Here is a 72,089-nt window from a genome sequence, read left to right on the forward strand (position 1 = left end):
AATTAATCAAATATATTTTCAAAAGAAAGGAATAGCATAGAGTTTAATTAGGCCTATTTTACAAGTCAATGATATCACTATGGTTGTGCATGTCACTGTAACAATGTCGATAGACCAACCGTAAACCAGCCTTGAGCCGTAGGCAGAACTTTACAGAAATAAGGTTGTTTTCATAACGGCAATACCATTCAGATAAGGAAAAAAGTTGTCCGAAAAACATCTTTGTATGAAAGGGATGTCAGTAGGGCTAAATAATCAATACCCTCAATTAAAATCTGTCTAAAAGTACAGCAAACGTGCACTAATCAACCAGCAGTTTCATTCTATATACTAGGTTACCAGTGAACATTTCCTACACTGGACATTTCCTACACTGGATATTCCCTACACTGGACATTTCCTACACTGTCACTGATAATAACACCCCCCCCCCCCCCCATGACATTACATTATGATTGAAGGGGGGATTCATGGCAATTTTCTATCAAATTCACCAGTTGATTTAAAACCTGTTTAACCCTTTATCAGTTTGTCTTGACAGATTTGTCCAAAATCTTATGATTTGTCTTTGCATTTATGGCAGTGTAAGTAGTATATTGTATTATATCAGAATAGATACTTTTGAAACACTGGAATTAGAATTTGACACTTGTTCTCAATGACATTCAAATCAGCATTGAAAAAGCCCACCTGAGCGAGTCGGACCACAAGTCAGAGACCACTATGATGACACACCAAATGTGTTTGATGGATCGCGGGAAAAGTGCAGGAATAGGCTTTTGTTGGCTACTATCCAAGGTGGTTCTTCCAATGGTGCGACTGCTGTCGGCATCCAATGATTATCCAACTTGAATAAATGCTTGGAAGTAAGGATAACAGCAGTGGTGTAGTCTATGGCAATACGGATTTCACATATTTTTGATAACTACACAGCGCATAGATGTGAATCATACTGTGGGTCTCTCATTTAGCTAATTGCGCCTTACGGCTTGTTATTGTTGTGGATGGCTGTTCAAATTTAAAAGTGTATTTGAACCATTTAAATGGTTGAATTGAAGAAGTTTAAGATGCCCATCAATCATTGTTTTTGAAACCAGTGGCCAGCCACTCTTGCAACAGCTGCATAGTGCAGATCCCAGCCTATTATGGAATAAAAGTGGGGATTTTATTGCTCAACCTAATTCATGCTGATAAAATAAATAAATATAACATTTTATTTATTCTTTGTTTAACTAGGTAAGTCAGTTAGGAACACAATGACAGCCTAGGAACAGTGGGTTAACTGCGTTGTTCAAGAGCAGGAGGACATTTTTACCTAGTCAGTATGGGGATTCGATCTAGCAACCTTTCGGTTACTGGCCCAACACTAACCACGAGGCTACCTGCCGCATAAGCCTAATGGACAAATGCTCATACTCGCACAGCTTTGATAGACTTAAAGGGGCAATCTGTAGTCGCCTCACACATCTCTAATGATTCTTGAACAATATAACTTATACATGCCTCATGAGCTTAGTTCAACTGTCACTATGAGAACACAAAAAATAAGCTCGTTGTTCTAATGTTTGTAAACATTCTTGTAAACAAACACAGTTTAGCTTCATATCATGGTTAAAATTATTTTGATATCATGGTCAGTCCTTGCATCCACACCTCTATTAATCAAATAGTCACCCACGATATGCAACTGTTCAGGAAAGTCAGGAACCAATAAACACCGCAAGCATAGGCTTGCTTTTTCAAACAGAAATTTGCATGGCACTAATGTCCATGGAGAACAAGAGCACCTCCTCCCAGCTGCCCACTGCACTGAAGATATGCGACACGGTCACCACCGATAAATCCAAGATTATTGAATATTTCATTAAGATTTTTTTTTACGGCTGGCCATGCTTTCCTCCTGGCTACCCCAACCAACAGCTACTCACCCCGAGCAGCAACTTGCCCGAGCCTCTGCAGCTTCTCCTTCACCCAAATCCAGATCGCAGATGTTCTGAAATAGCTGCTAAACCAGGACCCGTACAAATCAGCTGGGCTAGAAAATCTAGACCCTCCCTTTCTAAAATTATCCACCGCCATTGTTGCAAACCCTATTACCAGTCTGTTCAACCTCTCGTGTCTTCCGAGATCCCTAAAGATTGGAAAGCTGCCGCGGTCATCCACCTCTTCAAAGGGGGTGACACAGTAGACCCAAACTGTTAGACCTACATCCATCCTGCCCTGCCTTTCTAAAGTCTTCGAAAGTCAAGTTAATATACAGATCACTGATCATTTCGAATCCCACCGTACCTTCCCCGCTGTGCAATCCGGTTTCCGAGCTGGTGACGGGTGAACCTCAGCGGGTTCGGACCTAGAATACATGGACAACGAAAAATGCCTAGGTGTCTGGCTAGACTAAACTGTACTTCCGGACTCATATCAAACATCTCCAATCCAAAATCAAATCTAGAATCGGCTTTCTATTTCGCAACAAAGCCTCCTTCACTCACGCCGCCAAACATACCCTCGTAAGACTGACTATCCTACCGATCCTCGACTTCGGCAATGTCATCTACAAAATAGCTCCCAATACTCTATCCAGCAAATTGGATGCAGTCTATCACAGTAACATGCGTTTTGTTACCAAAGTGCCTTAAACCACCCACTACTGTGACCTGTATTCTTTAGTCGGCTGGCCCTCACTACATATTCGTCGCCGGACCAACTGGCTCCAGGTCATCTATCAGTCTATGCTAGGTAAAGCTCCGCCTCATCTCAGCTTACTAGTCACAATAACACCCACCCATAGCACACCCTCCAGCAGGTATCTCACTGGGCATCCCCAAAACCAACACCTCCTTTGAGCGCCTTTCCTTCCAGTTCTCTGCTGTCAGTGACGAATTGCAAAAATCACTTAAGCTGGAGACTTACTTTTACCTCACTAACTTTAAACATTAGCTATCCGAGCAGCAGTACATAGTCCACCTGTAAAAAGCCCACCCAATCTACCTACCTCATCCACCATATTGTTTTTATTTACTTTGCTGCTCTTTTGCACACCAGTATCACTACTTACTCACCATCATCTGCTCATCTATCACTCCAGCATTAATCTGCTAAATTGTTATTACTTTGCAACTATGGCCTATTTATTGCCTTACCTCATGCTATTTGCACATACTATCTGGACTTTATTTTTTTCCTATTGTGTTATTGACTGTACTCTTGTTTATTCCATGTAACTGTTTGTCGCACTGCTTTGCTTTAGCCAGGTCGCAGCTGTAAATGAGAACTTGTTCTCAACTAACTTACCTGGTGAAATATAATTAACCATTTTTTATCTGAATGTAGTTACATTTCTCCAGCCCCATCCCTCAGCTTTTTACCAAAACAGAGGCGGGGTGTCCATTTTGTTACCATTTCAGCTGTGGATTTGTCCTTTAATAACCTCTTGAAGCTAGGGGGCACTTTTTATGTTTGGAAAAATAACGTTCCTAAAGTAAGTGGCCTATTTCTCAGGACCAGATGCTGGAATATGCATATAATTGACAGATTAGGATAGAAACCACTAAAGTTTCCAAAACTGTAAAAATGTTGTCTGAGTTAAACAGAACTGATATTGCAGGCTAAAACCTGAGGAAAATTCAATCAGGAAGTGCCCCTGTTTTTGAAACCTCTGTTCTTATGCATCCCTATTGCCCATTTAAAGGGATATCAACCAGATTCCTTTTTCTAGTGTAAAAGAGGGGTCTGGGTAGCCCTTTGATTAGCTGTTCAGGAGTCTTTTGGCTTGGTGGTAGAGAAGAGAAGCCTTTTGGACCTAGACTTGGTGCTCTGGTACCGCTTGCCGTGTGGTAGCAGAGAGAACAGTCTGACTAGGGTGGCTGGAGTCTGACAATTTGTAGGGCCTTCCTGACACCGCCTGGTATAGAGGTCCTGGATGGCAGGAAGCTTGGCCCCAGTGATGTACTGGGCCGTATGCACTACCCTCTGTACTGCCTTGCGGTCGGATGCCAAGCAGTTGCCCTAACAGGCGCTCGATGGTGCGGCTGTAGAACCTTTTGAGGATGCCAATTGGTCAGTTCATGCTTGGAGTACACGTCCTGGTAAACCATCTGGCCCTGCGGCATTGTGAATGTTGACCTGTTTAAAGGTCTTACATCGGCAACGAAGAGCGTGTTGGTAGTTCTCCTGCTCCCTTATAATTCTCAGTGATTTCATTTTTGATCTGTTTGGTTCCCGCCGCTTCAATTGAATGGCGTTGCGCTACTCTGTTACAGTAAAACCACGTGGTTAGTATGAGGATGACATTAATGTTGGCTTCAACTTGGCTTCCATACACATCCTAGCATTCAAAAAATAAACCTGGCCTCCCGATATGGCTGTGGTCTAAGGCACTACATCCCAGAGCTAGCTGTGCCACTAGAGATCCTTGTGGGATTGCGCTCTAGTGCCAGGAGCAATTCCTGGTGCAATGCACACATTGCGCTGGCGCTAGTGCGCAATGCACACTGAGCAATGCACACTGACCTGGCGCAATGCACACTGACCTGGCGCAATGCACACTGACCTGGCGCAATGCACACTGACACGGTAACCAGATGTACAGTGTTTCCTCTGACACATTGGTGCTGCTGGCTTTCGAGGTTAAGCAGGTGTTGTGTCAAGAAGCAGTGCGGCTTGGCTGGGTTGTGTCGGAGAACGCATGGCGCTCGAGTTCGTACGGGAGTTGCAGCGATGAGACAAGACTAACTATCAATAAGTTAAACAAAGTTGGCTAGTTTTAGGTCACTGTAATAAAAACTGATGGTGAGATTCATGGTTTATTATGTGTGCCTGTGTTGGCCACATAGGCTACAGAAACATCAATGTCCACGTTATTCTCACATTTTAGAATGAAATAATTAGAAAATCAAGGTAAAAAAAGTGGTAATAGCCTACTTTTTCATACACTGTGGGTGGATGGGTTTTTTATATTAGGATATATATGTACAACTACTGTATATAAATACTATTTTATAACATTGAGATCCTTAAACTGCAATTTAGTGCCTGAAAGTCCTTGAATTTGACATGCCAAGGTCTGTATGAAGTTCAGATATGGGCTAATTTGCATAAATGTAACTTTTATTCCTCCAAGTACACGTGGAACTGCATACATCTATATTTTTTGTCACATTAGACCCATTTACTTCAGAAAGTTCACACCTTGACATTTTCCAGTTTGTTCTGTTTTCAGCCTGAATAAAAGTATTCAACCCATTTGTTATGGCAAGACTAAATAAGTTAATGAGTAAAAAAAAAAAATCAATGTGCAGTAAGTGTATTCAGAATAAAATACATTTAATGGTGCTAAGCACAGGTACAATCTTAGAGGAAAACCTGGTTGCCTGTTTTCCACCAAACAGAGATGAATTCAGCATTAGTAGGACAATAACCTAAAACACAACACGAGTTGCTTACCAAGAAAACACTGAATGTTCCTGCATGGCCAAGTTAGTTTTGACTTCACTCTACTTGAAAATCTATGACAATACCTTAAAAATATGTTTGTTTGTCTGGCAATGACTAAAAACCAATTTTACAGAGCTTGAAGAAATGTGAAAATAATAAAATATGCTAATGTTATACAATCCAATGCTCTTTGAGACTTAGCCAGAAATACTGTTTTAATCACTGCCAAAGGTGCATCTACAAAGTTGACTCAGGGGTGTAAATAGTTATGCAAATTAAATCTGTATTTAATTTAAATTTGCAAACATTTCTAATAACATGTTTTCACTTTATTATTATGGGGTGTTGTGAAAGATGAGAGAAGACATTTAATACATTTTGAATTCAGGCTGTAACAACAAAATGTGGAATAAGTCAAGGGGAATGAACACTTTCTGAAGGCACTGTACATACAGAAAAAAAAGATGAAGTGTTGTATTGTGCATGTAATTACAAAGCAGCAAACCAGAGCTGTGATTCTAACCAAACAAGTTGTCATGTAGTGATGTAGTGTCTCATTCCTGCTGATACTGAACACAAGAGCTCACACTTAACCTGCTGATACTGAACACAGAGCTCACACACGATATGGGTGATTAATAGAACAGCTCCATTGTTATGAAGGCATAATGAGACCTTCAATACATTGTTACTATTGTTGGTTAGCTATCTATATTTTTTTCTCTCCATATTAGCATAGATCGGACATCAGTGAAAACACCAGAAAATAAGATGCAATGAGCAGTTTCTTGTCATTGTTACTAGCTATCTGAACCCATAACACACACCTTTCGGCCACATCGATTCGAGCATCATTTTTGTGAATTTGTCAGCCAACCTGTACATTCTATTTCTATGTGAGTCAGGGGGTATAATCTGTTCACTTAATTTCTATGGGTGATTTAAGTGTACAGTCTTTTCACTGTATTTCTATGGGTGAGTCAGGGGTATAGTCTATCCACTAATTATTTATGTGAGGCAGGGCAGGCGGGGTTGGGGTTACTCACATTTGATCTCATCTGAATGGTCGAGGCAGTCGATTTGGTGGTTACAGAACTTTGTGAGGGGGAGGCACCTGCTGCCGTCGCTACAGGCCCTGCTGCCCTCTGGACACTGGAGGGAGGGGAAGGGGCTACACGTTTTGGTGTCGACAGGTTGGTAACCACGTCCACATCGGCAGCTACGCCCCCCTGGGTAGGCCAGGCACAGCTGACTGCAGCCTCCGTTCTGCTCTGAGCAGCTGTTCGTTCCTGGGACAGAGAGGACAGAGTAGAGTTGATTAGACCATTGGCAGAGCTAGATGTAACACTACTTACCTCCGAAAACACTACAGAGGAAGTGAGCTTGTTCAGTGTCTCTGCACAGTGACACCATTATACCGTCACCTAACTGCACAGTGACACCGTTATACCGCCACCTAACTGCACAGTGACACCGTTATACCGCCACCTAACTGCAGAGTGACAGCATTATAACGTCACCTAACAGTGACACATTCACTGGGCCGTGGTGGACACTCACCTTTCTGACTGGTCTTGCTGTAAACCCTCAGTGCCACTACATTGGTATTGACCTCAAACCACAGCTGCTTGGGCTGAAATCCATCACTGAACCAGATTCTAGTCACATCTACAACAGAGAGGCAGAGCCAGAGGGTGTTATTTAATGGAAGCCTCTAATATAATCCAGATAGAAATCAGGCATTCCCCAGTGTAGCTGTCTAGTCCCTTTACTTGTTTCAATCTTTACTAATGACATGCAGCCAGTGTACCATGTATGCAGATTGCTTCAGTCACCGCTGTTCCATAAGGTGAATGTTATTTTTATCTGATTCTACTGCTTGCATCAGTTACCTGATGTGGAATAGAGTTCCATGTAGTGCTGTACGCCTCCCATAATCTGTTCTGGACTTGGAGATTGTGAAGAGACCACTGGTGGCATGTCTTGTGAGGTATGCATGGGTGTTTGAGCTGTGTGCCAGTAGTTCAAACAGACAGCTCGGTGCATTCATTTTGTCAATACCGCTCACAGAAACATGAAGTCAATCTCTCCTCCACTGAGCCAGGTTAGATTTACATGCAGATTATTAATGTTAGCTCTATGTACATCCAAGGGCAAGCCATACTGTTCTGAGCCAAATGTAATTTTTTTACAGCCCCATTTGTGGGACCTGACCACACAACTGAACAGTAGTCCAGGTGTGACAAAACATGGACCTGTAGGACCTGCCTTGTTGACAGTGCTGTTAAGGCAGCAGAGCAACACTTTATTATGGGCAGATTTATTTACACAAAGCCAGTGGCATGTCGTTAGTATAAATTGAAAAAGTAAGCTGCCTAGACAGCTGCCCTGGGGAATTCTTGATTCTACCTGTATTATCTTGGAGGCTTCCATTAAAGAACACCCTCTGTTCTGTTAGAAGGGTAACTCTTTATCCACAATATAGCAGGGCATAACAGTGACAAGAAAATGTACTCTTTGGAAATACCTGGATTTCTGCATAAATTGGTCATAAAATTTGATCTGACCTTCATCTAGGTCAACACAATATGTTAAAACAAACAATTATATATATATATTTGTTTTTATTGAACAATGAAAACATTCACATTGCAGCATGGAAAAAGAATGTGACCCCTTGGATATAATAACTGGTTGACCCTCCTTTGGCAGCAATAACCTCAAACATTTTCTGTAGTTGCAGATCAGACCTGCACAACGGTCAGAGGTATTTTGGACCAATCCTCTTTACAAAACTGTTTCAGTTCAGCAATATTCTTGGGATGTCTGGAGTGAACTGCTCTAATGAGGTCATGCCACTGCATCTCAATCGGGTTGAGGTCAGGACTGACTGGGCCTTTGATTTACTAATGTGTTTTGGTTTGTTGTCCTGTTGCGTCACCCAACTTGTTATGCTTCAATTGGTGGACAGATCGCCTTAAATTCTCCTGCAAAAAGTTTTGATAAACTTTCATTTTTCCATCGATGATAGCAAGTTGCCCAGGCTCTGAGGCAGCAAAGCAGCCCCAAACCATGATGCTCCATCCACCAAACTTTACAGTTGGGATCAGGGTTTGATGTTGGTGTGCTGTACCTTTTTTCTCCACACAGTGTGTGTTCCTTCCAAACAACTCAACTTTAGTTTAATGTGTCCACAGAATATTTTCCCAGTAGCGCTGTGGAACATCAGGTGCACTTTTTCAAACTTCAGACGTGCAGCAATATTTTTTTGGGACAGCAGTTGCTTCTTCCATGGTGTCCTCCCATGAACACCATTCTTGTTTAGTTTGTTTTTACATATCGTAGTCTCGTCAGCAGAGATGTTAACATGTTCCAGAGATTTCTGTAAGTCTTCAACTGACACTAGGATTCTTCTTAACCTCATTGAGCATTCTGTGCTGTGCTCTTGCAGTCATCCTTGCAGGACGGCCACTGCTACGGAGAGTAGCAACAGTGTTGAACTTTCTCCATTTATAGACAATTTGTTTTTACCGTGGACTGATGAACATCAAGCCTTTTAGATGTACTTTTGTAACCCTTTCCATCTTTATGCAAGTCTACAATTCTTAATCTTAGGTCTTGAGATTTATTTTGGTCGAGGCATGGTTCACATCAGGTAATGCTTCCTGTGAATAGCAAACTCAAATTTTGTGACTGTTTTTTTTCTAGGGCAACGCAGCTCTAACCAACATCTCCAATCTTGTCTCATTGATTGGAATCCAGGTTAGCTGACGTACTTTTTCCAACCTACACTGAATGTTTAAATGACGTATTCCAATATAGACAAGAAAAATACAATCATTTGTGTTAGTTTAAGCACACTATATTTGTCTATTGCTGTGATTTAGATGAATATCAGATACATTTATGCAGAAATCTTGGGAATTTCACAGGCTTCACTTCTCCTTCCATTTTTCCAGCAACAGACTGATCAATAATGTCAAAAGCCGCACTGAAGTCTAACAAAACAGCCCCCCCCCCCCCCCCAATATTTTAATCATCGATTTCTATCGGCCAATCAGTCATTTGTGTAAGTGCTGTGCTTGTTTAATATCCTTCCCTATAAGCATGCTGAAAGTCTTGTCAAACATTCTTTCCCAAAGTTTACTAAGGGTTGGGTAGAGGCTGACTTGGGCCAGTAAAAGGGGCTTTTACTATTCTTAGGTAGTGGAATGACTTTAGTTTCCCTTCAGGCCTGAGGTTACACACTCTAGTAGGCTTAAATTGAAGATGTGGCAAATATGAGTGGCAATATCATCCGCTATTTTCCATCCAAGTTGTCAGACCCCAATGGCTTGTCATTGTTGATAGACATTTCTTTCACCTCTTCCAAACTCACTTTACGGAATTCCAAATGAAGGGTGGGGCTGTGTCTTTCAGCGGCTTGGGCTAGGGGTGGGGCTGTACTGTTCAGGGGTTAAGGGTGTGAGGTGTGGAATGTAGGGTGAGGTGTGAGAGGCTGTACTGTTGTCAAGGTTATGGTTAGGGGTGTTGGATTGTACCATTGTCAAGGTTAGAATTAGTGGTGCCGGGGAGGTTGCGCACAGTTCAGACGCCACACTTACGGCGAGTGGTATTGAATCGAAATTAAAAGAGCGAGCTGGCAAGTTTAAGCGCTTTGCTTGATGTACCGATTGGATTCATACAACCGCTCAGACTTCCTCGTTGGTTTTGGGTGGAATTCAAGCATAACAGCGATCTTTCCTACATTTGCGAATATGAGACCATGATTGCGCTTCCGTGGTGGTTGGTAGAGAAGCAACCTTTATTTGCATCAATTAACATGTATTAATATAAATGACCATTCCTCCCGACAGTGGAAGAAGTGCTCTGGCACACTGCATGAGTGCTTCATCAGCACCGCATTGACAGAGCGGCAGAGGCTGTCCAACCAGATGCAACTAATGGTTTCAGACCGCACTCTATCTATCCCCCTCTTCCAAAGAATAGGTTAGGTATTTTTTTCCAGTGCAGCGATAGAGCTGTGTTTGATCTAGGGTTTATGGGTGTACGGTGTGGATTAGGGAGGTGTAGAGCTGTATAAGGTGTGGATTAGTGAGGCGTAGAACTGTGTTTGATCCAGGGTTTAGGGGTGTCCGCTGTGGATTAGTGGTGTGAGGTGTACCATACCTTTATCCAGGCTGCTCCACAGGAGGACATTCTCAGCCAGTGTGAGGGACATGAGGCCGGGATCTGCTTTAAACTGTTTATATCTAGAACCATCCAGAAGAATGGAGTCGATAACTCCAGCACCTACAACAAGGGACATGTTTTCACTGAGGACAGCAAGTCTGGGGAAATCAATTCATCCCAATGAGGTATTCCACATTGCTTGTAAAGTGCCATAATCTAGGTCGGCCCAGTTAGTACAGGTTATAATATCTCTTTCCGGCTACCCGGATAAAGCACAAAATAAACTTCAGTTACTGCTAAATACGGCTGCTAGAATCCTGACTAGAACCCAAAAATTTGATCATATTACTCCAGTGCTAGCCTCCCTACACTGGCTTCCTGTCAAAGCAAGGGCTGATTTCAAGGTTTACTGCTAACCTACAAAGCATTACATAGGCTTACGCCTACCTATCTCTCTGATTTGGTCCTGCCGTACATACCTACACGTATGCTACGGTCACAAGACGCAGGCCTCCTAATTGTCCCTAGAATTTCTAAGCAAACAGCTGGAGGTAGGGCTTTCTCCTATAGAGCTCCATTTTTATGGAATTACCCATGTAAGACACGCAAACTCGGTCTCAACCTTTAAGTCTTTACTGAAGACTCATCGCTTCAGTGGGTCATATGATTGAGTGTAGTCTGGCCCAGGAGTGGGAAGGTGAACGGAAAGGCTCTGGAGCAACAAACCGCCCTTGCTGTCTCTGCCTGGCCAGTTCCCCTCTTTCCACTGGTATTCTCTGCCTCTAACCCTATTACAGGGACTGAGTCACTGGCTTTACTGGGGCTCTTTCGTACCGTCCCTGGGAGGGGTGAGTGGGTTGAGTCACTGATGTGATCTTCCTGTCTGGGTTGGCGCCCCCCCCCCCCCTTGGGTTGTGCCGTGGCGGAGATCTTTGTGGGCTATACTCGGCCTTGTCTCAGGATGGTAAGTTGGTGGTTGAAGATATATATCCCTGTAGTGGTGTGGGGGCTGTGCTTTGGCAAAGTGGGTGGGGCTATATTCTTCCTGTATGGCCCTGTCCGGGGGTGTCCTCGGATGGCGCCACAGTGTCTCCTGACCCCTCCTGTCTCAGCCTCCAGTATTTATGCGTCGGGGGGCTAGGGTCAGTTTGTTATATGTGGAGTACTTCTCCTGTCCTATTCGGTGTCCTGCGTTAATTTAATTGTTCTCTTTCTCGGAGGACCTGAGCCCTAGGACCATGCCTCAGGACTACCTGACATGATGACTCCTTGCTGTCCCCAGTCCACCTGGCCATGCTGCTGCTCCAGTTTCAACTGTTCTGCCTTATTATTATTGGACCATGCTGGTCATTTATGAACATTTGAACATCTTGGCCATGTTCTGTTATAATCTCCACCCGGCAGAGCCAGAAGGGGACTGGCCACCCCACATAGCCTGGTTCCTCTCTAGGTTTCTTCCTAGGTTTTGGCCTTTCTAGGGAGTTTTTCCTAGCCACCATGCTTCTACACCTGCATTGCTTGCTGTTTGGGGTTTTAGGCTGGGTTTCTGTACAGCACTTTGAGATATCAGCTGATGTACGAAGGTCTATATAAATAAATTCGATTTGATTTGATTTGGATTTGATTATAATCTCACCCAAATCAGCTTAGTACAGGTTACAGTCTCACCTATGTCAGCCCAATACAGCCGAGTACCCTTGTTGGAGAACAGAAGGGAGGTTGGCATCACGGCCTTCCTCCAGAGCAGCTTCTGACTACGTCCATCCATGAAGGCACAGTCCACCTGCGGCAGGCTCCTCACATTCACCTGGCCCAAGGCCGTGAAGCACAGGCGTCCTGTGGGGGGGTGCAGGGCAATGGAGGTGGTTCCCTGAAGGCCTAGTTGGAGTAGAGGTGCAGTGTGCTGCCCCCTGGTGGTGGTGACATGTAGGTCAGGCTGCTTCCTGCTGCTCCAGTACAAGTTAAGTGTGACCCAGTCCACAGCCAGAGCCATCACTGTATCATCCTGGAGATTCAGGACTCTGCTGTCTGGTGTCAGGCCTGAGCTACTCAGTTTCAGGAGATCGACTGAGCCCTGGGCAGCATCAGCCAGGTATAAATTCCTCTCCTGTACAGCCAAATCCAGCCCCGAGGCCTGGTGCACCCACGGCAGAGACCATATATGGTGCTCAGGCAACCGCTTCAACCCCACACCATTATGGATGGTGCTAAGGTATATCTGAACAGAAAGACACAAGCAGAAAAATGAATCTAGAGTCATCTATAGGTGGAGGCTATCTGACCAACAGTCAGGTTTAGGTAAAATCACAGATCACTATACTGTCCTACATGACTGACTGCAGTTGGAGAGTCACATACCTGTGTAACTGCAGTAGGAGAGAGGAGCAAGAGGAAGGTGGTGTCTACAAGGGTGGAGCAGGTGAGGCCGTCCCCAGCCAGGAGAAGCCCTGCTGCACATCTACACACAGCTTTGGGTCCCGTAGACCCAGCCCTGGGGCCTGTAGACAGTCCTGGAGCCAAGAGACAGATGTGGGAACACTGGAGCTTCTCACAGGGGCTGGACACGTTGGTCTGCCGGAGGGGGTGCATAATCTACACAGACAGCACGAGAGAGATACTTTTTACTGACCATTATAAACACGGGAACATAAGCAACTTCATTCTTTTTTGTACACCTTTATTTAACCATGTAGGCCAGTTGAGACCAAAGAAGTGCGAAAAAAAATCAAACAGTTACAAACATACAGTCAATAACACAATAGAAAAATGTTAAGTGCAAATTTAGAAGAGTGTAGAAGATTAGAGGTGAGGCCATAAATAGGCCATTGAGGCGAAATAATTACAATTTAGCATAACACTGGAGTGATGGATGTGCAGATGATGTGCAAGTAGAAATACTGGGGTGCAAACACACAAGAGGGTAAGGTAGTTGGGTGTGCTATTTACAGATTGGCTATGACAGGTACAGTGATCGGTAAACTGCTCTGACAGCTGATGCTTAAAGTTATAAAGGAAGATATGACTCCAGCTTCAGTGATTTTTGCAATTCATTCCCATCATTGGCAGCAGAGAACTGGAAGGAAAAGAAAAGGAAGTGTTGGCTTTGGGGATGACCAGTGAAATATACCTGCTGGAGCGCATGCTACGGGTGGGTGATGCTGTGGTGACCAGTGAGCTGAGATAAGGCAGGACTTTACCTAGCAGACTTAGATGAATTGGAGCCAGTGGGTTTGGTGACAAATATGTAGTGAGGGCCAGCCAACGAGAGCGTGCAGGTCGCAGTGGTGGGTAGTGTATGGGGCTTTGGTGACAAAACGGATGGCACTGATAAGACTGCATCCAGATTGCTGAGTAGAGTGTTAGAGGCTATTTTATAGATGACATCCCCGAAGTCAAGGATCGGTAGGATGGTCAGTTTTACGAGGGTATGTTTCGCAGCATAAGTGAAGGAGGCTTTGTTGTGAAAGCCAAATATAGATTTAATTTGGGATGAGAGATGCTTAATGTGAGTCTGTAAGGAGAGTTTAGTCTGACCAGACACCTAGGTTTATGTAGTTGCCCAAATATTGGGGCGTCAGGGTAGCCTAGTGGTTAGACTGTTGAACTTGTAACCGGAAGGTTGCAAGTTCAAACCCCCGAGCTGACAAGGTACAAATGTCATTCTGCCCCTGAACAGGCAGTTAACCCATTGTTCCTAGGCAGTCATTGAAAATAAGAATTTGTTCTTAACTGACTTGCCAGGTTAAATAAAGGTCAAATAAATAAATAAATACAAATATTTTAAGTCAGAACCGTCCAGAGTAGTGTTGCTAGTCAGGCGGGAGAGTGCGAGCAGAAATTAGTTGAAGAGCATGCACTTAGTTTCACTTGCATTTACAAGCACTTGGAGGCCGACTGGTGTATGGAATTGAATCTTGTTTGGAGGGGTTTTAGCAGTGTCCAAAGGGCCAGATTTATACAGAATGGTGTCGTCTGCGTAGAGGTGGATTAGAGAATCACCAGCAGCAAGAGCGACATTGATATTTACAGAGAAAGAAGTCGGTCCAAGAATTGAACCCTGCGGCACCCGCAGACTGCCAGAGGTCCAGACAACAGGCCCTCCGATTTGACACACTGAACTATCTGAGTAGTTGTTGAACCAGGCGAGGCAGTCATTAGAGAAGCCAAGAGTCTGCCGATAAGAGTGTGGTGATTGACAGAGTCGAAAGCCTTGGCCAGGTCAATGAAGACTGCACAGTACTGTCTTTTATCGATGGCGGTTATGACATCGTTTAGGACCTTGAGCGTGGCGGAGGTGCACCCATGACCAGCTCGGGAACCAGATTGCATAGCGGAGAAGGTACGGTGGGATACGAAATGGTTGGTGATCTGTTTGTTAACACGACTAAGACTTTAGAAAGTCAGGGCAGAATTGATATGTCTATAACAGTTTGGGTCGAGTGTCTCCCCCTTTGAAGAGCAGTGCAGTGGGCAGCTGGGAGGTGGTGCTCTTACTCTCCATGGACTTTATAGTGTCCCAGTACGTTTTGGAGTTAGAGCTACAGGATGCAAATTTCTGCTTGGAAAAGCTAGCCTTTGCTTTCCTGAGTGACTGCGTCTATTGGTTCCTGACTTCCCTGAACAGTTTTTATTTCACCTTTATTTAACCAGGTAGGCTAGTTGAGAACAAGTTCTCATTTGCAACTGCGACCTGGTTAAGAAAGCATAGCAGTGTGAACAAACAGAGTTACACATGGAGTAAACAATTAACACAGTAGAAAAAAAAGTATATAAATTGTGTGCAAAAGGCATGAGGTAGGCGGATAATTACAATTTTGCAGATTAACACGAGTGATAAATGATCAGATGGTCATGTACAGGTAGAGATATTGGTGTGCAAAAGAGCAGAAAATTAAATAAATATTAACTGTATGGGGATGAGGTAGGTAAAATTGGGTGGGATATTTACCGATAGACTATGTAAAGCTGCAGCGATCGGTTAGCTGCTCAGATAGCAGATGTTTGAAGTTGGTGAGGGAGATAAGTCTCCAACTTCAGCGATTTTTGCAATTCGTTCCAGTCACAGGCAGCAGAGAACTGGAACGAAAGGCAGCCAAATGTGGTGTTGGCTTTAGGGATGATCAGTGAGATACACCTGCTGGAGCACGTGCTACGGGTGGGTGTTGCCATCTTGACCAGTGAACTGAGAGAAGGCGAAGCTTTACCTAGCATGGACTTGTAGATGACCTGGAGCCAGTGGGTCTGGCGATGAATATGTAGCGAGGGCCAGCCGACTAGAGCATACAGGTCGCAGTGGTGGGTGGTATAAGGTGCTTTAGTAACAAAACAGATGGCACTGTGATAAACTGCATCCAGTTTGCTGAGTAGAGTATTGGAAGCTATTTTGTAGATGACATCTCCGAAGTCGAGGATCGGTAGGATAGTCAGTTTTACTAGGGTAAGTTTGGCGGCGTGAGTGAAGGAGGCTTTGTTGCGGAATGGAAAGCCGACTGTAGATTTGATTTTAGATTGGAGATGTTTGATATGAGTCTGGAGAGTTTACAGTCTAGCCAGACAGTTACTTATAGATGTCCACATATTCTAGGTCGGAACCATCCAGGGTGGTGATGCTAGTCAGGCGTGCAGGTGCAGGCAGCGAACGGTTGAAAAGCATGCATTTGGTTTTACTAGCATTTAAGAGCAGTTGGAGGCCACAGAAGGAGTGTTGTATGGCATTGAAGCTCGTTTGGAGGTTAGATAGCACAGTGTCCAAGGACGGGCCGGAAGTATACAGAATGGTGTCGTCTGCGTAGAGGTGGATCAGGGAATGGCCCACAGCAATGGCAACATCATTGATATATACAGAGAAAAGAGTCAGCCCGAGAATTGAACCCTGTGGCACCCCCATAGAGACTGCCAGAGGACTGGAGAGCATGCCCTCCGATTTGACACACTGAACTCTGTCTGCAAAGTAGTTGGTGAACCAGGCAAGGCAGTCATCAGAAAAACCGAGACTACTGAGTCTGCCGATAAGAATATGGTGATTGACAGTCGAAAGCCTTGGCAAGGTCGATGCTAGGCTGCTAACCCTAACCCAATAAATCACAAAAATGGGACAAAAACCAAATTGAAACTGCATGCAGATTTCTGCAAAAATATCCTCTATGTACAGCAGAAAACACAAAATAATGCATGCAGAGCAGAAGTCGGTCGATACCGCTAATTATCAAAATCCAGAAAATAACCTACAACCACCAAAAAGGAAGCAATACCCAAACCTTCCACAAAGTCATCACCTACAGAGAAATGAACCTAGAGAAGAGTCGCCTAAGCAAGCTGGGGCTTAGTTCAAACAGACCACACAGAGCCCTAGGACGGCAACACAATTAGACCCAAACAAATCATGAGAACTAAAATTATTCTTGATACACTGGAAAGAAATTACAAAAAAACCAGCCAGCTAGAATGCTATTTGGCCTTAAAACAGAGAGTACACAGTGGCAGAATACCTGACCACTGTGACTGACTCAAAATTAAGAAAATCTTGTACAGACTCAGTGAGCATAGCTTTACGATTGAGAAAGGCCGCCGAAGGCAGACCTTGCTCTCAAAAGACAGGCTATGTGCACACCCTAACCCAAAATGAGGTGTAAACTGACTTGCACTTCCTAACCTGATGCCAATTGTATGACCAGGTTATTGTCACATATTTCCCTCAGACTACACAGATCCAAAGAATTTGAAAGCAAATCCAATTTTGATCAACTATCTCTCCCATCTATCTCTCTCTACATATATATAGTGAAATACCGGTGAGCAATCACAGAAGCCACAAGACAAAGGGCAACCAGTGAAGAACGACGACCATTGTAAATACAACTTATATTTCTGTTGGTTTATTTTCCCCTTTAGTTAAAGTACATTTGCACATATGACACTTGAAAGGTCACTTTTCTTGGAGCTTTTGTGATTATGTTCCCTGTAAATTAGTATTGTTTCAATATTGTTTATTATCTACATATGTTTGCCATGCCAATAAAGCCCTTAAATTGAATTGAGAGTGCGAGAGACCGCGAGACACTTCAAGACAGAGGGAGAGAAGGGCAACATCATGACCACTACCACTGATTATAAGGGTTGAACCCATGCCCTCAACCCCAATTCTCGTCTAAAGCCTTACCCTGATGCCAAAAGGCTGTCCAGGTCTTTTGAGTAAAACTTTGCGATTCTTGCCCGTGTTCTTGTGGGATACTTGAATAGTTCTCCTCTTGGTGTCAGACCAGTATACCATGTCATTGAAAACCATTACAGAGAATGGACTGGGCATTTCAGTCAGCTGCAGAAGCTTTTGTGAAGACAGACAAGAGCAAAAATAACCGTCTTAACCAGTCACATTCCATGTTTACAGTAAAGTTCATATCTAGACATTCCATGTTTACTGTAAAGAGTATAACCATAATTCATGTTAGCTGCAGTGTTACCCTGACATTGTGTCCTTCCAGGGACACAGAGCCGATGCACTGCAGTTTTTCATCTGCCCAGTAGATTCGGTCAGTGAGAGTGTCCACAGAGAGACTGACTGGCCAGCTGAGACCACGAGTCAACACCACCTTCCTCTCAGAGCCATCCATCCCTGACCGCTCTATCTGGGGATTGCTACCAACCTCTGACCAATACATCAACCTGGGAGAGAAAGAACAACGATTAGTCAACATCAGGGGTAGGCAACCCTGGTTCTGGAGTGCCCAAGGAACTTCAAGTTTTTCATTTAACCAACCTGGAAGACCAAGTGTGTTGAATTTAGGCAATCATTACTAAGCTGATCAATTAGCTCAGTTGGGACAAAATCCTGCAGTAGCTGCAGCACTCCAGGAACAGGGTTGCCTACAGCTATCAGTCTACCAAAATCTGTCCTACAGTCCACAACTTCAGATGAGTTTATGCTTTATTATATTCTACTGAAGCTTTATTTTAACACCCTGTCCCCTCACCCACCTTTGTGTGGCAGCTTCCCTTTCACATGTGATATGTTTTATGAATGCTGCAAAATGAATTGCCTGTGAGGACATTGAAGTTCTGAATACTGGCTAGAGCAATTAAATATGTAAGGGGGAGGAGTGTTTTTACAACCAACATAATAAAATTAAAAACACGTCTTCCTTCAGGCTCAAGTAAGCAGAGCGGTTCAAAAAAATAGGACAGACTTTCATACAAACTTCTAAACAGGTGGAAGCGCCAGAGGGACCTGCACATCTATCATAAGGGTGAGGGTTAGGGTTAACCCTATCATAAGACTGAATTAGGCCATTTTGATTATGAAACATTTTCCCCACACCATTTACAAACCAACCACATTGGGAACCTAAGTTGGAGTCCGTGTCAAACTATACAGACCCTAGGGCCTCCCGAGTGGCGCAGGGGTCTAAGGCATTGCATCGCAGTGATAGCTGTGCCGCTAGAGATCCTGATTCATGTCCAAGCTCTGTTGCAGCACAGCTGCGACCGGTAGACGCACGCAGCGGCGCACAATTCGCCCAGCGTAGTCTGAGTTAGGGGATGGTTTGGCCGGCAGGGATGTCTCGTCCCATTGCGCTCTAGCGACTCCTGTGGCAGGCCGGGCGCGCGCACGCTGACACGGTCGCCAAGAGTACAGCGTGTCCGCCGACGCATTGGTGTGGCTGGCTTCCGGGTTAAGCGGGAATTGTGTCAAGAAGCAGTGTGCTTGGTTGGGTTGTGTTTCGGAGGATGCACGGCTCTCGACCGTCGCTGCTCTGAGTCCGTACGGGAGTTGCAGCGATGAGTTAAGACAAGACTAACCACCAATTGCATACCATGAAATTGGGGAGATAAATGTAAAAAAAAATATATGAACTATACAGACTCGTATATAGGGATTTGGTTTCATTTTCACAATTCAGACTTATTGTACTTGTCATGATTTATGGGCTAAATCATTGTCTGATTAATTTGATTATTTGTGGATTTTATAGAAAGTGCGTGATACATTCCATATGCCTATTTTAGTTTTAATTTGATAGAATTATAGTTGTCTATAAGCATTGTTTGAAGCTCAGTTATATTCAAATCACCCTACCATCATATCTAAGCCAATGACCCCATTAGAGGAAAATGTGCAAATCAACACTGACTCATGAGCGAGAACCACAAGGAAAACAAATTGTTCAGTTCCATATTGGCTTAAATGTTTGTTTTTTCACCTCCCTCTAGAAAATCCACTGTTAATATTCAATAAATTCTAACTACATCATTTCTGTTACAATTTTTCATTATTGTTTACTTTTACCTAACTTGTATTGTATAATATGTTGAATAATCACCTTCCGGTGTAAACATCATGGAAATTGAAAACAAAAAAACTATGTGAGTGAAGGCATGGACCAGAAGTCCGCCCCCAAAAAATGGAAATTCACATGAGCACCACAATGTCTATTTATTTTATTTTATCTTTATTTAACTAGGCAAGTCAGTTAAGGACAAATTCTTATTTTCAATGACGGTCTAGGAACAGCGGGTTAACTGCCTGTTCAGGGGCAGAATGACAGATTTGTACCTTGTCGGCTCGGGGATTTGAACTTGCAACCTTCCGGTTTCTAGTCCAACGCTCTAACCACTATTCCACCCATGCTCTATCAAGGTTTTCCTGCACACAGCTATGGCGGTCTATTGTACTTCAAACAATTTGTACACAGGTTGCTTTGTCTCAACCTCCTCAAACCCTGATTCATACTCTTCAGAGGGATAATGGACTTTTCAGGGTCGTGTTATAAAAACAGAGTGATAGGTATATTAATTTGTATACCCTTTGGGCGGCAGCAGCCCTCACACCCGAACCCACCCTTTCTGTGGCAGCAGCAGTAGTGAGCGAGGCTGCTCCAGATCCTCATCCAGAACCACTATGTAGTTCTGAGACTTTACTGTAGATGTGCCCAGCCTCACAGCCAGAATCTGACTGGCCAGCCCATCCAGCCAGTACAGGTTCCTGCCAACCCAGTCCACAGCTATAGACTCAGACTTCACACCTACAGAAAAAAAATTATTTTAGCAAACATCTAGTAGACAGTAGGGCTGAGACTGTACTTGGTACTAACCCTGTCCTTGGTTAGGGTACTAACCTTTGACCAGAGTGCCTGTGTCCTTGGTGTTGATGGAAGTCCACTTGATGCTCTCCTCCTCCAGACTGACCCAGTATACCCTCTGGTCTCTCCAGTCATAATCCACACAGAACACAGGTGTCTGACTAGTGGAGAGCAATGAAAGGCTGGAGCTATGCAACCCCAACACCAGCAGCTCATTCTGAACAGATGCCAGCAGGTGAGCCTCATCTACACAGACAAAATATATATCAATATACCATGACAAAACCCACCATTCTGAATACAATGACAAAACTATTAGACAAATCTACATTTGTTGCGTCTATTAGGTTGAGCCAGCAATGCATGTTAGAGTATTTTCTCCCCTTAATTTCTCCATGTGACATAATTAAATTTGGCACACTGGTTGGGAACTCAATTTCCTAAATGCTCAGATGGCACTGCAATCCGCTGGCTCGTTTTCTTGCTGGAAGGATGTATAGAAAACTAGCATTCTCCCATAGGGATTCACTAGATGCCATTTGTGACCCATCATATTTTTTCAGTCTTATGTAGCAAAATTTGAATTGGTGTTTTTACATTTGATAAAAGTACTCAGAGCTTCAAAATGGCATATCATACACCATAGTTGGAGGAAACATGAAGTAATGCTGCTTTAAAAAGTTGATATACTTAGAATCCCATTTAGGAGTAAAAAGCATTCGAACATTTGAGACCAACTGGCTTGATTCGGTCTTATGAAGCAACATTTAAAAAGGTTTTTTATTTTATTTTTTACATTGGAGTAGAGTAGACAGAGCTAGAATATGGTATATCATACAATAGTTGAACGCGAAAGTAATTCTGCTTTGAAAGTTGATAAACTTGTAACCTCACATTTGAGAAAATGGTCCTTGAATATTTGGTACCTACTGAGAGCTCATCACACATTCAGCATCGTTCACACCCTTTTAAGCTTAAGCCCCACCCATCTAAGGATTCACATGTGAGGCAATGTACTAAACAACCAAAGATGAAGAATAAAAGCTGGTTTATACTATGAGTATGCTTGTAAATGTTAACTGGGCGTTGGCAACCTCAGAGCGGTGTCAGATTGTCCGTTTGTAAATTCAGAGCATTTCGGTCTCGGAAAGTTCAGAGCACACATTGGAAGCTCTGGCCGATGAGTAGGGTTGAGCCGAGCATTCTGACCAAACAGCAGTCAAACACCCAAGCCAACTGGCAAACCTTGACGAGCTACTTCCAGACACAAATGAGAGAACAGCTCACTGACCAGTTCACTCGCCCTGGTTCGGCTGGCAAAAATATTACGTTTCAGTACCAACGTTTACTGACACCGGCCATGTTCAATGGGTGTTGAGTGTTGGTAAATTCATCAGTTATGCGCTCTCACAGACGAGTGGTCTGAAATCGACATTTCCAGTCCACTCATAAGAGAAAGCCCGTCATAGCTAGTGAGAAGGTTGCTGCTTTTTCCATAACTAAACCAACTAGGCTCTTAATTCAACAATGGTACACTGCTCAAAAAAATAAAGCGAACACTAAAATAACATCCTAGATCTGAATGAATGAAATATTCTTAAGTACTTTTTTCTTTACATAGTTGAATGTGCTGACAAATTCACACAAATTATCAATGGAAATCAAATGTATCAACCCATGGAGGTCTGGATTTGGAGTCACACTCAAAATTAAAGTGGAAAACCACACTACAGGCTGATCCAATTTTGATGTAATGTCCTTAAAACAAGTCAAAATGAGGCTCAGTAGTGTGTGTGGCCTCCACGTGCCTGTATGACCTCCCTACAACGCCTGGGCATGCTCCTGATGAGGTGGCGGATGGTCTCCTGAGGGATCTTCTCCCAGACCTGGACTAAAGCATCCGCCAACTCCTGGACAGTCTGTGGTGCAAAGTGGCATTGGTGGATGGAGTGAGACATGATGTCCCAGATGTGCTCAATTGGATTCAGTTCTGGGGAACGGGCAGGCCAGTCCATAGCATCAATGCCTTCCTCTTGCAGGAACTGCTGACAAACTCCAGCCACATGAAGTCTAGCATCGTCATGCATTAGGATGAACCCAGGGCCAACCACACCAGCATATGGTCTCACAAGGGGTCTGAGGATCTCATCTCCGTACCTAATGGCAGTCAGGCTACCTCTGGCGAGCACATGGAGGGCTGTGCGGCCCCCCAAAGAAATGCCACCCCACACCATGACTGACCCACCGCCAAACCGGTCATGCTGGAGGATGTTGCAGGCAGCAGAACGTTCTCCACGGCGTCTCCAGACTCCGTCACGTCTGTCACATGTGCTCTTCACAGATGAAAGCAGGTTCACACTGAGCACAGGGCGCCAATGGCGAATTTGCCAATCTTGGTGTTCTCTGGCAAATGCCAAACGTCATGCACGGTGTTGGGCGTTAAGCACAACCCCCACCTGTGGACGTCGGGCCCTCAGACACATGCACATTTGTGGCCTGCTGGAGGTCATTTTGCAGGGGTCTGGTAGTGCTTCTCGTGCTCCTCCTGCTCCTCCTTGCACAAAGACGGAGGTAGCGGTCCTGCTGCTGGGTTGTTGCCCTCCTACGGCCTCCTCCACGTCTCCTGATGTACTGGCCTATCTCCAGGTAGCGCCTCCATGGTCTGGACACCATGCTGACAGACACAGCAAACCTTCTTGCCACAGCTCGCATTGATGAGCCATCCTGGATGAGCTGCACTACCTGAGCCACTTGTGTGGGTTGTAGACTCCGTCTCATGCTACCACCAGAGTAAAGCACCGCCAGCATTCAAAAGTGACCAAAACATCAGCCAGAAAGCATAGGAACTGAGAAGTGGTCTCTGGTCACCACCTGCAGAACCACTCCTTTTTTGGGGGTGTCTTGCTAATTGCCTATAATTTCCACCTGTTGTCTATTCCATTTGCACAACAGCATGTGAAGTTTATTGTCAATCAGTGTTGCTTCCTAAGTGGACAGCTTGATTTCACAGAAGTGTGATTGACTTGGAGTTACAATTGTGCTGTTTAAGTGTTCCCTTTATTTTTTTGAGCAGTGTATTTGTATTGACAGATAACATACAAAGTCTGTAATAAAGGCATATGAAAGTTCACAAGTTGATATGAAAGTTAATTATGGCAAGGTGACCGGAAAAATAACCAAATACAAACAGTGTAGCTATTCCCTCCGCAAGGAAATCAAACAAGCTAAGCGTCAGTATAGAGACAGCAGAGTCGTAATTCAACGGCTCAGACACGAGACCTGTGTGGCAAGGTCTACAATCAATCACAGACAACAAAAAGAAAACCAGCCCAGTCGCAGACACAGATGTCTTGCTCCCAGACCAACTCCTTTGCTCGCTTTGAGGACAATAGTGCCACTGACACGGCCCACTACCAAGGCCCACTACCAAAACCTGCGGACTCTCCTTCACCGCAGCCAACGTGAGTAAAACATTTATACGTGTTAACCCTCGCAAGTCTGCCATCCCAGACGGTTTCCCTAGCCGCGTCCTCAGAGAATGCACAGACCAGCTGGCTGGTGTGTTTACGGACGTATTCAATCAATCTCTATCCGAGTCGGCTGTTCCCACATGCTTCATGAGGGCCACCATAGTTCCTGTTCCCAAGAAAGCTAAGGTACCGGAGCTGAACGACTATCACACTCACTTCCATCAAATTTATGTCACATACACATGGTTAGCAGATGTTAATGTGAGTGTAGCGAAATGCTTGTGCTTCTAGTTCTGACAATGCAGTAATAACCAACGAGTAATCTAACTAACAATTCCAAAACTACTACCTTATACACACAAGTGTAAAGGGATAAAGTATATGAACATAAAGATATATGAATGAGTGATGGTACAGAGCGGCATAGGCAAGATGCAGTAGATGGTATCGAGTCCAGTATATAACATATGAGATGAGTATGTAAACAAAGTGGCATAGTTTAAAGTGGCTAGTGATACATGTATTACATAAAGATGCAGTAGATGATAGAGTACAGTATATACATATACATATGAGATGAATAATGTAGGGTATGTAAACATTATATTAAGTAGCATTGTTTAAAGTGGCTAGTGATATATTTTACATCAATTCACATCAATTCCCATTATTAAAGTGGCTGGAGTTGAGTCAGTGTGTTGGCAGCAACCACTCAATGTTAGTGGTGGCTGTTTAACAGTCTGATGGCCTTGAGATAGAAGCTGTTTTTCAGTCTCTCGGTCCCAGCTTTGATGCACCTGTACTGACCTCGCCTTCTAGATGATAGCGGGGTGAACAGGCAGTGGCTCGGGTGGTTGTTGTCCTTGATGATCTTTATGGCCTTCCTGTGACATCGGGTGGTGTAGGTGTCCTGGAGGGCAGGTAGTTTGCCCCGGTGATGCGTTGTGCAGACCTTACTACCCTCTGGAGAGCCTTATGGTTGTGGGCGGAGCAGTTGCCGTACCAGGCGGTGATACAGCCCGACAGGATGGTCTCGGTTGTGCATCTGTAGAGGTTTGACAAGCCAAATTTCTTCAGCCTCCTGAGGTTGAAGAGGCGCTGCTGTGCCTTCTTCACGATACTGTCTGTGTGGGTGGACCAATTCAGTTTGTCTGTGATGTGTATGCCGAGGAACTTAAAACTTACTACCCTCTCCACTACTGTCCCATCAATGTGGATAGGGGGGTGTTCCCTCTGCTGTTTCCTGAAGTCCACAATCTCCTTAGTTTTGTTGACTTTGAGTGAGGTTATTTTCCTGACACCACACTCCCAGGGCCCTCACCTCCTCCCTGTAGGCCATCTCGTCGTTGTTGGTAATCAAGCCTACCACTGTTGTCACGTCCGCAAACTTGATGATTGAGTTGGAGGCATGCGTGGCCACACAGTCGTGGGTGAACAGGGAGTACAGGAGAGGGCTCAGAACGCACCCTTGTGGGGCCCCAGTGTTGAGGATCAGCGGGGTGGAGATGTTACCTACCCTCACCATCTGGGGGCGGCCCGTCAGGAAGTCCAGTACCCAGTTGCACAGGGCGGGGTCGAGACCCAGGGTCTCGAACTTGATGACGAGTTCGGAGGGTACTATGGTGTTAAATGCTGAGCTGTAGTCGATGAAGGACATTCTCACATAGGTATTCCTCTTGTCCAGATGGGTTAGGGCAGTGTGCAGTGTGGTTGACATCGCATCGTCTGTGAACCATTTGGGCGGTAAGCAAATTGGAGTGGGTCTAGGGCGTCAGGTAGGGTGGAGGTGATATGGTCCTTGACTAGTCTCTCAAAGCACTTCATGATGTCGGAAGTGAGTGCTACGGGGCGGTAGTCGTTTAGCTCAGTTACCTTAGCTTTCTTGGGAACAGGACAATTGGTGGCCCTCTTGAAGCATGTGGGAACAGCAGACTGGGATAGGGATTGATTGAATATGTCCGTAAACACACCGGCCAGCTGGTCTGCGCATGCTCTGAGGGCGCGGCTGGGGATGCCGTCTGGGCCTGCAGCCTTGCGAGGGTTAACACGTTTAAATGTTTTACTCAGCTCGGCTGCAGTGAAGGAGAGAACCGCATGTTTTGGTTGATGGCCGTGTCAGTGGCACTATTGTCCTCAAAGCGGGCAAAAAAGTTAGTCTGCCTGGGAGCAAGACATCCTGGTCCATGACTGGGCTTGTTTTCTTTTTGTAATCCGTGATTGACTGTAGACCCTGCCACATACCTTGTGTCTGAGCCGTTGACTTGCGATTGTACTTTGTCTCTATACTGACGCTTAGCTTGTTTGATTGCCTTGCAGAGGGAATAGCTACACTGTTTGTATTCGGTCATGTTTCCGGTCACCTTGCCCTGATTAAAAGTAGTGGTTCGCGCTTTCAGTTTCATGCGAATGCTGCCATCAATCCACGGTTTCTGGTTTGGGAATGTTTTAAATCGTTGCTATGGGAACGACATCTTTAACGCACATTCTAATGAACTCGCTCACCGAATCAGCGTATTCGTCAATGTTTGACGCAATACGAAACATATCCCAGTCGACGTAATGGAAGCAGTCTTGGAGCGTGGAATCTGATTGGTCGGACCAGCGTTGAACAGACCTCAGCGCGGGAGCTTCTTGTTTTAGCTTCTGTCTGTAGGCAGGGAGCAACCAAATGGAGTCGTGGTCAGCTTTTCCGAAAGGAGGGCGGGGGAGTTAGAATAGCAATGATCCAAAGTCACCAGCCCGGGTTGCACAATCGATATGCTGATACAATTTAGGGAGTCTTGTTTTCAGATTAGCCTTGTTAAAATCCCCAGCTACAATGAATGCAGCCTCAGGATACGTGGATTCCAGTTTGCAAAGAGTCAAATAAAGTTCATTCAGAGCCATCGATGTGTCTGCTTGGGGGGAATATATACGGCTGTGATTATAATCGAAGATAATTCCCTTGGTAGATAATGCGGTCAACATTTGATTGTGAGGAATTCTCAATCAGGTGAACAGAAGGACTTGAGGACTCCTCTGTTGTTGTGACCACACCACGTCTCGTTAACCATGAAGCATACCCCCCGCCCCTCTTCTTACCAGAAAGATGTTTGTTTGTCGGCGCGATGCGTGGAGAAACCAGCTGGCTGCACCGACTCCGATAGCGTCTCTCGAGTGAGCCATGTTTCCGTGAAGCAAAGAACTTTAGTCTCTGATGTCCCCCTGGAATGCTACCCTTGCTCGGATTTCATCAACCTTGTTGTCAAGAGACTGGACATTGGCGAGAAGTATGCTAGGGAGAGGTGCGCGATGTGCCCGTCTCCGGAGTCTGACCAGAAGACCGCTTCGTTTCCCTCTTTTACGAAGTTGTTTTTTGGGTCGCCGGCTGGGATCCATTCCGTTGTCCTGGGTGAAAGGCAGAACACAGGATCCGCTTCGCGAAAGTCATTCTTGGTCGTACTGATGGTGAGTTGACGCTGCTCTTATATTCAGTAGTTCTCCTCGACTGCATGTAATGATCCCTCATGAAGTGCTTTGAGAGACAGGTCAAGGACCATTTCACCTCCACCCTACCTGACACCTTAGACCCACTCCAATTTGCTTACCGCCCCAATAGGTCCACAGACGAAGCAATCTTAATCACACTGACCTAACCCATCTGGACAAGAGGAATACCTATGTAAGAATGCTGTTCAGACTACAGCTCAGCATTTAACACCATAGTACCCTCCAAACTCATCAAAGCTCGAGACCCTGGGTCTGGATCCCGTCCTGTGCAACTGGGTCCTTGACTTCCTAAAGGGCCACCCCTAGGTGGTGAGGGTAGGTAACATCTCCACCCCGCTGATCCTCAACACTGGGGCCCACAAGTGTGCGTTCTCAGCTTTCTCCTGTACTCCCTGTTCACCCATGACTGCGTGGCAGTGCACGCCACCAACTCAATCATCAAGTTTGCAGACAACACTCCAGTGGTAGGCTCGATTACCAACAATGATGAGATGGCCTACAGGGAGGAGGTAGGGCCCTCGGAGTGTGGCGTCAGGAAAATAACCTCACACTCGAGGTCAACAAAATGTTGACAAAAGGAAATTATCGTTGACTTCAGGAAACAGCAGAGGGAGCAACAGCGCCTCTTCAACCTCAGGAGTAACTGATTTTGTTGCACTACTTTGCTTTATCTTGGCCAGGTCGCAGTTGTAAATGAGAACTTGTTCTCAACTGGCATCCCTGGTTAAATAAGTGAAATTAACTTCACTAGGGTAGGGGGCAGTATTTGTAATTTTGAATGAAAAGCCTTCCCAAATTACACTGTCTGCTACTCAGGCCCAGAAGCTAGAATATGCATATAATTGTCAGATTAGGATAGAAAACACAAAAGTTTCCCAAACTGTCAAAATATTGTCTGAGTATAACAGAACTAATATTGCAGGCGAAAGCCTGAGAAAAATCTAATCCATTAAGGGTTAGGGTTAGGGGGGTGTCCTCCCCTAACATCGAGGGGTGTCCTCGGATGGGGCCACAGTGTCTCCTGACCCCTCCTGTCTCAGCCTCCAGTATTTATGCTGCAGTAGTTTATGTGTCGGGGGGCTAGGGTCAGTGTTATATCTGGAGTACTTCTCCTGTCTTATTCGGTGTCCTGTGTGCATTCTCTAATTCTCTCTTTCTCCCTTTCTTTCTCTCGGAGGACCTGAGCCCTAGGACCATGCCCCAGGACTACCTGACATGATGACTCCTTGCTGTCCCCAGTCCACCTGACCGTGCTGCTGCTCCAGTTTCAACTGTTCTGCCTTATTATTCGACCATGCTGGTCATTTATGAACATTTGAACATCTTGGCCATGTTCTTTTATAATCTCCACCCGGCACAGCCAGAAGAGGACTAGCCACCCCACATATGCTCTCTCTAATCCTCTTTCTTTCTCTCTCGGAGGACCTGAGCCCTAGGACCATGCCCCAGGAATACCTGACATGACTCCTTGCTGTCCCCAGTCCACCTGACCGTGCTGCTGCTCCAGTTTCAACTGTTCTGCCTTATTATTCGACCATGCTGGTCATTTATGAACATTTGAACATCTTGGCCATGATCTGTTATAATCTCCACCCGGCACAGCCAGAAGAGGACTGGCCACCCCACATAGCCTGGTTCCTTCCTAGGTTTTGGCCTTTCTAGGGAGTTTTTCCTAGCCACCGTGCTTCTACACCTGCATTGCTTGCTGTTTAGGGTTTTAGGCTGGGTTTCTGTACAGCACTTTGAGATATCAGCTGATGTACGAAGGGCTATATAAATACATTTGATTTGATATTCTAGCATCTGGTCCTGAGAAATAGGTTGTTTACTTTGGGAACATAAAAATTAAAATTGTGTCCCCTAGCTTCAAGAGGTAAAACATACTGAAACAGGAATATATATTATGAGTACAGAGAGAGATACATTTTCAATTCACATTGCTTTTACACTTATTGATAATTTCAAAATAATATTTTAATTCTCTTAATTAAACAATGAGAAGAGAGGTTTGTTCTCCCCCCACTATTTTAGGATAAAGAATTTGCCATTAAAAATATGCAAATTAAAAATCAGGGTCCATATAATTTGGATGAACATAAAATATCAGCATCTTCCAAATTAATGTTAGTTTATTTTAAAATAAAATCACTGCAAAATCTGACATGAGAATAGTCCCAAAATAAAAGGGTCAAGAGTCTGGGTCACAACCACAAAATACACATGTTATCAATAGCCATTTTGAATCAGTGTATAAAGGTCTTTACAGGGGTGCTTGACTAAAGTTAGTACAGAAGACTCAAATGAACCCTTAAAGAGCTGGGTGGGTTAAAAGCTTAAGAGGGTGTGAACGATGCTGAATGGGTTTAGACAAAGGGCTCTCCAGCAGTAGTACCAAAACATTCAAAGGCCATTTTCTCTATAGTGAGTTTACAACTTTCAAAGCAGTAGCATTTTGTAGCTCTGGGAATACTTTTATCCATTGTAAAAATTACACAATTTAAAATTATGCTACATAAGAGTGATTTGAGCCAGTAAGTCACATTTCTCCTTTGCCAAGATAATCCATATCATGAAGCTGATTAAAAAGCTTGATTATTACAAAGGAGAACCTTGTGCTGGGGACAATAAAAGCCCACTAAAATGTTTAGTTGTCACATCAAGTTGAGGCTTACAATTGGTTTGCTGAATGCAGAAATGTCCACCGGAACTGTAGCCAGAGAATTGAACGTTACTCTAACATAAACTACCTACATTGTTTTAGAGATCTGCATACTCAGGCATGTCACCCATTGAGCATGTTTGGGATGCTCTGTATTGATGTGTACGACAGCGTGTTCCAGGTCCTGCCAATATCAAGCAACTTCGCACAGCCATTCAAGCGAGAGAACATTCCACAGGCCACAATCAACCGCCTGATCAACCATATGCGAAGATGTGTAGCGCTGCATGAGGCAAATGGCGTTCACACTAGATAGACTGGTTTTCTGATCCACACCCCTACCTTAAGGTATCTGTGACCAACAGATACATATTTGAATTTCCTCATCAACTGTACCCCAGTAAAATACTTCAAATTGTTGCGTTTCTAATTTTTGTTCAGTGTACAAAAGTTGGCCTTCAATAGTGAACATACAAGCAATATTCTGGCTACTGTCGGTAGGTCGACAACTTTTGGCATGACATTCTATAGAAACATAATGTATGCAATTAACGCAGTGCAATTCTTACAGTAATGACTTGTTAAATTCTATTAAGCAGCTTCATAATAACTAAAGGTGGCAGCAGGTAGCCTAGCGATGAGAGCATTGGGTCAGTAACCTGAAAGGCTCCTTGTTTGAATCCGTGAGCCAAAACATTTGTTGACGTGCCCTTGAGCAACACACTAACCCTAATTGCTCCAGGTTTGCCGTTAACGGCAGACCCTAGCTGTGACCCGAGGGGGTGTCACAGAGAGTTGGGATAGGCAAAAAACACATTCAATACACACATGCATGTTAATACACACATAATAGGACAAATATAAGCACCCAACTCATTATTAATATATTATAAATATAGCCTATAAAATTAATAGCAAGAGAGAAAGCATGCCAACCTAGTGGGCCTGCATGACCACAACAGTCTGTTAATCTGAATTTTTTTATTTATTTTTATATTTCACCAGGTAAGCTAGCTGAGAACAAGTTCTCATTTACAACTGCGACGTGCCAAAGATAAAGCAAAGCAGTGCGACAGAAACAGTGGCAAGAAATGGAATAAACAAGAAAAAAAAGTATATATATATATACAGTGTGTGCAAATGGAATGAGGTGGTAAGGCAATAAATAGGCCATAGTAGCAAAGTAATTACAATTTAGCAGATTAACACTGGAGTGATAGATGAGCAGATGGTGTGTAAGTAGTGATACTGGTGTGCAAAAGAGCAGAAAAGTATATAAAAACAATATGGGGATGAGGTAGATAGATTGGGTGGGCTATTTACAGATGGACTATGTACAGCTGCAGTGAATATAGAGAGACAGCAGGGTAACCCATAGGCCCTGCAGAGAGACAGCAGGGTAACCCATAGGCCCTGCAGAGAGACAGCAGGGTAACCCATAGGCCCTGCAGAGAGACAGCAGGGTAACCCATAGGCCCTGCAGAGAGACAGCAGGGTAACCCATAGGCCCTGCAGAGAGACAGCAGGGTAACGCATAGGCCCTGCAGAGAGACAGCAGGGTAACCCATAGGCCCTGCAGAGCGACAGCATGGTAACCCATAGGCCCTGCATGACCAAAGATTTAAAAAACTACACCATGTCCAGAAAATTCTGTTAGGGTCAGTCGATTTTTTACCAACTGGCCCGGTCATGTCAGTGAGAAACAAAGTTAGCATTGGACCTGGTCTCAGCCTACGAAAAGGATCCAGAGTTTCACCCAACCAGGTGATTGCGATCAGGAAAAACTCCAGGCCCCAGAAAAGACAGGTATGAATTTTGCCACACCACGTTTAGGGTCTGTGGTGCCACCTCTGCTTTAAATACTATAACTTGTAAATGTCTAAAGAGCATAGCGTAACAGTCTTAAGACAACATATAAGATTCCCTTACTCCATAGTTTATAACTTGTTTTACTTACCTAGTTAAATAAAAATGAACAGGAATATTAACCATGTATTGCTTCAAAATATGTTAAAACGCTGTCAACTACCTTGTCCATTTCCCATCTGAGTTGGTTTATGTATTAGTCTTGATTAAATGTAGGGTTAAGGAGTGGTTTCGCAGACAGATTTCACTTGGTCCCAGACTAGAAATTATATTGGCTGGATATTTTCCATTGACCTTGCTTTTTAGTCCAAGACTAGGCTTAATCTGTGTCTGGGAAAACCTCCCCATAATGTTTAAGTGAGTGGAATGATGTCTAACATGAAAAAATGTGTTTACATGACCAGGTACATTAATGGGGTAAACCTACTCTAAGAGTATGTATTAGGCTGTTTGAAAAGGTTTGAATTCTAATCAACCCATCCAATGGGAGTACATCTGTTGTGGAGGTATAGTAGATGAATTAAGCTTCAGTACTCTAGCAGTAGTTAAGCCATTTATTCTGAAAAGCCTAGTTTCTGCATAGGTCAAAATAGCTTTTGCATTTCCTTTCTTTATTGGCTTGTGACAAAAGTAAATATTTCACTAAAACAATTTGTATTAATTACGTTCAAGCAAAGACACGTTTGGAGTACCTTTGGTCTTGCAGCTGTGACCATTTGGTTCCAGCAGATATCCATGGTGACAGCGACACAGGAAGGAGCTGCGGGTGTTAAGGCAGGTGTGGCTGCAGACAGGTGGTAGGACCTCATTACACTCATCAACATCCACACAGGACAAACCGTTAGCCTGGAGCCGGAAGCCTGCAGCACAGATGCACCTCTGTAGGAGACAGAAGGACCACATGTCACAGCCACACACACTTCTGTAGGCCAACAAGTTGGGTTTTGTTTTACCTCACCGGTCCATCGGGGCTTGTGGCATTGTCTAGGGCATGTGACTAGGGTTAAGGCGTGTTGTGTGGCATGGTCTAGGGTGTGTAGCTAGGGTGTGGCGGGGGTCATCGTTGGGCTGCAGGTGTGAAAGATTCAGCAGTCTACAGGCATTACACCTAGTTAAAATATTCCTGTAGCTCTGTTGGAATAACTTTAATAGATCACTGACATCTTCTGGAAACGGAAGATGCTCTACATCGACTTAAGCCCAGCTCATAAATAGACCACATTTACATATGTAGCCTAAGAAACAAGGTTCATGAAACGGATAACTTGCTAGTAACAGATGACATTCATATTCTGACCTTCTGAAACTCACTAAGATAATACCGTTGATACAGTAGCAATCCGTGGTTATAACCTCTACCGAAAAGACAAATGCCAACGGGGCGGTGTTGCGGTCTATATTCAGAACCACATTCCTATAAAGTTGAGGGGATCTCATGTTAAATACTGTTGAAGTAATAAGGCTACTGGTTTACCTCCATCACCTAAAGACCATTCTGGTGGGAAGCTGCTATAGACCAAGTGTTATCAGCCAGTATCTGGATAACATGTAAAATGCTTGATATGTTATCACAGGTGTATTTTCTGGGTGACCTAAATATTGACTGGCTTTCATTAAGCTGCCCACTCAAGAAAAAGCTTCACACTAGTGCCTGCAAATTGGTTCAGGTTCAGTAAACCTACCAGGGGAGATATACAGCACAGGAATGAAAACAACATGTATTGATCACATCTTCACTTATGCTTCAGAAATCTGCTTTAATGCATTAAAGCTAACACCCTGATGTCAATCAAGTACATGAACTTTCAGCCATCTCCCTCCAAATTCACACAGGAATATGCCTTTGTTACAGACATTCGCCCGCCGAAACTAACACGTTCTAAAGCGAATACTGTCACAATATTTTTAACATAGAATGTGGGGAATGGTCAGAGGCGATCTAAAGAATGTCATTTGTGACCCGATTCAGGAAACTAGGCGTATGTCGCAAGTCACGACTTCACAGGAGAGATATTTGAACAAATCTCTTTGGGAAGTAATTGCATTCGAACATGAACTTTCATACGATTAAAATGGTTAAATTAGGAGCCTTGTTGGTTAAGCCACAAAACACTAGCAACTTTCCCATTAGCCATGATTGGCTGAGATGAGTGGGCTGGACATGCCAAGAGAGGCATTCAGATTTGTCTGCCATATTGAAGACTATCTATTTGAGCTCGTCAGACTTGGTAATCCTGTCTAATGCAGCTTTTTTTTAAGTAGTGGAGCTGCATAAGTGTTGCTCTCCATTTTTTTGGAGGATCACGTTTTGAAATCAGTGGAATTAGAGTATGATAGCTAAGAAGACGTAGAAAACACCTTCAGATTACATCTTCAAACTAAGCCGTGGTATTGCATTCCTGACAGGGTGACGCGTCCATGATGCATGTTGATGTATACAGGTAAGATAGCTACATTCGGATACACGTTTTCTAATTCCGACAAAGTTGTTTCATTTCAAGATAAAGTGGACTGTTAGCTAGCTAATGTTGGCTGGCATTACTTGTTTCCCCAGAGCCGTTTGCTTTTCTAGTTAGAGCCTAATGTTAGCTAGCTAACATTGGACCTGGTTGGTTAGCCCCCAACACTGTGGCATTGTTGCCACTTAGTTCATTGTTGTTTAACTAGCTAATGTTAGCTGGCTGCCTCGTTAGCTTACGTTATGTGACGTGTCTACAGCACCCATTGAATATGGCCGCGGTCAGTAAACGTCTGCAAAAAGCGTAATGAAATTGTTGCCAGCAGAGCGGTTTAGGCTGTTTATGTTATCCAGAGGTAAACAAAATCGGCCAGAGCGTCAAATGTGCGCTCCAAGAGCAAAACGGGATGGGTGGGGATAAAGCATAAGAGGATGTGAACGATGCGGAATGGTGTAGACAGAGCCTTTCACTAGATACCAAAACATTCAAAGACCATTTTCTCAAGTGGGTTTACAAGTTGAGTTTACAACTTTCAAAGCAGAATTACTTTCCAAAAGCAATTTCACATTGCTACATAAGACCGAATCCAGGTGGTGAGTCACATTGGCTCATTTTGTGATGCCATTAAAAATAGAGGAAATACTGTGACTTGAAACGTATACACACTGTGTGAAGTGTCCATCCTCTTAAGTTGTGTAAAATATGAACAATGTGTTTTTGTTGATAATGTGATCAATATCCTCTTAGAAACTTTTCTATAACTTTGTACAAGTAAGTAGGCACCGCCCCCTTGAGAAAGGTCAGATGGCATGTCAGCCTCATGAACTGCCCCTTTTGAAGAACTGTATAAAATGTGTTAATTAACCTAGACCAGAAAGGCAGCGAGCTGCAGCTAACGTCTAAAGTGGTTTGAACTCTGAAATCTCAACAAGGTAGAGGCGAGAAGCTCACCTCCCGGACAAATCACTGTTACAGCTGATTAGCTGCCCTAAGTATCTAGAAAAGTGAATTTAAGTGGGACCATTCAACTACTCAACACCCCACTAGGAACCATTGACACGGCTGGCTAGCTTATCTTCAATGACTCATTTTCCAGAGTGAATGGAAGAACAGATGGATGGGGACCCCTTTTGGACAATCAGAGCGTTACGTGTGCCGTGGAAAAGCCCAACCAACCCCTTTCCATGGCCCTGTAGGAGAAATACACTAAGAACCAAATACATTCATGATTTTACTCCAAACAGACGGTGGTTCGTGTGCAAAGTACATTATTACTGTGAGAGTAGTTTCTAAATGTACCAAAGTATTATGTCTCTGCCTCTTGCCCTCCATGTCTTTTCTAAGAACCCGACATATCGTTGTCAGTCTGCTAGGGACCTGTTTCTAATGTTTGAAGTGCGTATGTATATCCTGTGTAACCATTTAGTTAGCTATTACATAAACCCATTTGTGCAGCACTGAATCATAAGGCTTTTGCAGATGCAGGAGGTTACGACTTTTCAGAATGATGATATGATACAAGGTTATGATTTTAAAGGTTGACCATTTATGGATGTGATAGTAAAGACATTTGGAGAGTGTATATCGGGAGATGGTAACTCTTTAGACAGCTCGTGGTGCCCCAAATCCTAATGAGTTAATTGTTACATGATTAATTCAATTCAGTAACAATTAAACAGTTAGTTGATCAGATAAAAAGTAAAGTTATGACACTGGGAATATGGCAGAATTACAAACAGTTTAGTTATGCTCTACGTAAGGCAACCACAGGCAAAACATCAGTACAGAGACAGTGGCGTCCCTATTCAACAGCTCAGACATGTAGCAGGGACTCCAGACAATCATGGATTACAAAGGGAAAACCAGCCACGTCGGACACCGACGTCTTGCTCCAGGACAAGTTAAACGCCTTCTTCACCCTCTGAGGATAAAATGGCACCACTGACGCAGGCCTCAAGGACTGTTGGCTCTCATTCTCCGTGGCCGACGTGATTAAGACATTAAAGCGTGTTAACCCTCGCATGGCTGGCAGCCCAGACATTCCTAGCCACATCCTCAGAGACCAACTGGCTGGAGTGTTTACAGATATATTAAATCTCTCCTTAGCCCAGTCTGCTGTCCCCATTTAATTCAAGATGCCCACCATTGTTCCTGTACCCAAGAAAACAAAAGGTAACTAAATGACTATCACCCTATAGCACTCACCTCCACCATACCCGACACCCTAGATCCACCTAAATTTGCATATAAATAAGCCATAGTAGCAAAGTAATTACAATTTAGCAGATTAACAGTGGAGTGATAGATGAGCAGATGGTGTGCAAGTAGTGATACTGGTGTGCAAAAGAGCAGCAAAGTAAATAAAACAATATGGGGATGAGGTAGGTAGATTGGATGGGCTATTTACAGATGGACTATGTACAGCTGCAGCAATCAGTTAGCTGATGTTTAAATTTAGTGAGGGAAATGTAAGTCTCCAGTGTAAGTCTGAACCGTCCAGAGTAGTGATGCTAGTCAGGCGGGCCGGTGCAGGCATCAAACGGCTTAAAAGCATGCATTTGGTGTTGCTAGCATTTAAGAGCAGTTGGAGGCCACAGAAAGAGTGTTGTATGGCATTGAAGCTCATTTGGAGGTTAGTTTACAGTGTCCAAAGAAGGGCCAGATGTGTAGTCTGCGTAGAGGTGGAACAGGGTGTCACCCACAGCAAGAGCAACATCATTGATATATACAGAAGAGTCGGCCCGAGAATTGAACCGTGGTACCCCCATAGACTGCCAGAGGTCTGAACTATCTGCGAAGTAGTTGGTGAACCAGGCGCGGCAGTCATTTGAGAAATCAAGGCTATTGAGTCTGCCGATAAGAATACTTTGATTGACAGTTGAATGCCTTGGCCAGGACGATGAATACAGCTGCACAGTACGGCCTTTTATCAATGGCGGTTATGATTTTGTTTAGGACCTTGAGCATGGCTGAGGTGCACCCGCAACCAGTTCAGAAACCGGATTGCACAGCGGAGAAGATAGAGGGATTCCAAATGGTCAGTGATCTGTTTATTAACTTGGCTTTCAAAGACTTTAGAAAGGCAGGATGATAGGTCTAACAGTTTGGGTCTAGTGTCTCACCCTTTGAAGAGGGGGATGACCGCGGCAGCTTTCCAATCTTTAGGGATCTCGGAGAAAAAGAGAGGTTGAACAGACTAGTAATAGGGGTAGCGGAGCGGTTGGCATAGCCAGGAGGAAAGCATGGCCAGCCGTAGAGAAATGCTTATTGAAATTGATTATCATGGATTTATCGGTGGTGACCGTGCCGCCTAGTCTCGGTGCAGTGGGCAGCTGGGAGGAGGTGCTCTTGTTCTCCATGGACTTTAGTGTCAAAGCATTTTAGTTTTGCAGGCAATGACCACTGACATCCTGATTGAAAACTGCATAGGTGTATTTGGAGGGCAAGTCGGTCAGGATAATATCTATGAGGGTGCCCATGTTTTCAGATTTAGGGTTCTACCTGGTGGATTCCTTGATAATGTGTGTGAGATTGAGGGTATCTAGCTTAGATTGTAGGACTACTGGGGTGTTAAGCATTTAAGGTCAGAACGAATGAACTCTGAAGACAGGGCAATCAATTCACATATGGTGTCCAGGGCACAGCTGGGAGCTGAGGTGGGTCTATAACAGGCGGCAAGAGCGAGACTTATTTCTGGAGATTCATTTTTTCAATTAGAGGTGCGAACTGTTTGAGCATAGACCTGGAAAGTATGACAGAACTTTGCAAGCTATCTCTGCAGTAGATAGAACTGCCAAAGGGGGAGGAGTTGCAATCTTGACGGAAAATGTTGTAGTTGGGTATGGAAGTCTGAATTTTTGGTGGCCTTCCTGAACCAGGATTTAGACATGGCAAGGACATCAGGGTTGGCAGAGTGTGCAAAGCAGTAAGTAAAACACATTTAGGGAGGAGGCTTCTGATGTAACATGCATGAAACCAATGTTTTCGATTACATTAGTGCCTGGGGACACGCAGGGCCCTGGATTAGCCTCCACATCACCAGAGGAACAGAGGAGTAGGATGAGGGTACGGCTAAAGGCTAGCAAAACTGGTTGTCTAGTGCGTTGGGGACAGAATTAAAGGAGCAGATTTCTGGGCGTGGTAGAATAGATTCAGGGCAAAATGTGCAGACAGGGGTATGGTGGGGTGTGGGTACAGTGGAGGTAAACCCAGGCAATGAGTGATAAGAACAGTTGCATCTCTGGACATGCTGGTTATACTGGGTGAGGTCACCGCGTGTGTGGGAGGTGGGACAAAGGAGGTATCTAATGCATATGCAGTGGGGACTAGGGGCTCTGCAGTAAACTAAAACAATGATAATTATCCTAAACAGTATACAGGGCATATTGACATTTGAGAGAGACAAAGCGAGGCATAAAGCAATCACAGGTGTTGATTGGGAGAGCTAACTAAGTCAACAACGGGTAAGACAACAGCTAATCAGCTAAGTCAACAACAACAGGTTCAATGGCGATGAATGGGCAGAGAGGGTCGGTTAACTACACACAGGGCCTGAGTTCGGGGCTAGGGCCGACAGAAACAAAGGTAAACAATGTGGAGTACCGTGATAAATCAACAGTCCAGCAGGCATCAGCTATGTAGCAAAGTAATCATAGGGTCCAGTGTAGAGCAATAGATGAAATAGGGAAACGCTAGGTTGTTACTACGCTAGTACGCGGGAGCAACGGCGTTTAAAGTTAGCAGTCCGGGGTAAATAGAAGCATCTGCTCCGTCGTCCAGCAAAGGCCGGTTGAAGGCACAGCTGATGAAATTACATCTGCGGACCAGTCGTGGTGGTACAAAGGGACCTGGCAAAAGAGGTATTGTAGTTGTGGTAATTTTGTTTGCTAGCCGGGAGATGAGTCTGGCTCAGGGCTAACTTCGGGGCTGGGTCTCTCAGTGGCAGCTAGCTGTGATGATCAATGGTCCAGGGTTTATGGCAGAAATCTGGCGTTGTAGTGGAGAAAAACAGTCCGAGGCTGGCAGGTATTATCCAGGCAAAAAAAACAGCTGGTGCCTGAGCAGAGGGCAAAGGCCGCTAGCAGTGGCTAACAGTGACTAAATGGCTAGTAACTTAACTAATTAGCTGGCAACCTTCTGATGAAAGTTTTGGCTATAGGTTAAAGGAATTGCGGATCCGTGTCACATTGAGTGAGGCGGGTTACAGGAAGGTATATTTAATTTTAAAAATGGAAAAAGAGATTGAAAAAGAAATTGGAATATAACCAAAAAGACAAAAAATATGAAAGTAAACGAGAGGACAACAAACCACGTCTACACTGCGATGCCATCTTGCCTTCTGGATGTTAGCGGGGTGAATAAGCAGCGGCTCAGGTGGTTGTTGTCCTTGATATTTTTGTCCTTCCAGTGACATTGTGTGCTGTAGTTGTCCTGGAGGGCAGGTAGTTTGCCCCCGGTGATGCGCTGTGCAGACCGCACCACCCTCTGGAGAGCCTTGTGGTTGTGGGCGATGCAGTTGCCATATCAGGTGGCGATACAGCCCGACAGGATACTCTCAATTGTGCATCTGTAAAAGTGTTTTAGGTGGCATGCCACATTTCTTCAGCCTCTATGTAAAGCCAGCGTGTATGCGGAGGACTCCACACCATACACGTCAGCTACTACAGTGAGTGAAATCTCTGCAACCCTTAAAGAGCTGCAGTTAGTTTCAGAATGGGTGGCAATAAATAAGTTGGTCCTAATATTTCAAACTAAAACTCAAGCTAAACTGCTTTGAGTCAAACTATTGTGAACTGTCATTTTCAAAACATATTGATACAACAGTAGCTAAGATGGGGAGAAGTATGTCCATAATAAAGCACTGCTCTGCCTTAACTATCAACAAGGCAGGTACTACAGGCCCTAGTTTTGTCTCACCTGGACTATTGCCCAGTCGTGGTTAGCTGTCAAATTACAATCGGCTCAGAACAGGGCAGCTCAGCTGGCCCCTAAAATGTACACAGAGCTAACAATAATAGCCAATGTCAATTGCTCATGGATCAAAGTAGAGAGCTTTACTTCATCACTACTTGATTTTGTAAGAAGGGTTGACATGCTAACTGCACCGAGGTGTCTGTTTAAAATACTAGCAGACAGCCCAGACAGCCATGCATAGTCCACAAGGCATGCCACCAGAGGTCTCTTCACAGTCCCCAAGTCCAGAACAGACTATGGGAGGCACACAGTACTACATAAAGCAATGACTACATGGAACTCTATTCCACATCAGTTAACTGATGCAAGCAGTAGAATCAGATTTTAAACAGATAAAAATAAACCTTATGAAACAGCGGGGACTTTAAGGGTCACAAGCATACACATACTAACACGTACTCTACCCACACGTAACATGGATTTTGTTTTGTAGATGTGGTAGTAGAGTGGTGTCCTGAGGGTACACAATGTGAAAAGTGTTAAATGTAATATTACGCAGGACCGGGTTTTGAAAACCCTGGGTTGGGGGTACTAACCGGTCCGTAAGGGGTGCTGACACAGTGCTGGTCACATTGGGGGGTCCCAGGGCTGGAGCAGTTATTGGTGGAACAACCGTGCCCCTCGTCAGATCCATCAGGACAGTTGATGATTTGGTCACAGAGCAGGGAATGGTCCACACACTCTCCACTACCACACTGGTAAAGCTGGTTGGAGCACTTCAACTGGTCACCTACAGTAAAACAACAGACTGGTCCACACACTCTCCACTACCACAGCTGGTTGGAGCACTTCACCTGGCCAACTACAAATGTAACCATAACCCTTTGTGTAAGCTCACATCCGGCCTCGTCACTGTGGTCCTCACAGTCTTTCTGTCCATCACACCTACAGGTTGCAGGGATACACTGGGTCTTAGAGACACAGCTCCACTGGAACTCCCCACACTTCACTGGAGACACCTTACAGTTCTGAAATTTAACCAGAATTTAGAGATGGGTTAAGGTAAATTGATTTTGAGAGATGATGGCAATTAACCTAGCATGCTAGTTTGTATTGGTTTCCAAAACTACTTCCTTAATACTGGTCATGGAGCCATAAAAGTGGTATCCATGAGTTCATCTGGCTGTGAGCAAGTATATAAATGTTTTGCACAATCATTTTAATGTGAAGGTTAATATTAGGCGGGTTCCTCACCATCTCGTCTGAACCGTCCTGGCAGTCCTGTTCCCCATCACACAGCCATTCCTCCACAAGACATTCGTGGCTGTTTGGGCAGCGGAGCTCCGGGGGACAGTGGGGGGGTTTGGCACAGCCCACCTCGTCAGAATGGTCTCCGCAGTCAGCATGGCCGTCACAACGGAGAGCCTCAGACACACACTGACCATTACTGCACTGATACTGCTGCTGGCCACAAAGAATTGCCACTGGGAGGAGAGCGAGATGGCAGAAGCAGAGGAGAGCAATGATTGCAAAAAACTAAGTAGAAACGAGTTCAGAACAAGGTGGAAATGGGTTCTAAACAACGTGGAACCACATCAGTGGAAATGGGTTATAAACACCCATTACAATGGAAATGGTTTTTAGAGATCAGGCTCATACCACAGTCTTCCTCATCAGAGCCGTCCACACAGTCTCTCTCTCCATCACAAATGAAGGTTTCTGGGATACAGCGGCCATTGTTGTCACAGCGATGACTGCAGCTCTTGGTGGGCTTGAAGCAGTCCATTTCATCAGAACGGTCCTGGCACTGGGCCTTCCCATCACACACCTGCTGCTGGTCGATACACTTCTTCCCATGAGCACACTGGAACTGACCTGAGGTAGGAACCAATGAGCACACTGGAACTGAGCTAACAACCAATTAGCACACAAACTGACCTAAGGACATTGATGAATGAATGGATTTGTGCTGAAACTGGCCACTTGTGATTAAACACATTACACCAGATCAAGAGGTGAGCTTCTGACCTGCTTTGCAGAGGAGCTCACAGTCCTGTTCATCTGATCCATCCTTACAGTCCACCTCTCCATCACAAACATGGCTATGCAGGACACACTCTCTCCCATCCTTGCACAGTCTGGAACCCATAAGGCACTTCAGGGGCGCAGTTTGGGGTGTTGGAGCAGCTATCGTTGGACAGCCAATCTCATCTGAGCCATCATGGCAATGAGCGCGTCCATCACAAACCAGACTCCTCTCAATACATTTCCTCCTGTCCTTACACCGGAACTCACCTGGGAGACGCACATAAGAGGGACCATGAAGAAAGGTTAAGAGGGTTTAAGGGGTTTTCTGGGTGGCAAAGTAGTATCAAATATCAGAAAGCGTTAATATATCTACCTCGGTTTGGACATTTAGCAATGCAGGACTCCTCATCAAAACCATCAGGGCAGTCTTTCAATGTGTCACACAGCTGAGTTTGGGAGATGCACAAAGTTGAGCCCCGACACCTCACTGATGGACTAGTACAGGTCTGAGCCAGAGTTGGCAGGACAGGAGGAAGGGCCTTGTTAGAATCTAGGGAGAGAGGTTACATTAGATTAATTTAAATAAACTCTCCTCATCCTTCTGTACCAACTGTCCAAGTAGTCAGCAGTGTCTCACCACAGCCTTCCTCATCAGAGCCGTCCGAACAGTCTCTCTCTCCATCACAGAGGAAGGTTTCTGGGATACAGAGGCTATTGTTGTCACAGCGATGACTGCAGCTCTTGGTGGGCTTGAAGCAGTCCATTTCATCAGAACGGTCCTGGCACTGTGCCTTCCCATCACACATCTGCTGCTGGTCGATACACTTATTCCCATGAGCACACTGGAACTGACCTGAGGTAGGACCCAATGAGCATACTGGAACTGAGCTAACAACCAATGAGTATACTGGAACTGAGCTGAGCTAACAACCAATGAGTACACTGGAACTGACCTAAGGACATTGATGAATGAATGGATTTGTGCTGAAATTGGCCACTTGTGATTAAACACATTACACCAGATCAAGAGGTGAGCTTCTGACCTGCTTTGCAGAGGAGCTCACAGTCCTGTTCATCTGATCCATCCTTACAGTCCACCTCTCCATCACAAACATGGCTATGCAGGACACACTCTCTCCCATCCTTGCACAGTCTGGAACCCAAAAGGCACTTCAGGGGCGCAGTTTGGGATGTTGGAGCAGCTATCGTTGGACAGCCAATCTCATCTGAGCCATCATGGCAATGAGCGCGTCCATCACAAACCAGACTCCTCTCAATACATTTCCTCCTGTCCTTACACCGGAACTCACCTGGGAGACACACATAAGAGGGACCATGAAGAAAGGTTTAGAGGGTTTAAGGGGTTTTCTGGGTGGCAAAGCAGTATCAAATATCAGAACGCGTTAATATATCTACCTCGGTTTGGACATTTAGTAATGCAGGACTCCTCATCAAAACCATCAGGGCAGTCTTTCAATGTGTCACACAGCTGAGTTTGGGAGATGCACAAAGTTGAGCCCCGACACCTCACTGATGGACTGGTACAGACTGGCTGAGCAGGAAGAATATCTGGAATGGTTGTAGTTGGAGCCAAATAAGCTGTAGTAAGTGGAACTGGAGATTCTGTAGGCAGAGAGTATTACCAAGATAATGGACAAGCCTTTTACACTCTACCCAGAACAAGTCTAATGAAGCGTTAGTTTCCCCAAAACAATTCAGCACAAAGGGTTAGACTGTAGGTAACATGTCTCACCTGCTAATATACAAGCTAGTAAACATTTTCCAACTGTCAAATCAAACTTTATTTGTCAGATACACATGGTTAGCAGATGTTATTGCGAGTGTAGCGAAATGCTTGTGCTTCTAGTTCCGACCGTGCAGTAATATACAAGTAATCTAACAATTTCACAACAACTACCTTATACACACACAAGTGTAAAGGAATTAATAAGAATATGTACATAAAAATATATGAATGAATGATGGCCGAACAGCATAGGCAAGATGCAGTAGATGGTATAGAGTACAGTATATACATATGAGAAGAGTAATGTAAACATTATATAAAGTGGTATTGTTTAAAGTGGCTAGTGATACATTTATTACATCAATCTCTCATTATTAAAGTGGCTAGAGATGAGTCAGTATGTTGGCAGCAGCCACTCAATGTTAGTGATGGCGATTTAACAGTCTGATGGCCTTGAGACAGAAGCTGTTTTTCAGTCTGTCCCCGCTTTGATGCACCTGTACTGACCTCGCCCTCTGGAGGATAGCTGGTTGAACAGGAAGTGGCTCGGGTGGTTGTTGTCCTTGATCTTTTTGGCCTTCCTGTGACATCGGGTGGTGTAGTTGTCCTGGAGGGCAGGTAGTTTGCCCCAGTGATGCGTTGTGCAGATCTCACTACCCTCTGGAGAGCCTTACGGTTGTGGGCGGAGCAGTTGCCGTACGAGGCAACAGCCCGACAGGATGCTCTCGATTGTGCATCTGTAAAAGTTTGTGAGTGTTTGGTGACAAGCCAAATTTCTTCAGCCTCCTGAGGTTGAAGAGGTGCTGCTGCGCCTTCACCATGCTGTCTGTGTGGGTGGACCATTTCAGTTTGTCCGTGATGTGTACGCCAAGGAACTTATCTTCCCACCTTCTCCACGACTGTTCCGTCGATGTGGATAGGGGGCTCCTCTGTCTGCTGTTTCCTGAAGTCCACGATCATCTCCTTTGTTTTGTTGACCTCGAGTGTGAGGTTATTTTCCTGACTACACTCCGAGGGCCTTCACCTCCTCCCTGTAGGCCGTCTCGTCGTTGTTGGCAATCAAGCCTACCACTGTAGTGTCGTCTGCAAACTTGATGATTGAGTTGGAGGCGGGCATGGCCACCCAGTCATGGGTGAACAGGAGAGGGCTGAGAACACACCCTTGTGGGGCCCCAGTGTTGAGGATCAGGGGGGTGGAGATGTTACCTACCCTCACCACCTGGGGGCGGCCCGTCAGGAATTCCAGGACCCAGTTTCACAGGGCGGGGTCGAGACCCAGGGTCTCGAGCTTAATGACGAGGCTGGAGGGTACTATGATGTTAAATGCTGAGCTGTAGTCGATGAACAGCATTCTTACATAGGTATTCCTCTTGTCCAGATGGGTTAGGGCAGTGCGATTGCGTCGTCTGTGGACCTATTGGGGCAGTAAGCAAATTGGAGTAGGTCTAGGGTGTCAGGTAGGGTGTTGGTGATATGGTCCTTGATTAGTCTCTCAAAGCACGGAAGCGAGTGTTACGAAGCGGATAGTCATTTAGCTCAGTTACCTTAGCTTTCTTGGGAACAGGAACAATGGTGGCCCTCTTGAAGCATGTGGGAACAGCAGACTGGGATAAGGATTGATTGAATATGTCCGTAAACACACCAGCCAGCTGGTCTGCGCATGCTCCGAGGATGCGGCTGGGGATGCCGGCAGGCTTGCGAGGGTTAACACGTTTAAATGTCTTACTAGCGTTGGCTGCAGTGAAGGAGAGACCACAGGTTTTGGTAGTGGGCCGTGTCAGTGGCACTGTCTTGTCCTCAAAGCGACAAAGTTGTTTAGTTTGTCTGGGAGCAAGACATCGTGGTCCGCGACGGGGCTGGTTTTCCTTTTGTAGTCTGACTGTAGACCATGTCACATACCTCTCGTGTCGGAGCCATTGAACTGTAACTCTACTTTCTCTCTATACTGACGCTTAGCTTGTTTGATTGCCTTGGAGGGAATAGCTACACTGTGTATTCGGTCATGTTTCTGGTCACCTTGCCCCGATTAAAAGCAGTGGTTCGTGCTTTCAGTTTTGCGAATGCTGCCATCAATCCACGGTTTCTGGTTGGGGAAGGTTTTAATAGACCCTGTGGGTACAACATCACCGATGCACTTGCTAATAAACTTTTTTTGGTGCGTGTGCAGTTTATAAGGTACTCATTTAAAAATGTATATGATTATTGTTGCAGATGTACAGTTTGTGTAGATTGTAACATGTACTATAAATAACCTTTTCTGCACATTAGTTGTCGATTTTGACAGGATATTTATCTATATGTGTAGTCAACAGGAGGCAGCGACGGCATCATTTTTTACTTACGTTTTAGGAATATAATTTAAACTTTCAACATTCATTTCGAATGGTATTGTACTTAATCAGTAAAAACTGCTGAATGAGTTCCAAAGCGTGCTGAGTCTTAATTATTTTGATATACCCCCTGCCTATTCAGTGAGCCATCATTTAAGATTCATACAAAAAACATTACAAGAATATTGATGTCTTGACTTTGTCTAAGGTAACGGTTAGCAAAATTAGGTAAATTGACAACGCACACTTTCTTTAACTGCAATTTTAATATGCATTACATGGCATTGTAGATTTGAGATGTCTTTTGACCTAATGTTCAACGCTTTCAGACAATGCGCTTATTCGCGATAAAAAACATGTGCACTAAAATTTCAAAAAGATTAACTTACGTTAACTGATTAACTCTGACAGCCCTACAAAACATTGTATAACCTTTGTCACATTGTTGACCGTGTACTGCAAGTGGCAGTTCTGTCCGGCTCCCCATTTTTGGGACGTCATGCCATTTTATAAACACCGTCAGACACTTAGTCGATTTAGAAAACGTCCCGACTGACCAAAGTGGAACCACAGTCAGAAATCAAACTCACCACCACAGTCCTGTTCATCTGATCCATCCTTACAGTCCACCTCTCCATCACAAACATGGCTATGCAGGACACACTCTCTCCCATCCTTGCACAGTCTGGAACCCAAAAGGCACTTCAGGGGCGCAGTTTGGGATGTTGGAGCAGCTATCGTTGGACAGCCAATCTCATCTGAGCCATCATGGCAATGAGCGCGTCCATCACAAACCAGACTCCTCTCAATACATTTCCTCCTGTCCTTACACCGGAACTCACCTGGGAGACGCACATAAGAGGGACCATGAAGAAAGGTTAAGAGGGTTTAAGGTGTTTTCTGGGTGGCAAAGTAGTATCAAATATCAGAAAGCGTTAAAACCTCTATCCTACCCCCTCCTTTTTCGAACATTCTGTTAAAAATCGTGCAACTTTTCAGCGTCCTGCTACTCATGCCAGGAATATAGTATATGCATATGATTAGTATGTGTGGATAGAAAACACTGACGTTTCTAAAACTGGTTAAATCACGGCTGTGACTATATCAGAGCGTGTGTTTCATCGAAAAGCGCAAGAAAAACTGCTCACTGAAATCTGAAAAAAGTATCCATGCGCCCCTTTCATGGATTATTTAAAGGAAACCAAATTTAATATGGAGACGGATGCAATTCCTACAGCTTCCACACGATGTCGCCAAAAACGTCATTCATTCACAAAAATCCATTGAGACATTACGAATAGATCCTTGATTCCATCCAGCCTACCTCAATCGATTTTGGAAGATTGAAAAATGGACACTTCTTTTGTAGCTGCTATTGAATACAGATCGCCCAGTGATCAATTTGATCGCTTATTAACGTTTACAAATACCTAAAGTTGGGTTATAAAAGTAGGTTGAAGTTTTTTGTCAAAGAATATAGGCAACTTATATCATTTTTAAACATGACGTTGCGTGTTGGAAGAGAGCTTTTTTCGTGATGCAGACAGGCCATACAAATGGATATTTTGGGCATTCATGGACGGATTTAATCGGGAAAAAGACCAATTTGTGATGTTTTTGGGACATATAGGAGTGCCAACAAAGAATATCATCAAAGGTAATGAATGTTTTATATTTTATTTCTGCGTTTTTGTGTAGCGCCGGCTACCGCAAAATCTGTTGTTTACGTGTCGTGCTGGTATTTTGGGGGGTGCATGCTATCAGATAATAGCTTCTCATGCTTTCGCCGAAAAGCATTTTAAAAATCTGACTTGTTGGCTAGATTCACAACGAATGTAGCTTTAATTCAATACCCTACATGTCTATTTTAATGAACGTTTGAGTCTTAACGAGTACATTTAGCATTTAGCGTAGCGCATTTGCATTTCCAGGTGCCTACTTGAGACGCAGACATCTCAAGTAGGACCAAGAAGTTAATATATCTACCTCGGTTTGGACATTTAGCAATGCAGGACTCCTCATCAAAACCATCAGGGCAGTCTTTCAATGTGTCACACAGCTGAGTTTGGGAGATGCACAAAGTTGAGCCCCGACACCTCACTGATGGACTAGTACAGGTCTGAGCCAGAGTTGGCAGGACAGGAGGAAGGGCCTTGTTAGAATCTAGGGAGAGAGGTTACATTAGATTCATTTAAATAAACTCTCCTCATCCTTCTGTACCAACTGTCCAAGTAGTCAGCAGTGTCTCACCACAGCCTTCCTCATCAGAGCCGTCCGAACAGTCTCTCTCTCCATCACAGAGGAAGGTTTCTGGGATACAGAGGCTATTGTTGTCACAGCGATGACTGCAGCTCTTGGTGGGCTTGAAGCAGTCCATTTCATCAGAACGGTCCTGGCACTGTGCCTTCCCATCACACATCTGCTGCTGGTCGATACACTTATTCCCATGAGCACACTGGAACTGACCTGAGGTAGGACCCAATGAGCATACTGGAACTGAGCTAACAACCAATGAGTATACTGGAACTGAGCTGAGCTAACAACCAATGAGTACACTGGAACTGACCTAAGGACATTGATGAATGAATGGATTTGTGCTGAAATTGGCCACTTGTGATTAAACACATTACACCAGATCAAGAGGTGAGCTTCTGACCTGCTTTGCAGAGGAGCTCACAGTCCTGTTCATCTGATCCATCCTTACAGTCCACCTCTCCATCACAAACATGGCTATGCAGGACACACTCTCTCCCATCCTTGCACAGTCTGGAACCCAAAAGGCACTTCAGGGGCGCAGTTTGGGATGTTGGAGCAGCTATCGTTGGACAGCCAATCTCATCTGAGCCATCATGGCAATGAGCGCGTCCATCACAAACCAGACTCCTCTCAATACATTTCCTCCTGTCCTTACACCGGAACTCACCTGGGAGACGCACATAAGAGGGACCATGAAGAAAGGTTTAGAGGGTTTAAGGGGTTTTCTGGGTGGCAAAGCAGTATCAAATATCAGAACGCGATAATATATCTACCTCGGTTTGGACATTTAGTAATGCAGGACTCCTCATCAAAACCATCAGGGCAGTCTCTCAATGTGTCACACAGCTGAGTTTGGGAGATGCACAAAGTTGAGCCCCGACACATCACTGATGGACTGGTACAGACTGGCTGAGCAGGAGGCACTGAGTTGGAAACATGTGCATCCATTTAAATTCATTTTCAGATTCAGCTTTTTCTTTTGGAATTAAAGACATTAATGATCCCACTAACCTTCCTTTACACAACATAAGCCCCCTGAGACTTTAAATACAACCTTAAATGCAAAAATATAAATACAACATGTGAAGTGTTGGTCCCTAGTTATGATCCCAGCGATGTTGCACAAACTTTTAAAATTCTGTACACAAATGTTTTACATATGTTGGTGAGCATTTCTCCTTTGCCAAGATAATCCAGCCACTTGACAGGTGCGGCATATCAAGAAACTGATTAAACAACGTGACCATTGGGGACAATATAAGGCCTCTAACCTTTCACGTGTGAGTTCCATATGGTTCCCCCAGCATGAGTTTTTCTATGTGCGGAATGTTAAAATACACTCAATCTGATTTTTGCGGAACAGGAGTGTTAATCTGCGCTGCCCTCAAACCAAGGCACGTTGCCTGCTAATTAACTATAGGCTAATTATTTTCTAACAGTTTGAATTATTACATGTAGAAAGTAGCCCATTTCACTGTTGCGGAATGTATGTTTGAGGCTCCACTGAGCCAGTCAAACGTCTTTCTTTGACAAGAGCCCAAGCACTTCTCCAGTGTTTCCACAGATCAGACATTTGCTCATATCTGGTCAGAACACTATTCACTGTTTTATTCACATATTTTCATGAGCTGGTGACAAATCATGCACTCCAATTCTTGCATATTGTAATAATCTGTTAACACTTTTGAAAGTTCTGATTGTTATTATATTATGATGAGCTAATGGTAAGCTATTTGCCAGCTATGAGTGGCAGCATGTTTGTTGACATACCATATCCAGGTTGTCACATAAGCGTCTGTCGGACCAAAGAAGATAGGATAGGGGGCAGCATTTTCACTTTTGGATGAAAAGAGTGGCCAGAGTAAACTGCCTCCTACTCAGTCCCAGATGCTAATATATGCATATTATTAGTAGATTTGGATAGAAAACACTAAAGTTTCTCAAACGTTTTGAATGATGTCTGTGTATAAGAAATCATATGGCAGGCAAAAACCTCAAATCCAACCAGGAAGTGGGAAATCTGAGGTTTGTAGTTTTTCCAAAGCGTGGCCTACCGAATACAGTGTCTATGGGGTCGAATTACACTTCCTACGGCTTCCAGTAGATTTGAACTGTCTTTAGAAACTTGTTTGAGGCTTCTACTATAAAGGAGGAAGGAATAAGGGCTCTTTGAGTCAGTGGTCTGGCTTGTGAAGCACGGTCACGAGAAAGTTAGCTCTCGTTCCATGGCTTTTCTACAGACAATGGAATTCTATGGTTGGAACATTTTAACATTATGTTAAAAACATCCTAAAGATTGATTCTATACAACATTTGATATGTTTCTACGACCAGTATTTAACTTTTTGGAATTTGTCTGACCTTTCCACTGGAAGTTGCACGCGCGTTTCGATTTGTTTACCAAACGCCCTAACAAAAGGAGGTATATAGACATACATTAACTTTATCGAACAAATCAAACATTTATTGTGGAACCGGGATTCTTGGGAGTGCATTCTGATGAAGATCAAAGGTAAGTAAATATGTATAATGCTATTTCTGACTAATGTTGACTGCGCAACATGGCGGATATTTCTTTTGGCTGGTTTGGGCTCTAAAACTCCGTACTCAGATTATTACATGGTATGCTTTTGCCGTAACGTTTAAAAAAAATCTGACACAGCGGTTGCATTAAGGAGAAGTGTATCTAAAGTTCCATGCATAACACTTGTATTTTCATCAGCAATTATAATGAGTATTTCTGTAAATTGATGTGGCTCTGCAAAATCACCACATATTTCACACCAATGTAAAATTACATTTTTGGATATAAATATGCACTTTATTGAACAAAACATACATGTATTGTGTAACATTAAGTCCTATGAGTGTCATCTGATGAAGATCAAAGGTTAGGGATTCATTTTCTCTCCATTTGTGCTTTTTGTGACAATCGTTTGTGGAGCGTTCACTGTGGAGCATTCACTGTAAAGCATTTTTGCAATCACACTGTGGCTGGATTAATGAGAATTGCATCTTTAAAATGGTGCCTAAAACATGTATGTTTAAGAATTTTGATTTATGAGATTTGTTGATTTGTATTTGGCGCCCTCCTATTTCATTGGCTGTTGGCAAGGGGTTCCACTAGCGGAAACCGTTCCCAGACAGGTTAACTAAACAAAGTTTAGGGATGGTTCACGCCACTGATTTATGGTGCTTTCAAGACAACTGGGAACTTCAGAAATATACAAGGTCAAATCATGACGTCCGTGATATTCAGGTCAGCACTCTAGAAAGAATCCCATGTTCCCGAGTTGGATGACAGTTCAAAACACAATTCCCCAGTCAGGGGCTAATTTTGAATTCCCAGCTCAGACCCCCTTTTCCAGGTGTTTTATTTAAATGATCCCCGCTACATATACATCAAATAATAGTTTACCAATATCTGGCAACCCTGTTTAGCTTTCACGCTACAGTTAGGTTTGTATTTAGGGTGAAATGCGAGGTGATTTGCTTTGTGATTTGTCATACTAAATACATTTTATCCTACATACACTAAGTACATTGAAGATTTGTAAAATGCTGAAAAGTGGCCAAACTAAGTTGATATTTCAGGCAATGGGCGCACGGGCGGCAGGTAGCCTAGTTGTTCGAGCGTCGGGCCAGTAACCAAAAGGTTGCTGGACCAAATCCCTGAGCTGACAAAATAAAAATCTGTCATTCTGAACAAGGAAGTTAACCCACTGTTCCCCGGTAGGTCATCATTGTAAATAAGATTTTGTTCTTAACTGACTTGCCTTGTTAAGTAAAACAAATGTAAATCCATCTTTTACTTGGTTTATTTTTGTCTTATAGTGAATGGCATTAGAGAGTTTGCTTCTCAAATACAAACAAACATGGCTGCCAAATAATTTCAGTAAAAGGCCTTTTTTATTAACATTACATTAGTCTCATGCTCACCAGATATGTGATGCATTGGAAACAAGTCTAGCTGTTAGGTGGGCAATTTATTAGTTTTTAGTCAGCGCAACATGTGACTGGTTTATTGAATGAGTTTGGCTGTGTTCCATGTGATGCTTGGATGATGTTCACATTCATCTTTTACAAGGAAATGTGAAATTAGGACTAAAAGTGGGAAGTCCTTTAGTTCCCGTCAAAGTAAGGATGAAATGCTTTTATTTCAGTCTAATAAAACCCTGCTGGGGAAAAACCTATTGATTGGCTGGGCCTATGCCCTCCCCAGTGTGTGGGCCTGGCTACCAAGTGGGTGGGCCTGTGCCCTCACCCAGTCATGTTAAATCTGAAGATTAGCGCCTAATTAATTTTTCAATTGACTGATTTCCTTCAATGAACTAACTCAGTAAAATCTTTGAAATTGTTCAATGTTGCATTTATATTTTTGTTCACTATACATTAACGCTATTGTACCAACCTTCTTTTACATCCAGAGCCACAATCACCCTGACAACGCCTGGTCCGACAGGGACATCGTGGACACGCCTCCTGTCCCGCCGGTCCCACACAGTGATGACATCATTAAACAGCGACACCAGGAGCGGAGAGTGAGCGGCCATGATGGAACCAGGGACATTCCACTCTCTGCCTGCTAGGTGAGTCTGGGACTTCAACAGACTCATGATCTTCAGATCTACACAGGGTCAAGGAGCACAAAGAGCGGTAAGGCAAAAGCAACCGACTGTTAATGAAAGTCCATGTGCAAAGTCAGTGGCGACAGCCGAACACAGATGTAGCCTTCCAACAGCAAAGTTCAGATCTACCTGGTTCTTAATGTTTAGAAAAGTTTATTTCTGTCAAAATAAACACTTCAACACCCATATCACACACAAACTGAAAATACATAGGTGAAAATAAATTGGTGAGATGCTCAAATGTTACATTAATTTGTACATGGTTGCTTCTTTGGTTGCGTTTGCACCAGCCCCGCCATCCCCACACGACATGATCATTCCTAACCAGATGACCAGCTCAACACCGAGGAGCACAAGAAAAAGCATTATAGGAGACAGAATTCACTGTTAAAGATAATATTACAGTAAGTGATACTGACCGTCCCCCTCTGTGTTCCAGAGCAGTGTGTTAGATTGTAGGTCCAAAACAATGCGCCCAGCGATGTGTCCCTCCACTCTCAGGACTTTCCTAGGGTTTCCTCCTGGTAGTCTCATGGATAGGATCCAGCCAGCCTCCAGCAAGTACAGCCTCCCCCGCTGCCAGTCCAGATAAACAGCTCTTACCTCACTGCCTGACTGGTACAGTCTTCGTGGGTAACCCTGATCCATGTTAGTGACGCCAACACAGACTTCATCACATGACAGCCAGTACAGATTTCTCATCTTCTGGTCTACTGCCACCACGCAGGCTAGGAGGAAAGGACAGCACAACATGAATATACAGGACCAGAACAGGCTAGGAGAGGGAATGGACAAACATAACTCAATATTCGGAAGGCGTTCCTAATGTTTGATATAGATATATGCTTGGCAGAGAAAAAAAAATACAACATGCAACAATTTAAGATTTTACCGTGTTACAGTTCATATAAGGAAATCAGTCAATTGAAAAATTTATTATTCCCTAATCTATGGATTTCATATGGCTGTGCAGGGATGCAGCCATTGGTGGGCCTGGGAGGGCATAGGTCCACCCACTGGGGAGCCAGGCCCAGCCAATCAATGAGTTTATCCCAAAATACATTCTCAGCTCCTCAGTACCCCCCCCCCCCCCCCCCCCAACACACACTACAAGTCAGAATATCCGGCAGGTGATGAAGCCAGATGTGAAGGTCCTGGGACTTCATGGTTACATGTTGCCTGCGGTTGGGCATACTGCCAAATTCTAAAACATGAAGCGGCTTATGGTAGAGAAATTAACATTCAATTATCTGGCAACAACTCGTGGGCATTGCTGCTTTCAGCATGCCAACTGCATGCTCCTTCAAAACTTGAGACATCTGTCATTGTATTGACAATACTGCACCATAGTGGCTTTACTGTCCCCAGCACAAGGTGCACCTGTGTAATGATCATGCTGGTTAATCATTAGCTTGGCAAAGGCGAAATGCTCATTACCAGGGATAAACAAAATTGTACACTTGAGAGAAATAAGCTTTTTTTGCATTTGGAAACTGTCTTAGATTTTTTTTCTTCAGCTCATGAAACATTTGTCATGACGTTGGCATGTGGGTGAGGTTTATGACCACCCCATAAATACCTTTCATCTCTCTTGACTCTAGGTAAGATCGGAAGGTAATGTTTTGTCTGCTGAGAGAGATGGCTTTTTTGAAATCTGACACGCCAGGTTGATTAACAACAAGCTAAACTGTGTTTTGCTATATTGCACTTGTGAATTCATGAAATTAAATATTTTTTGAAATTTAGAAAATAATTTGGTGCTCTGCAATTCAGCGGATGTTGACGAAAATGATCCAGCTAAAGGGATGGTGCATCAAGAAGTTAACAGAGCGTCTGGGAACATCAAGAGATGGAACCATATTTCTGTAATCCAACCAGTTGAAAATATGTGTTGGTACTCAATGAATATGATGTCAGTAGGATAGGACGACAAAATGTATCTTGGAAAGTCAACACCTAGTTATCAGATTCACATGGAATTGTTTTGCAATTTAAATATGAAACTATTTCTGAAAAGATTAAATGTAATTTTAGCTTCCAAATGAGAATTGGGTTTTCATAAGTGAACTATGCACAACTCAGTGGCCCTGCCCATGTGAACAAACATTGGTTATAAACTGAAACACACCCTTCTCTCCCCTCCTATATAAAGCCGTTGATGAAAATGTAACTTTCTGTTCCGAGGTTAGGGCGACCGTCCCACGTTAAAAGGGCTCAGATAATAAGCTGTTCCAAGGACGTGTGGACTTGAGAACCCCACGTTGAAAGGACAAAGACCACCTACAGAACTAAGCCAACCTCAGCAAGAACCTAACGAATATAGCATCAAATTTCAATGTGAAGGTGACGACCTACACACTGGAAGGATGAAATTCGACTACCAGCCAGAATATAGCATGAGCTTAATTAAAAGTAGGGCAACTTGGTATGAACTTTCAACTCATATTCACTCCAGAAGTAATACCTCCTAGCCGTTGAGTTGAAGCAGTCGCTAAACGTGGGCTAGGAGAAGACAGACAGAGTTTCCATTCTACCACGCTCCAGTTCACCACTAGACATTGAGAACCAGAGATCGATAAAGGAAAAACCGGCCTTCCACGGCCTTCCATCGACAACCACTCTACCGAAGCGCAGATCAGAGTAAATATTTATTGCAATCTCCTTTTTCAAATGGGTGGTTATTTAGAATGCATAAGATGTATTTACGATATTTTCTGTATTTACGATAGGATAGCTTCTCCCTTTGTTACTTTAATCACGTAATATTAATTACAGATAAATGATTTTATAGAATAGCATGTCATATCATTTAATCCGGCATAGCCACGACACATAGGACATAGACTTTACATGTTGCGTTTATATATTTGTTCAGTGTACATGCATATATGCACACAAACACTAAACCTGCACAATCTGGCTCCATTATATGTACCTGATTTCTGGTTGGGAGAGTAAAAAATGTACCTGGTCTCAGCGTAGGGACAGTTTCTGTTTGGCCGGTATTGAGGTTCCAGCGCATCACATGACCAGTGCTGTTCGCCCAGTAGACCCAGTCCCCCCTCCAGTCGATGTCAAAAGACTCCATGACATCATCTGTAGTCAGCAGTTTTGTCTTGATCAGCTCCTTCCCTTTCAACTCAAACAGGTTCAGTGTTGTGGATGTTGCATAAGCAAACCTGGGATCTGTGTGATAGAACAACAAGTACATTGCTCAACAAATTCTCTAAAGTGCCAGAACTAGCAGAGAAAGAAACAGGGTTAGAATTCTGTAATACATGGTAATCATACATTCACATGAGCCATCTGCCATGAGCAGTTTGTCATCAGGACAGGTACAGGTGAACCCAGCAGGCAGGTCCAGAGTCAGCATGCAGAGCTGGCAGCCAGACTTTACACAGGCTGATGGAGCTTCAAAAAAATAAAAATTAGTTAAAGAACAGTTAAAAAACAGTTAAAGGTCTTTCTCACATCTGCTACAGAGAGCATGATCACACAATCTGTAACAACCACTCCCTGACCAAGTCTAATACTTACGTTTCATGCAGACCACAAGTCAGTCACAAGTCAGTGTGTCCAAGAAAGTGAAGGTAGCCTGCCTAAATGACTTTCGACCCATAGCACTCACATCGGTAGCCATGAAGAGCTTTGAAAGGCTGGTCAATGCTCACAACGATTATCCCGGAAACCTTAGACCCACTCCAAACCGCCACAACAGATGACGCAATCTCAATCGCACTCCACACTGCCCTTTGCCACCTGGACAAAAGGAGCACCTATGTTACAATGTTATTCGTTGACGACAGCTCAGCGTTCAACTTTGTGCCCTCAAAACTCATCACTAAGCTAAGGACCCTGGTAGTAAACACCTCCCCCTGCAACTGGATCCTGGACTTCCTGACGGGCCTCCCCCAGGTGGTAAGCGTAGGCAACACCACATCTGCCATGCTGATCCTCAACACTGGTGCCCCTTCAGGGGTGCATGCTCAGTCCCCTCCTGTACTCTCTGTTCAACCACAACCGCATGACAAAGCACGACTCCAACACCAGCATTAAATATGCCGATTTCACAAGTGGTAGGCCTGATCAGTGCCAATGAGAAGGCTGATAGGGAGGTTGTCAGACCTTGCAGTTGGTGCCAGGAATACAACCTCTCCCTCAACGTGAGCAAGACAAAGGAGCGGATCGTGGACTACAATGAAAGTAAGGCCGAACATGACCCCTTTAACGTCGACAGGGTTGTCGTGGAGCGGGTCGAGAGTTCCAATTCCTTGGTGTCCATCACCAAACTATCATGGTCCAAAAACACCAAGACAGTCTTGAAGAGGTCACAACAATGCCACCCCCCCCCAAGATACTGAAAAGATTTGGAATGGATCCTCAAAAAATGATCCACCTGCAACATCGAGAGCATCCTGACCGGTTGCAGCACCACCTGGTATGGCAACTGCTCTATAAGGAGCTACAGAGGGTAGTGCTTACGGCCCAGTAAATCACTGGGGCCAAACTTCCTGCCATCCAGGACCTATATACAAGCCGGTGTCGGAGGAAGGAAAAAAAAAGTGTGTCAATGACTCCCAGTCACCCAAGTCATAGATTGTTCTCTACTACAGCAGTACCGGAGCGCCGCCACCAAGTCTAGGTCCAAAAGGCTCCTTATAACAGCTTCTACCCCCAAGCCATAAGACTACTGAAGAAATAATCAAATGGCCACCCGGACTATTTAATTATATATTTTTTTAATTCTATTTTTTAAATTATATTTCTTTAACTGTATTGTTGGTTAAGGGCTTGTAAGTAAGCATTTCACGGTAAGGTCTGTTGTATTTGGCGCATTGTGACAAATTAAAGGCAAACTCTGCTCCATCATTCATTGAATCAGATAGTTGGTTTTGATGATTGAACTGATATTGCCAAGTACTTTAATTATTTTTTAATTGGCAAGATTAGCAAACTTGGGCATGACATACCAGCAACAAGCACTGACACTACACATCCAAATACAATACCTTCCAAAAGTTTGGGGTCACTTCGAAATGTCCTTGTTTGATAGAAAAGCACTGTCAATTAAAATAGCATCAAATTGATCAGAAATACAGTGTAGACATTGTTAATGTTGTAAATTACTATTGTAGCTGGAAAAGGCTGATTTTTAATGGATTATCTACATAGGCGTACAGAGGCCCATTATCCGCAACGATCACTCCTGTGTTCTTAGGACACTAAAGAGGCTTTTCTACTGACTCTGAAAAACACCAAAAGAAAGATGCCCAGGGTCCCTACTCATCTGCGTGAATGTGCCTTAGGCATGCTGCAAGGAGGCATGAGGACTGCAGATGTGGCCAGGGCAATACATTGTCATTGTCATTGAAAGCGTTACAGGGAGACAGGATGGATAGATTGTCCTCGCAGTGGCAGACCACGTGCAACACCTGCACAGGATCAGTACATCCGAACATCACACCTACGGGACAGGTACAGGATGGCAACAACTGCCCGAGTTTTACCAGGAACGCACAATATTCTTATTCATTCCTTTACACTTGTGTTTTTAAAGGTAGTTGTGAAATTGTTAGGTTAGATATGACTTCATGGTCAGAACTTGAAGCACAAGCATTTCGCTACACACGCATTAACATCTGCTAACCATGTGTATGTGACAAATTCAATTTAATCCCTCCATCAGTGCTCAGACTGTCCGCAATAGGCTGAGGCTGGACTTCGGGCTTGTAATTTCTTTTTTTAACTAGGCAAGTCAGTTAAGAACAAATTCTTATTTACAATGACGGCCTAGGAACAGTGGGTTAACTGCCTTGTTCAGGGGCAGAATTACATTTTTACCTTGTCAGCTCGGGGATTCGATCTAACAACCTTTCGGTTACTGGCCCAACACTAACTACTAGCCTACCTGCCACCGGAACATGTTATTTGATATACCCCATACCTTTTGGCTGCTGTTGTTCATGGTATGCCTCTAGGACAGGGAGTGTTGTCCTCTGAATAAAGGTCTTCTGATTAGGTCGGTCCTGAGGGGAGCGCCACAGACCCTTCTGATCTGTCCAGTAGAACCACCTGTCAAACACCGCCAGGCTCTGAGCTGGTCTCCTTTTAAAGAACTCCAGAAAGCTGTAGCGACCACTCCCATCCACTCGCACAGTCTCTATGGACTGAAAAAGAAAAACAATTGGTTCTACCTTGGCAATATGTTCATTGCTGCAGACAGACAAGCAGTACTATTGGTTATAGCTGGACTATATCATAAACCTTTTTAAAATCACTCATCCAGTACAGCCTCCGAGCTGTAACGTCCAGGGTCAGACTCCGTGGAGCCTGTGCAGTGAGGACCACCAGAGATTCCTGCTTTAACCCATCCATCCCAGATCTCTCCAGAGTAATTTTATCACCTGGACCTTTGTTGATCCAAAACAACAAGCTGCAAAGTAAAGGAGAAAATGACAAATTGTTGCAATAACCAACCACAGATCAAAAGTACCACAAATATTAACATGATCCAACCTTTCAATGGGAAGAAGGACCAGCTCCAACGGGTCTATGTTCTTGGCCAAGACCGTTGCAAATCCACTCCCATCAGCTGCCCCAACATGAATAGACCGGGTCTTCTGGTTGGTCCAGTACAGCTGGCCTGTCAGCCAATCACAGACTAGACTTCTAACCCCATATTGTCCTGAGAGCAGAGGGGGAACCACATCACAACTCTACATACCTAGTGTCCAGGGCAGGCTCCAGGCATAATCAAACTCAGTCAGGGTCTCAACTTAATGTTGAAAGTTTGAATGGTAGACTACACAAGGTGCAATTTAGAAATGGACCAGGCCTAAATCTGACATTTGGAGGAAGAGGCAAATTAAGGGGCCGGTGTGCAGGATACCTGACGAGACTACATCAGCGAGTGGATAAACCACCTTGAACCTCCATTATAACATTCAATCACTGGAGAATAAACTGGATGAGCTGCACTCTACACTATCAATGTAAAAAAAATATCCAACTAGTGGCTGAACAAGAACATGGAAAATATACATCCAGCTGTTTTTTCTACTCTATACTGCATTGGGTAAGCTCGGGAGGGTTAAAACCTCATAAGCTGTGGACCAGAGGTGTCAAACTCTTTCCATGGAGGGCCTAGTGTCAGCTGGTGTTTCCCCTTTCAAATAAGACCTAGGCAACCAGGTGAGGCGTATTCCTTACTAATTAGTAACCTTAACGCATCAATCAAGTACAGGGAAGGCACAAAAACTCAATGGAATGAATTTGACACGTGCTGTAAACCATACTATTTAACAAGAGAGTTTATTCTACTTTTCGTCGCAGTCTACTTACCACCACAAACCGATGCTGGCACTAAGACTGCAATCGAGCTGTATAGGGCTATAAGCAAAAGAACTGCTTGCCGTGTGGTAGCAGAGAGACGTCTATGACTTGGCTGGAGACAATTTTTAGGGCCTTCCTCTGACCGTGCCTAGTATATAGGTCCTGGATGGCAGGAAGCTTGGCCCCAGTGATGTTCTGGGCCATACGCACTACCCTCTGCACCAGGCGGTGATGCTCTCAATGATACAGCTGTAGAACCTTTTGAGGATCTGAGGACCCATGACAAATCTGTTCAGTCTCCTGAGGGGGAATATGTTTTGTTGTGCCATCTTCACAACTGTCTTGGTGTGCTTGGACCATGTTAGTTTGTTAGTGATGTGGACACCAAGGAGCTTGAAGCTCTAAACCTGCTCCAGCACAGCCCCGTCAATGAGAATGGGGGCGTGCTCGGTCCTGCATTTCCTGAAGTCCAATCTCCTTTGTCTTGATCACATTGAGGGAGAGGTTGTTGTCCTGGCACTATGGCCAGGTCTCTGACCACCTCCCTATAGGCGGTCTCATCGTTGATCAGGCCTACCACTTGTGTCATCAGCAAACTTAATGGTGTTGGAGTCGTGCCTGGTCATGCAGTCATGAGTGAACAGGGAGTAGGGGACTGAGTACACACCCGAGGGGCCCCGTGTTGAGGATTAGAGTGGCGGATGTGTTGTTGCCTACTCTTACCACTTGGAGGCAGCCTGTCAGGATGTCCAGGATCCAGTTGCAGAGGGAGGTGTTTCGTCCCATGGTCCTTAGCTTAATGGTGAGCTTTGAGGGAACTATGGTGGTGAACGCTGAGCTGTGGTCAATGAACAGCATTCTCAAATAGGTGTTCCTTTTGTCAAGGTGTGAAAGGGCAGTATTGGAGTGCAATCGAGATTCGATTTGTGGATCTGTTTGGGCAGCATGGAAATTGGAATTGGGTCTAGGGTTTCTGGGATGTTGTTGTGAGCCATGACCAGCCTTTCAAAGCACTTCATGGCTACAGTGCTTCAGATCGGTAGTCATTTAGGCAGGTTACCTAGTGTTCATGTGCACAGGGACTATGGTGGTCTGCTTGAAACATGTTAGTATTAGACTCAGACAGGGAGAGGTTGAAAATGTCAGTGAAGACACTTGCCAGTTGGTCAGCGCATGCCTTGTGAATGTTGACCTGTTTAAAAGGTCTTACTCACACCGGCTACAGAGAGCGTGATCACTGCTGTCTGGAACAGTTGCTCTCATACAGGTTTCAGTGTTATTTGCCTCGAAACGAGCATAGAAGTAATTTAGCTCATCTGGTAGGCTCGTATCACTGGGCAGCTCACAGCTGTGCTTGCCTTTGTAGCCTAATAGTTTGCAAGCCCTGCCACAAGACTAGCGTCAGCGCATTCAGTCTTAGCCCTGTATTGGCACTTTGCCTGTTTGATGGTTTGTCAAGCATAGCGGGATTTGTTATAAGCTTCTGGGTTAAAGTCCAGCTCCTTGAAAGCTGCAGCTCTACCCTTTAGCTCATTGTGGATGTTGCCTGTAATCAATGGCTTCTGGTTGGGGTATGTTAAAAATCACTGCGGGAATGACGTCATCGATGCACTTATTGAAGAAGCCAAATGACTGATGTGGTGTACTCAATTCCATCGAAAGAGTCCCGGAACATATTCCAGTCTGTGCTAGAAAAACAGTCCTGTAGCTTAGTATCTGCTTCGTCGGACCACTATTGACCGAGTCACTGGTGCTTCCTGCTTTAGTTTTTGCTTGTAAGCAGGAAGATATAATTATGGTCAGATTTGCCAGGTTTAGGGCAAGGGAGAGCTTTCTGTGTGGAGTGAAGGTGGTCAGTTTGTTTTCCTCTGGTTGCACATTAACATGCAGATAGAAATTAGTTCAAATCGATTTAAGTTTCCCTGCATTAAAGTCCATGGCCACCTCTACCTGTTTGCTTATGGTCGTATACAGCTCATTGAGTGCCGTCTTAGTACTAGCATCGGTTTGTGGTGGCATGTAGACAGCTATGAAGAATACTCTCTAGGCACATAGTGTGGTCTACAGCTTATCATGATACTCTACCTTAGGCTAGCAAAACCTAGAGACTTTGATATCGTGCGCCACCCGTTTACAAATATACATAGACCACCACCCCTTGTCATACAAGAGGTTGCTGCTACAGTGTATAACCCGCCAGCTGTGTGTTATTCATGTCGTCATTCCGCCACGACTGTGAAACACAAGATATTACTCTTTAATATCCCATTGGTAGGATATACGTGCTTGTAGTTTGTCCACTTTATTATCCAACGATTGTTCGTTGGCCAATAGTACCGATGGTAAAGGCAGATTAGCCACTCGCCGCCATATCCTTAAGACAATGAGAACATTCGGCGATACCTGCGTCTCTTTAACTTCTTGAGAATACTTGACACGCAGACGTCCCAAGTATGCCCCTGGAAATGCAAATGCGCTACGCTAAATGCTAAATGTACTCGTTACAACTCAATCTTTGATCAAAATTCACAAGCAGGGTATTGAATTAAAGCTACACTCGTTGTGAACCTAGCCAGCAAGTCAGATTTTTAAAATGCTTTTCGGCGAAAGCATCAGAAGCTATTATCTGATAGCATGCACCCCCCAAAATGCCAGCTCGACACGTAAACAACAGATTTTGCGATAGCCGGCGCTACCCAAAACGCAGAAATAAAATATAAAACATTCATTACCTTAGACGAGCTTCTTTCTTGGCACTCCTATATGCCCCATAAACATCACTATTGGGTCTTTTTTTCGTTTAAATCGGTCCATATATACCCAAAATAGCTTTGTATGGAAGCTGTGTCATTCAGAAAAAATCATCGTTTTTAAACGCTGCGTAATTTTTTAAAATTAAAAAAGTCGACGATAAACTTTCACAAAACACTTCGAAATCCTTTTGTAATCCAACTTTAGGTATTAGTAAACGTTTATAATCTATCAAAATGATTACAGGGCGATGTCTCTTCAATAGGTCCTCACTTCAAAAACAATGCCATCTGATCTCTCCTTAAACTGCATCCGGGTGAAGACTGGGAAACTGGAGTTCAGACAGATGTATTTTCCAACAATTAATTCAATTGAAAATTAGTACAATGGCGCCATCGTGCGGAATTTGTATGAGGTGCAGGCAGACTCCCATTAAATTCTGTTCTCTTTTAACAAGTGGTGGAAGTGACTTATGGAAATTATTTTTTGCTTTCAGAGAGCAGTTTTTCTTGCGTTTTTCAATGAAACACACGATCTGTTATAGTCACAGCCGTGATTTAACCAGTTTTATAAACTTCAGAGTGTTTTCTATCCACACATACTAATCATATGCATATACTATATTCCTGGCATGAGTAGCAGGACGCTGAAAAGTTGCGCGATTTTTAACAGAATTTTCAAAAAAGGTGGGGGTAGAAGTAAGAGGTTTAACCTGCAAATGGCAGGCCTGTTAGTGTCTGGAGTAAATCCCTCTCGTCCGACTCGTTCAAGACAAATTATTTGTCCTGTTCAAGGTGAGTAATCGCTGTTCTGATGTCCAGTAGCTCTTTTCAGTCATAAGAGACCGTAGCAGCAACATTATCTACAAAGTTAAATTTGAAAAAACATTGTCCCCCTAATTGCCCTGAATACCTCAACCTATGAACCAGAGTTACTGTTAGCACTGAGGAAGTCTACTTATGATAAGCTTTCCAGTAAAGCATTAACCATCAAGCAACCCAGAAGTGTTAGATGTCCCATATTAACATATGCATCCTGAGAAACAAGGTCTATGAAGTCAATAACTTGCGTGTAACAGATTACATTCTTATTCTGACTCTGAAGCTCACTTAGATAATACCTTTGATGCAGTGATAGCAATACAAGGTTATAACATTGACCAAAAAGACAAATGCCAAAGTGGGCGATGTTAGTCTATATTCAGAACCACATTCCTGTAAAGCTTAAACGATCTCATGTTGAATACTGTTGAAGTAATACGGCTATAGGTTCATTTGCCTCACCTTAAGCCCATGCTAACACTACACATCCAAGTATATCTGACCAAATTATGAAAGACAAAAATTTACTTTTGAATTCCGTAAAGTCAGTGTGGAAGAAGAAATAATTGTTGTCTATTAATACTGACAAGCCACCTGTGTCTGACAATCTGGATGGAAAATGACTCAGGATAATGGACGATATTGCCACACCTTCAATTTAAGCCTACTACAAAGTGTGTGCTCTCAGGCCTGAAGGGAAGCTAAAGTCATTCCGCTACTCAAGAATAGTAAAAACCCCTTGACTGGCTCAAATAGCTTACCAATCAGCCCATTACCAACCCTTAGTAAACTTGTGTAAAAAAATGGTGTTTGACCAGATACAATGCTATTTCATGGTAAACAAATTGACAGCAGACTTTCAGCACGCTTATAGGGAAGGACACTCAAGCACAGCACTTACACAAATGACTGATGATTGGCTGACAGAAACTGATGATAAATTGATTGTGGGGCTGTCTTGTTAGACTTCAATGCATCTTTTGATGTTATCAATCATAGTCTGCTGTTACTTGTCTAATAGAACAGAGGGTGTTCTTTAATGGAAGCCTCTCCACCAATCCAAGTAGAATCAGAAATTCCCCAGGGTAGCTGTTTAGGTCACCTTTTTTCAGTCTTTACTAATGACATGCCACCAGCTTTGTGTAAAGCTCAACACAATACATGTCAGCTACTACAGCAACTGAAATGACTGCAACACTTTAGAGCTGCAGTTAGTTTCAGAATGGTAGCAATGATTTAGTCAAATATTTCCAAAACTTAAAGCATTGTATTGGGGACAAATCATTCACTAATCCCCAAAGCTAAACTACATCTCGTAATGAATAATGTGAAATTTGCAAGTTGAGGTGACTAAACTGCTTGCAGTAACCCTGGATTGTAAACTGTCATGGTCAAAACATAGATACAACAGTAGCTAAGATGGGAGAAGTCTGTCCATAAAGCACTACAGGCCCTAGTTTTGTCACCCAGACTACTGTTCAGTAGTGTGGTCAGGTGCCACAAAGAGAGACTTAGACAAATTGCAGTTGGCTCAGAACACGGCAGCCCTGTGGGCCCTTAAAAGTACTCTCATTTGTTTCGAAGTATTTAGCAAGCTAGCCAATGGTTAGCCTGGGAGCTTGACTGTTTTTAGGTCAGATCAACGCTCGGATAAACACTACTTTTCGGCCAGAGCATCCAGTGTGTGCTCGGAATGCTCCAAGCGAAACACTTAATTTATGAACGGCCAATCTAACAAAGCTCAGTTTACGAACACCCAGAGCACACTATGGCACTCGATTAAATGTATGAACAGTCCAGTAAGTATAAGTCAGCCTTTTGTCTTGAAAAGCTTTGGTTGTTTAGTACATAGTCTCATGTACATTCTTAAAGAGATGTGTGGGGCTAAAGCTTAGAAGCGTGTGAACAATGCTGGGTGTTGACAAAGCTTTCCAGTAGGTACCAAAACACTCAAGGGCCATCAGTCCTTCATTTATAGGGGGAGATCAAGCTGATCCTAACTATCACCATTGCCCTTGATTCTAAGCAATGTTGTGCTGCTATTTTTATTGACTTGGCCGATTCTTTTGATACGGTAGATCATTTGTGGGTCGGCTAAGGAGTTGTGTCTCAGGGGACTTTGGCCTGGTTTGCTAACTACCCCTCAAAGAGTGCAGTGTATGAAGTCAGAAAATCTGCTGTCTCAGCCACTGCCCGTCACCAAGGGTGTAGCTCAAGGCTCGATCCTAGGCACCACTCTTCTCAATTTACATCAACATAGCTTAGACAGTACGAAGCTCTCATCCATGTATATGCCGATACAGTCTTCTACTCAGCTGGCTCTTCCCTGGATTTTGTTTTAAATACTCTACAACAAAGCTTTCTTAGTGTCCAACAAACTTCCTCTGCCCTTAACCTTGTTCGGAACATCTCCAAAACAAAGGTCATATGGTTTGTTAAGAAAGTCCCTCTGTACTACTAATACTACCTCTGTGGTTTTAGAGCTTGAGGTAGTCACCTCATACAAGTACTTGGGAGTATGGCTAGATGGTACACTGTCCTTCTCAGCAAATATCAAAGCTGCAGGCTTTGAAGTCTAGACTTGGTTTCCTCTATCGTAATCACTCCTTTCACCCCAGCTGCCAAACTCTTATACAGATTACCATCCTACATCCTACCCTATATGTTCTTTACCATTCGGCCATCAGATTTGCAACCAATACTCCTCATAGGACACATACGACATTATACTCTTCTGTAAACTGGTCATCTCTGTATAGCTGTCACGAGACTCACTGGCAGATGCGCTTATTTATAAATCCTCATATAACACCCATTCTAACACCCATTCTGTCAGTCACATTTTGTAAGGTCCCCAAAGCACACATCCCTGAGTCGCTCGTCTTCAGTTCTCTGCAGCTAGCGACTGAAACGAGCTGCAACAAACACTCAAACTGGACAGTTTTTATCTCAATACCAGCCCCCGTCCCCGAAGGAGACCTGTTACCTTTTGGTAGGCCGTCATTGTAATAATGTTCTTAACCGACTTGCCTAGTTAAAGGTTAAATTAATTAATTAAAAATCTGCTACATCAGAACAAACCAACCATCAGAGGATTCTGCTACATCAAACAAAACAACCATCATAGAGGATTCTGCTACATCAAACAAACCAACCATCAGAGGAGCCGATCAGAACGACCCAACCATCACAGGATCCTGTCAGAATGAACCAACCGTCAGGATCCAGATAGGTTGTCATCCAATATGATTACGTAGTACCTGTTGACTATCAAACCAGGAGAAACTAGTTAAGCTAGCTAGCTTGGCTAATTGAGGCTGCATGTACTCTCGTACCACAGTTAAAAATAACTCAAATCAGAATGTTAAGTAGCAGCCTACCTGTTGGCTTTGTCATTGTAGCCTATCCTTCTCCTTTAATGTTTTATCCCTAATTTTAATTTCATAGATGCATTCTCATAGCCAGAGGCTTTTGCTGCTTTGACTGATTGACCAACAACTAGTTACATGCGCCACTCTCGTGAAAACCAAGAGCAGCAGCATAAATTACACATTTTCTCTCTACTGCTGCAGTCGCCATCAGATCTGTATGGGTCCTTCCGGACAAGTCAATTCAAATGACACACCCTGATAGGCTAACCACACTGCTCGCGTCGCAGAATAAATTTAGGAATCTATGTTATTCAATTATTGCACCCACACTGCTTGCGCACGTCAATGAGCATGTGTGTTGCCAAGGGATAAAATAGTCCTTTCTATTCCTGACGCAGATCAGGCTGCAAGTGCTGCAAGTGCAAGTGCTGCCTCTCCCATCTCCTCGGTTTATAGAAGCACGTGCCATCTTTTTGGTTATACCCATATGGGTGATTGAAAGACAAACTGTTGCTGGTTGTCGTGGTAATACTATGAATTGTTAGATGCCAATCACCATATAAGTTAAACAATGAAAAGCCTGGAAGGAGGAGAGATGACTAGAATCGATTCGGTTGACCATTTTTATGTGTGGATTAATTGTCGGAGTAGAGGACCTTGTGCATTTCAGGTAAAATAACCACATTTTAATATCCCAGGATAAATTTGCTAGCAACAGCAAGCTAGCAAAATAAGACAAATTAGCTAGCAAGTGCACACCTACTAGCTATATTGCCATAAATGTTTAACCTCTTGAAACTAAGGGGGGCAGGGTAGCCTAGTGGTTAGAGCGTTGGACTCGTAACCGGAAGGTTGCAAGTTCAAACCCCCGAGCTGACAAGGCACAAATCTGTCGTTCTGCCCCTGAACAGGAAGTTAACCCACTGTTCCTAGGCCGTCATTGAAAATAAGAATTTGTTCTTAACTAACTTGCCTAATTAAATAAAGGTAAAAAAAAAAAAAAAAAGGGGGCACTATTTTTATGTTTGGAAAAATAACGTTCTCAAAGTAAACGGCCTATTTCTCAGGACCAGATACTAGAATATGCATATAATTGACAGATTAGGATAGAAAACACCCTAAAGTAAAAAAAAATATATATATATATTATCTGTGAGTATAACAGAACAAATATTGCAGGCGAAACAGAAAAATCAAACCAGGAAGTGGCTTCTATTTTGAATACTCCATGTTCCATAGCCTCCCATTGCTCCATTTAAAGGGATATCAACCAGATTCATTTTCCCATCACTTCCTCAAGGTGTCAGTCTTCAGACAGTTTCAGGCTTTTATTTTGAAAAATGAGTCAGAACATTGCGTAAAGTGGTCACATGAGTTTTGCTCGAGCAACAGAGTTTGGACAGGTATTGCTTTTCCCTCTCCTACTGTGAAAGACATTTGCGGTTGATATATTATCGATTATATATTTTAAAAACAACCTGAGGATTGATTATAAAAAACGTTTGACATATTTCTGTGGACATTACAGATACTCTTTGGAATTTGTCTGCATTGTCATGACCGCTCTTTCCTGTGGATTTTTGAACATAACGCGTCAAACAAACAGAGGTATTTTGGATATAAAAATAACCTTTATGGAACAATAGGAACATGTGTTGTGTTACTGGGAGTCTCGTGAGTGAAAACATCCTAAGATCAAAGGTAGGCGATTAATTTGATTGCTTTTCTGATTTGTAACCAAGCTACCTGATGCTAAGTGTACTTAATGTTTTGTCATGCGATCGATAAACTTAGCCAAACGCTTGGATTGCTTTCGCTGAAACAGGTGGATTAACATAAGGGTAAGGTGCGTTTTGCAATATTGCACTTGTGATTTAATGAATATTAATATTTTTAGTAATATTATTTGACTGAGGCGCTATTGACAATTATCCTGCTTAAGGGATGGGTAGCGTCAAGACGTTTATGCTTTTCTACCTGTCCCCAAATTAATATAATTTGTTCACAGTTTGTTTTGATATTTGAAACTGCATGTCATGATCGTGTTTGGTGTAGGGGGACAAAATACATTTACTCGATGGCGCAGGCGCGCAGCCGGTTTGGGTTCCGTGTGAGACCATATCAGATCCGAACCAGACCTGTGAGAGTTAGAGTTCTGGATCGGGACCTACTCAGGTCCCTGATAGTGTATTCTTGTACATGTGAAGCGATGAAGACCTCTAGATCCTGCTACATCAGGAGAAACCAATCATGATAGAGAATCAGAAGACACCAACCATGATAAAGGATCCTGCGTTGCTGCTCCTTAGCCTTGTAGATGTTCCCCTGGTCATCAGCCCAGTAGAATGAGCTCCTGGAGAGGTCAAAGGCCAAGGCCAGAGGATCATAGCCAATACTCTGAATGGACTCGAATCTCAGAGTCTTCAGATTCAGGAATCCGATAGTTCCCTTCGTTGCAGTCAGAAACTTTGTATAATTTCCTGAAGAGCATCAGATATTGAACAGGTTTAGATAACCAGTCAGAAGTTAATCAAACTAATGTTACTACGAAAAGTCACCTTTAGCATAGCAGTAGGTGGTTCCTTGAAGCTGGAAGCCATCTCGGCAGTGGCAGTAGAAGGACCCGGGTGTGTTGACACAGAAGTGCATGCATGGACCGTAAGGCAGAGCGCATTCATCCACATCTAAAGAGGGGAGAGCAAACAGGTTCAGTATTTTAGAGTTAACCCTCACCAACTGAGCTACAGAGGACCCGAACCCAACTAAGGCAGAGCGCTTTCATTCATATCTACAGAGGGGTTCAGAGTATTTAGGCTTACAGTAAAGGAATAGATAAATGAAACTAGTCATGACAATAACTCAACAGGATTACAGACATCCTCACCCAGACAGGAGGCTCCATGAGCAGATAGCCTATGGCCTTTAGGACAGGAGCAGAGGGCTCCCCAGGGCTTATCCACACAGGAGTGACTGCAGCCACCGTTCTCTTCTGAACAGGTCCTCCCTGGAAGATAGAGATGAGTCAGATCAGCCTGTCCTTTGACATATTTCAGTCAGTCAGTTATGACTGAAGAGGTTCATATACGTAGTGGTGAGGGGTTAGATGTTAGAGCAGGGGTGTCAAGCTAATTGACCCGTGGTCTGCATTTGGTCTTCATCGAGGTCTGGTGGGCCACACTTAAATTGTATTACATAGGAGCCTCCCGAGTGGCACAATAGTCTAAGGCACTGCATCACAGTGCTAGCTCTGCCACTAGATACTCTGGGTTCGAGTCCAGGCTCTGTCCACGCCGGTCGCAACTGGGAGACCCATGGGGCGGTGCACAATTGTCCCAGCGTCGTCTGGGTTAGGGGAGGGCTTGGCCGGCAGGGACGTCCTTTTCCCATCGTGCTCTAGCGACTCCTGTGGAGGGCTGGACGCAGCGCACGCTGACACGGACGCCAGGTGTACGGTGTTTCATCCGAAACACCTTCTTCCTTCCAGGTTAAGTGGGAATTGTGTCAAGAAATGGTGGCTTGGTTGGGTTGTGTTTCGGAGGACGCACGGCTCTCGACCTTTGTCTATCCCGAGTCCGTAAGGTAGTTGCAGCGATGAGACAAGACTAACTACCAATTGGATATCACAAAATTGTGGCGAAAAATATATGTTTTTTATTTCATTGAGGTCAATTTTCAAATAATTGTTTTCTTGCTTTCATTTGGATGATTATTAGCAAGCGGGACAGAGTGAATAGTCTATAAATGTAGGTCCACAATTTGGTTTTAGTGATCTCAGTGTACATTAAGATCGTTTTCCCCTGAAAAGCTTTTCCTTAAATCCAGAAGATTGAATGGGCCAAGGGGCCGGTTCTGGCCAGTGAGTCGTATGTTTGAAACATCTGGGTTAGAGGTTCCTACCACCAGTAAAGGGTTATAGACTGAAGGTTAGTGTTAGCGGTCAAAGGTTAGAATTTCCTACCACAGGTAGAGGGTTCATCACTGCCATCAGAGCACTGCAATTTTCCATCACATCTCTCATCTTCAGTCAGACACACCCCTCCAGGACAACGCACAGCCATTGGATCACACCGGCCTGGAAGAGTAAAAGCTTTAAAAATGCATCAAAACTACACCACATGCCTTCCTGCAAGAGGAACAAACACACATACCCAGACCTGTAGGTTACATACTACTTCGCCTGATTATTTTTGATCAGTCTAATTTATTGATATATTGTCTGAAACAAAGCACTGCAAAAACATGGAAGCCAGAAAGTTGAATGAAATAACATGTAAACATACTCAGTGGT

General features: G+C 43.9%; 2 protein-coding genes across 2 annotated transcripts; both read right to left on the reverse strand.

Moving 5' to 3' along the window:
* Positions 1–6,471: 6,471 nt before the first annotated feature.
* LOC139376475 (very low-density lipoprotein receptor-like) lies at positions 6,472–45,429 on the reverse strand. Its single transcript, XM_071119108.1, has 20 exons — positions 45,337–45,429; positions 43,982–44,117; positions 43,609–43,875; positions 43,203–43,418; positions 42,939–43,115; positions 42,566–42,832; positions 42,197–42,412; positions 41,792–42,021; positions 41,436–41,565; positions 41,134–41,327; positions 32,858–33,044; positions 20,718–20,927; positions 20,441–20,624; positions 18,066–18,267; positions 17,765–17,929; positions 12,964–13,197; positions 12,274–12,823; positions 10,603–10,725; positions 6,994–7,101; positions 6,472–6,722 (listed from the first exon to the last, which is right to left on the reverse strand). The coding sequence occupies exons 1-20, from the start codon at positions 45,427–45,429 to the stop codon at positions 6,472–6,474; spliced, it is 4,140 nt and encodes a 1,379-aa protein (XP_070975209.1).
* A 10,311-nt stretch (positions 45,430–55,740) lies between these two features.
* Positions 55,741–59,911, reverse strand: LOC139376478 (low-density lipoprotein receptor-like). Its single transcript, XM_071119111.1, has 5 exons — positions 59,791–59,911; positions 59,471–59,693; positions 56,818–56,937; positions 56,494–56,712; positions 55,741–55,772 (listed from the first exon to the last, which is right to left on the reverse strand). The coding sequence occupies exons 1-5, from the start codon at positions 59,899–59,901 to the stop codon at positions 55,741–55,743; spliced, it is 705 nt and encodes a 234-aa protein (XP_070975212.1). The 5' UTR covers positions 59,902–59,911.
* Between the last annotated feature and the right edge of the window lie 12,178 nt (positions 59,912–72,089).

The sequence above is a fragment of the Oncorhynchus clarkii genome, chromosome 20 (assembly GCF_045791955.1).
Source record: "Oncorhynchus clarkii lewisi isolate Uvic-CL-2024 chromosome 20, UVic_Ocla_1.0, whole genome shotgun sequence".
Taxonomy (NCBI): domain Eukaryota; kingdom Metazoa; phylum Chordata; class Actinopteri; order Salmoniformes; family Salmonidae; genus Oncorhynchus; species Oncorhynchus clarkii.

Bases quoted from the DNA above. Each gene is read 5' to 3' on its own strand.
- LOC139376475 (XM_071119108.1), bottom strand. From the start codon at position 45,429: ATGCCCGCCTCCAACTCAATCATCAAGTTTGCAGACGACACTACAGTG. The intron at 17,930-18,065 runs GTAACACTGCAG...TCTTCACAAAAG, and splicing joins TGGAAGGACACAATGTCAGG to CTTCTGCAGCTGACTGAAAT. The intron at 6,723-6,993 runs GTGAGTGTCCAC...TCTCTGTCCCAG, and splicing joins CAGCAAGACCAGTCAGAAAG to GAACGAACAGCTGCTCAGAG.
- LOC139376478 (XM_071119111.1), bottom strand. From the start codon at position 59,901: ATGGATGGGTTAAAGCAGGAATCTCTGGTGGTCCTCACTGCACAGGCT. The intron at 56,713-56,817 runs GTATGATTACCA...TCTATCACACAG, and splicing joins GGCAGATGGCTCATGTGAAT to ATCCCAGGTTTGCTTATGCA. The intron at 55,773-56,493 runs GTACATTTTTTA...GGGGTTCTCAAG, and splicing joins TGTCCCTACGCTGAGACCAG to TCCACACGTCCTTGGAACAG.